This window comes from Jaculus jaculus, chromosome 1 (genome assembly GCF_020740685.1).
Source record: "Jaculus jaculus isolate mJacJac1 chromosome 1, mJacJac1.mat.Y.cur, whole genome shotgun sequence".
NCBI classification, from domain to species: Eukaryota; Metazoa; Chordata; class Mammalia; order Rodentia; family Dipodidae; genus Jaculus; species Jaculus jaculus.
This window is the reverse complement of record NC_059102.1, coordinates 166,097,179-166,169,062: the sequence shown is the minus strand read 5'-3', so window position 1 is coordinate 166,169,062 and position 71,884 is coordinate 166,097,179. Positions and strand designations below refer to the sequence as shown.

General features: G+C 45.0%; 1 protein-coding gene and 1 pseudogene across 1 annotated transcript; both read left to right on the top strand.

The window, feature by feature from the left end:
- The first annotated feature begins 16,911 nt into the window (after window positions 1-16,911).
- On the top strand, window positions 16,912-51,617 carry Asrgl1 (asparaginase and isoaspartyl peptidase 1). Its single transcript, XM_004656536.3, has 7 exons — window positions 16,912-16,969; window positions 17,547-17,747; window positions 30,021-30,163; window positions 32,808-32,965; window positions 42,080-42,198; window positions 46,545-46,655; window positions 50,385-51,617. Exons 2-7 carry the CDS (start codon window positions 17,558-17,560, stop codon window positions 50,588-50,590), a joined length of 927 nt encoding a protein of 308 aa, XP_004656593.1. The 5' UTR covers window positions 16,912-16,969; window positions 17,547-17,557; the 3' UTR covers window positions 50,591-51,617.
- Window positions 51,618-65,286: 13,669 nt separating this feature from the next.
- On the top strand, window positions 65,287-70,538 carry LOC101611575 (annotated as a pseudogene).
- The last annotated feature ends 1,346 nt before the right edge of the window (window positions 70,539-71,884 follow it).

Below are 71,884 nucleotides of genomic sequence, written 5' to 3'. Positions count from 1 at the left end.
ACATTGCATGTTCTTTCTCATATGTGAGACCTAGTTAAAAATGTCTAGACTTAAGCTGGGCATGGTGGTGCACGCCTTTAATCCCAGCACTCGGGAGGCAGAGGTAGGAGGATTGCCGAGAGTTCAAGGCCACCCTGAGACTACAGAGTTAATTTCAGGTCAGCCTGGACCAGAGTGAGACCCTACCTCGAAAAACCAAAAAAAAAAAAAAAATGTCTAGACTTGTGGGTAAACTGGAACCAAAAAACACAAGCAAAGTCCAGTAAGCTAGAAAAGGGCTATAAGGGAGGGAGAAGAGAAAAGGACTTAATGGGATGGCATTGTATATATGGAAGTAGAAGAACAGAGTACAGGGAGTGGAATGACCAAGTGAGGCTAGGGAAAGAAAATGAGTGAGACAAGATCGTCTGAATAAGACATATGAAAATCTACTTTCTTGAATAATGGCATATCCAGAAGCCATAGATTGCTAGAAAATTTTCAATGCCAGGGATGATATACCTTCCAATGAGTTGTTGGCCAGGGAGGTCCCTGTTGCCTCCAAAATATTACAGGCTATTGCCAAGGCCCCTACTTTCCCACAAGTAACAGATGGTAAGACCCTATTGCTAAATATTTCTCATGCATGGACAGCAAGGTCACTGAAAAATCAAACTGGTGCTAAGCTGAAAACCTTCTCCCTGTAGACCAGCCAACTGAAAGCTGGAAAAAGCTACACTTCTTGCAGCTTTATGGGAAACATAAGTCATCAGCACTGAAAACAGTGGTGACTAGAAGCCTCAAGTTTGGTCAAACAGGCCAAATGACTGAACAAATGCAATAGTGGCATGTCTGCTTTGGGGGAAATCAACCATTCTCTAACTGGACTGGAGTCCAGCTCTCTGGAAGGGAATACATGCCTGGTACTGAAAACCTAATCAAAAGCCTATGGCAAGCAAGGTCATGAGCCTTAGGGTCATAAAGCCTGCTCTTGTCTGGCTAAATGCATATGTTATTCCCACTGAACTGCCCTGAAAGCACCACACTTAATGTTCATAGTCATCTTATATTAACACTACTCTCACTTTTGCTTAGAGAAGCTTCTCTTTGCATATGTCAGTGACCACTGGGATGACCAAAGGGCAACATAGTGCTGAAAACAAGTGACAGAAGGGTGTCCAGCACTGAAACATCTCTATCACACCCTCCAAGTCTCAGGATCCATTGTGAAAGAGGTGGTGGAAAGAATGTAAGAGCCAAAGGAAGGTTACCACTCCTTACAATGAAACTGTCCAATCAGAAATTGGTCTCAATATCCATGACCTCATAGTGCCTGGCAATACCTTCACAAGACCCTCATCATAGGAGAAAAAGATGATATCAAAATAAAAGAGAGACTTATGGAGAGAGGGAGGGGGTATGATGGAGAGCAGAGGTGTGAAGAGGAAAGTGGGGGACGGGAGGGAATTATCATGGTTTATTATCTGTAAGTATAGATGTTGCTAATAATTTTTTTTAACTTTGGAATTCCATCTTACCCCAGACAGGATGGCAGTCATCAAAAATCAAATTACAACAAGTACTGGCATGGATGTGAGGAAAGAGGAACTCTTATTCACTGCTGGTGTGAATGCAAACTTGTACAACCACTATGGAAAGTAGTATGGAGATTCCTGAAAAAGATGGAAGTTGATTTACCCTGTGACCCAGATACTCTACTCCTAGGCATTTACTCTAAAGGCTCCACTCTTCACTTCAGAGATACTTGCTTAGCCATATTTATTACAGCTCTGTTCACAATAGCTAGGAATTGGAATCAACCCACATGCCCATGGATGGATTAATGTATAATGAAGATGTATATTTACAGAGTGAACTTCTACTCAGCAGTAAGGAAAAATCAAGTAATGAAATTCACAGGAATATAGATAGTCTTGGAAAATATCATCCTAAGCAAGGTCGCACAGACTAAGACAAATGTCACATGTTTTCTTCATATGTGGCTCCAAACCTGGACCAATGGAAGAAGAGTGCAAAAGGAATTAAGCATTAGGACAATGAGTATGTAACTAGAATGAGACCAGTAAAAAGAGGAACCAGGGAGGGATGAGAAGAGGAGGTACCAGACAAAGCAGAACAAGAAAAGAATATGTGGTGGGAGGAGCTGTTCAGGGAAAGGGTGGGTAGAGAGAGGAACTACACAAAGCAGTCAGCACAATAGGAACACTCTCCTAGAAACCAGTATTCCAGAACCCCCAATTAAGGGAGGTGGACAGACCAAACCAAAATGCCCAGTAGAAAGTGTAGAAAGCTTAATCCTTAAACATGGACTCTGGCTTGTGGATTTCAGGGCCGGATCTGACTTAACCCCAACAGTGAGCTGTTGGCCAAGGTAATCCTTGTGATTCCCCCAAAAAATGCAGGCCTTTGCCAAGCACTTGGTTACCTGACAAAGCTAAACAATAAGACCCACCAGGTGTGGCGGCACACGCCTTTAATCCCAGCACTCAAGAGGCAGAGGTAGGAGGATCACTGTAAATTCGAGGCCACCCTGAGACCTCATAGTGAATTCTAGGTCAGCCTGGGCTAGAGTGAGACCCTACCTCAAAAAAGAATGAAAAAAAAAAAACATTTTTAAAGTTAAGACTCTAGACTTCTGGTTAAGATAGGTACCACGCCAAAGCAGCCTGGGGTGGGGGGGAACACCAAAATACACACTTTAACTAAAAAGCGAGGTGTATAGGAAATTGAAACAGCAGCAGAGAAGTAGGAGAGATCCAGAGCATCCAGAGCCCACACAGGCCAGCAGAAGTGGCTCCAGCAGGTCTGCAGAACCACAGTGGCAGCTCCAGCATTGGCAGCGGCTCCAGCAGTGGTGGTGCTAGGTCCACAGGACTGCAGCTGCCAGGTTGGTCTTGAGCCACAGGAAAAGCCAGGTGAGGGGATTTTCCACTCACACAGAGCTCTCCACAAACTCAAGAAACATGAAGGGAGAATGGTAGTGAACAACAGAGGAGCAGATCACAAGGTAGAAAAACATGTGGACCAGCGAGAGAACCAGAGCCAGCATCGGCATCCTCCCCTCCCCCACCACCAATGCCCAGCTCCAGTGAATGGACCAGCAATCCAGTGCCTCGGCCAGCCTACTGGAACCCACAGTGCACCAAAGAGGGACCCAAGAAGGAGGGCAGCATAACTGAGACCAAAATCATCCCAAAAGGTAACTGGGATTAAACCAGGTCAGTACCCACCTAATAAACCTGGTATATAGGTCTGAACCAGAAGTGCTAATTGCACCTTCCATATCAAGATAAATGATGTGTTAAATCTGATGGATGGTCAGATTTGCCATTCTTAAATAAGCTGTATTTTGGGCTTGTTATTTGTTGCTTCTTGATTTATAGTGGCTTTGTTTCCTCTTCTGTTATGCATTAGGGAAGGGTCTCACCTGGTCACAAGCTGACTTGGAACCCTCAACAGACCAGTAATCTTAACCTCCTTATTGTCAGGATTAAGGGCGTGGGTGGGGCACCACTCAACCTAAGAGACAGACAGAGGATATGCTTGTCATAATACCTACTCTTCGATAAATACTCTGTACTGTTTTTCATTGAAAGTGTAGATTGTTTAGTTAAATTTTAGAAACTATCAGTATTTTGTTCCACTCACCTAGGGTCACCTTTGTAGATACTCTGAGAGTCTTGAGAGCCACACCTAGCGCCTTGAGCTCCTACCCTGAAGATATATAACATCAGATTGATTGATACATCTAATAATACCCAGCTAACTAGAAAATCCAATCATTAAATAATCCAGGATGCAAAAATATATACATTGTAACACAAGAAACACCAAAAATCAAAACAATATAAAGCCACCAAAACGTATTAATGCATCAGAAATGACCTCCAGTGAGAACGAGTTAGAGGAAATGCCTGAGAAAGATTTCAAAAGAATGATTATAAGTATGTTCAAAGAAGTCAAAGAAGAAATCAAAGGAATCAATGAAGACACAGGATGCCAATTTAATGAAATAAAGACATCAATACTAGACATAAATAAGGAAATAAGAATAATGAAGAAAAACCAGTTAGAATTACTAGCAATAAAGAACACAGTTAATGAAATTAAAAAAAAAAAAAAAAAAAAACTCTGTAGAAAATCTCACCAGTAGAATGGATGAAGGAGAGGACAGAATATCTAAGCTAGAAGACCAGGTGGCAGATCTAATACAGTCCAACAACAAGAGAGACAAACTAATAGAAAAGTATGAATGGGAATTTCAAGATATTTGGGACACTATGAAAATATCAAACATAAGAATTCAGAGCATAGTAGAAGGAGAAGAATTTCACTCCAAAGGCTTAGTAGGCATCTTCAACAAAATCACCGAAGAAAACTTCCCCCAAATTGGGAAAGAGGTGCCAATGCAGATACAGGAATCCTTTAGAACACCAGCCAGACAAACCTGGAAAGAACTTCTCCTCGCCATATTATAAGTAAACTACCAAACACACAAACCAAAGAAAAATATTGAAAGCTGTTAAAGAGAAAAATCAAGTTACCTACAATGGCAAGCCTATCAGGATCACAGCAGATTACTCAACACAAACTTTAAAAGCCAGAAGGGCATGCAGTGACGTATTCCAAGTTCGGAAAGATAACAACTGTCAACCAAGGTTACTTTATCCTGCAAAGCCATCCATTCAAATAGAGGAGAAATAAGGACATTCCATGACAAAAGCAGGCTAAAGGAGTGTTTGAAGACGAAACAAGCTCTACAGAAAATACTTTAAAAAATCCTCCATGCTGAAGAGAAAGAAAAGCACACATACAAGGAACCAGGAAAAAGCAAACCATACTCAAATACTAGTTAACACATGGGGGCAAAGGTAAAACTAGAAGAACTACAAAAAAAAATGGCAAAAATAAATACACACCTTTCAATATTATCCCTTAATATCAATGGCCTCAATGCCCCAACCAAAAGACATAGGTTTGCAGACTGGGTTAAAAAGCAGGATCCTTCAATTTGTTGCCTCCAAGAAGCCCACCTTTCTACAAAGGATGGACATTATCTTAGGGTGAAAGGTTGGAAAATGGTGTTTCAAGAAAATAGACCTAAAAAACAAGCAGGGGTTGCTATCCTAATATCTGACAAGATAGACTTCAGTCCAACATAAGTTAAGAAAGATAAGGAAGGTCACTTTATATTGATTAAAGGCACCCTCCAACAGGAGGACGTAACAATCCTAAACATATATGCACCTAACATAGGGGCCCCCAAATTCATCAAACAAATGCTATTAGAACTAAGGTCACAAATAACACCAAACACAGTGGTGATGGGTGACTTCGACACCCCACTTCATCAATTTACAGGTCATCCCAGGAAAAAATAAACAGAGAGGTATCTGGATTATATAAGGTCCTAGAAGGAATGGACCTAACAGATATATACAGGATACTTCATCCAAAGGCTGAAGAATATACATTCTTTTCAGCAGCACATGGAACATTCTCTAAAATAGACCATATATTAGGACACAAAGCAAATCTTAACAAATACAGGAAAATTGAAATAATTCCTTGCATTCTATATGACCACAGTGGAATCAAACTAAAAATCAATAGCAAGAAAAGCTATAGAGCATACTAAACAATACACTACTATAATGGTGAATGGGTCAATGAAGAAATCAAGAAGGAAATAAAAAAATTTATTGAGTCAAACGATAATGAGAACACAACATACCAAAATTGTGTCTCTGGGACACAATGAAGGCAGTGCTAAGAGGTAAATTTATAGCTTAAAGTGCCTATATTAAGAAATTAGAGCCCATTCTCTCTCTCTCTTTCTCTGCCTCTTTCTCTCTCTGTCTGTTGCTCTCAAATAAATAAATAAAATAAACAAACCAAAAAAAAGGGCTGGAGAGATGGCTTAGCGGTTAAGCGCTTGCCTGTGAAGCCTAAGGACCCTGGTTCGAAGCTCGATTCTCCAGGTCCCACGTTATCCAGATGCACAAGGGGGCACTCGCATCTGGAGTTCGTTAGCAGTGGCTGGAGGCCCTGGCGCGCCCATTCTCTCTCTCTCTCTCTTTCTCTCTCTCTCTCTCTCTGCCTCTTTCTCTCTCTGTCTGTTGTTCTCAAATAAATAAATAAAAATAAACAAAAACAACAACAACAACAACAAAAAGAAATTAGAAAGGTCTGAAGTAAACGACCTAATGCTTCACCTTAAAGCCTTGGAAAAAGAAGAACAAGGCAAACCAAAAATCAGTAGATGGGAAGAAATAATAAAGATTAGAGCAGAAATTAATGAAATAGAAACCAAAAAAAAAATCCAAAGAATCAATGAAATAAAGAGTTGGTTCTTTGAAAGGATAAACAAGATTGATAAACTCTTAGCAAATCTGACCAAAAGAAAGAGAGAAGAGACACAAGTTAATAAAATTAGAGATGAAAAAGGTAACATCACAACAGATACCAGAGAAATTAAAAACTCATAGGGACCTACTGTTAAAGCATATACTCCACTAAGTATGAAAATCTGAAAGAAATGGATGATTTCCTTGATCTATATGACCTACCTAAATTAAATCAAGATGAGATTAATCACTTAAATAGACCTATAATAAGCATGGAGATCCAAGCAGTTATCAAAAATCTCCCAACTAAAAGAAGCCCAGGCCAAATGGATTCACTGCTGAATTTTACTAGACCTTCAGGGAAGAACTAACACCATTGCTTCTTAAGCTTTTCCACAAAATAGAAAAAGAAGAAATCCTACCAAACTCCTTCTATGAAGCCAGCATCACCCTGATACCAAAACCAGGCAAAGATAGAACAAAAAAAGAAAATTTTAAAAGTTAAGACTCTATTGCTGAAGACACCACAAGTTGCTATCTCAGAACACAAAGAGGCAACATGCGAACTGAGAGGAAAAACAGTCCTCACCTGGCAAACCCTCATGGTGCTGGAAAGTGCTAAAGGAGCTACTAGGTGAAAATAGTCACCAACAGTATAAATAAGCAAGAAACCTGACAACCAACACAATCCACCAGCTGGACAAGAACTACACACTTGTGCAATAGTTCAGGTAACCAGCTGCCCTCTGACTGGACATGAGGCCTGCTCAGTGGGAGAGAACTCATAACTGGTACTGGAAACTAAGTCAGTACCCCATGGTCAGGAAAATCACAATATCCAGACAGAAGCCCCCAGTATTTCTTTTACAAGTCAAATGGGTGGCCTCATCAAACTGTCTCTCAACCTTATAGGCATATCCCCTTTAGTCAAAGCTACTCTCATCCTTGGTCAGAGAATCTGCTGTATTTTTCAGATATCAGAGAATACTGAGGAGATCAAAAACCTATCAACACAAGGAAAAAAATGCCAAATGCTCTCAACAAGATGTGCCACTTCTTCCACATCTACTGGCGCCCAGGAGGAAGTGCATAGGAATCAAGCAGTGAAAGGAATATAGCAGCTCCCAAGGCAAATCCAACATTGACACCGAGGAAAATAGCATCAACTACTGTGGTGAACTAAAAAACATCATAACAGAAATACAGAGGCTACATAAAGTCCATTCTAACTGATGAAACTCCTGCCAATTCTCAGAGACTGTTGTGAAAGATGAGACAGGAAGACTGTAAGAGCCACAAGAGTGGTAGAAAAACCATAAGGCACAGCTCCCCTCAGAAACAGAAGGCCAGGTTACCCCACAGTGACACCAATAACCCTTCTGAATAGAGCCCTCAGGGAAAGTGGCATGGAGGAGGGGACATACTCCAACCTTTGTCCAAAAATTAACTACTTAGCAGGGCGTGGTGGCACACGCCTTTAATCCCAGCACTTGGAAGGCAGAGGTAGGAGGATTACCACGAGTTCAAGGCCACCCTGAGACAATATAGTGAATTCCAGGTCAACCTGAGCTAGAGTGAGACCCTACCTCAGAAAACAAAAAAATTATTATTATTATTATTTAATTAAAAAATATTTATAAACAAGAAACAAAATGATATTCAAGAAAGATATGGAAATGCTGAAGAAAAACATAACAAAAAATAAACATACAATAACCCTTTTTAAAAGTTCCCAAAAAAGCCAGGTGTGGTGGTGCACGCCTTTAATCCCAGCACTTGGAAGGCAGAGGTAGGAGGATTGCAGTGAGTTCGAGGCCACCCTGAGATTACATAGTAAATTCCAGGTCAGCCTGAGCTAGAGTGAAGCCCTACCTCAAAAAATAAACGAAAATTTAAAAAATTTTAAAAGTTCCCAAAAAAGCCTCACCAACAAAACAGACCATATGGAGAGCAGAATTTTGGAACTCAAGGGCAGTATAGAAGAAATAGATTGGAACATCCAAAACATTGTCAAGTTCAAAAAAATGTGCAAACAGAGCATGAGATAAATTTGGGACACCTTAAAAGGTCCATATATTGAGATTGTTGGCTATTATAATGAGTTTCATGTTGTCCACCACAACATCCAAACCAGGCACAGTTTGTGGGAGAAAGGGATTTTTTTTTCAAGTTTATAAATCCAGGGGGACATTTCACAGATGACAGAAGAAGCTGCTTTCATACATCCAAACCGAAAGAGAAGCCATCACCATCAGGCAAACATCAAAAGCAACAAGCACTAACAGGCAGCAAGTAGCAGGGACCTTGGTAGCCCTCAGACTTCTCTGTATACCTTTAAACTGGAAATCAGATTCACCCCCAAACACGCCTTAGAGCTGACCCCAAGATCTGCTCCCACTAAAACCTCTTCCAGCAAAACAGCTGAAGATCCAAATTACAAGTTTTAATAAAATACCAGAGTCTATGGGGAACGTGCATTCAAAGTACTACTTAGGCATTCAAGAAGGGGAAGATAAAAAGGCCAAGGGCACAGAGAATATTATCAACAAAAGTATTAAAGAAAATTTTTCCGCCTGGAGTGGTGGCGCATGCCTTTAATCCCAGCACTCGGGAGACAGAGGTAGGAGAATCGCTGTGAGTTCAAGGCCACCCTGAGACTACATAGTGAATTCCAGGAGAGCCTGAGCTAGAGTGAAACCCTACCTCAAAAAAACAAAACAAAACAAAACAAAAAATTCCAATCTTGAAAAAGAGAAACTGAACCAGGTACACAGAATACCAAATAGACAGGACCAGAGAAGAGACACCCCACACCACATCATCAAAACAATATTCAAAGAAAACAAGGAAAGAATACTAAAAACTGTAAGAGAAAAATAGCTCATTACATATAAAAGTAAGCCTATCAGAATTACCTCAGATTTTTTTTCCAATGGAAACTCTTAAAGCCAGAGGAGCTTGGAATAGAGTTCTTTAAAAGCTAAAAGACCATGTCTGCCAACCAAAGTTCTATACCCAGCAAAATTATCCCTCATAATAGAAAGTGTAAAAAGAAACCCTTCACAATATAAACAAGACTTATGATACATAATCACCAAGTCATCCCTACAAAGAATAATTCATGGAACATTCCACACTCAGGAAATGAACCAACATGCACATGAGGAGAGAAAAAGAAACAATAAAAACTCTAGAATGAACATAAAAGTATGCAGACCAAGAAAATACCAAAATCCACAAAACCTTCAACATAACAGAGATTAGTTCACACCTCGCAATTATAACTGGGCATTAATGGGTGTGATAGTTTGAAGGTATATGCCCCATAGACTCAGGTGTTTTATTGAAACTTGGATCTCTAGCCACCTGGCTGAAGGAAGTGTCCCTGGGGGTGGATCCTGGGGTCCAGCCCTAAGGCGTGTTTAGGAGGCACATTTCCAGTGTAAAGGTATGCAGAGAGGCTTTTGAGCTCTGCTGTGCTTGATGGCAGTGGTGGCAGTTTGGTGGTATCTCTCTGCTTGGATTTATGAATGGAAACCAAGCTTCTTCTACCACCTGATGGAACTTTCCCTGGATCTGTAAGTTTGAAATAAATCCTTCTTCCCCCAAACTGTGCCTGGTTTAGATGTTCATCCCAGCAGTGTGGAAACTGACTACAACAGAAATTTGGTGTCAGAGAGTGGGGTGCTACTGAGATGAATGTGGATTTTGGTCTTTTGGAATATTTGGCCCAAAGGACTATGTATGCACTTGGCACTTTTGTAGTGCAGCCATAGAGAGTGGTAAGCCAAGTTTTGTGGACTATTTCAATGAGAGTTTGAAATGCTAAATGAAGAGAGAATTGTATTTGGAGGCTTTCCTTATGAACTTTCAAAGGGGAAGGAAAGGCCATAGAGAACCTTGTTAGAACTGGGTTACAAGCATAAAGGCTGGTTGCATTCTTCTCCCAAACCCTAAGAGTTTAAGCAAGGCTGAATTTAAAAGTAATGCTTTGATGTGCTTGACAGAAAATATGGAACTTTGAAATATAAGATTTAAAGTTGGAAAAATTTAAGGAAGTTTAAGATTACTGGCACAAAGACTGGTTGCTAAAGCTGCTATTGTTAAGGATGCCCAAGTGCTTTACATTGGAAACAATGGAAAGGATGCCTGAGCTGGTTGTACCAAGGAACGACTGAATGGTAGAAATGCAAACTCTTCTTTGTTTGTTTGAGGCAAGCCCAACAGACTGGCCTTTTTATGTGAGAAAGCAAGGGTGAGAGAGAGAAAGAGAAACAATGAGAATTGGCATTTCAGAGCCTCAATCAATACAATTGAATTCCAGACACATGCGCCCCATATGCCCATATGCGAACTTGCACACTTGCATCACTTTGTGTGTCTGGCTCACTTGGGACCTGGAGAGTTGAACATGAGTCCTTAGGCTTCACATGCAAGTGTCTTAACCCCTAAGCCATGTGTCCAGCCCTGCAAACTCTTTTGAAAGGAGATGGCTAAAAGATAACCTGTTCTTCAAGATCATGATTTATTGCCTCAATGTTACTGTGTCCTGCACACCTGGTATTGGTTTGGGAAACATTAAAATTTCATGGAAGCAGGTCATGAAGTGGACATGGTTCCAGGAACTGCTGCTGAGACATAACATATTACATTACAAGGTGTAATAGATAGAGAGTCCCTGATAGAGAATTGATTGAGACCATTGTCTGAAGCAAAATAGGAGCTGAGATAAGGCATAGAAAACAGCATATTCCTGTTTTAAAGACTAGAAAGGCCATTGTAGGATGTACCATGGTTTGCAGTGGAGACCCAGAGATGTTTTGAATATACCAATACTGTGCAGAGGTTACCATGGAGTGCTGTTGGCTTAGATCCAGACTCTATCATCACTCGTCATTGGACTTGAACTGCAGATGTTTGATGTTTGTCTAATAGTTATTGAGTTTGCATTGGTCCAGTCTTACCTTATTATGCCTTATAGCAATGGAAATGTTTACTCTGGGTCATTATATGTTGGAAGTATGTAACTTGTTTTGATTTTACAGGCCTCACAGTTAAGAGATAGTCTTAAATCTCATAAGAGACTTTGGACTTTCAAATAGTCTTAAAGTTGGTAATGACTGTGGGAACCTTTGAATTTTGACTGAATACAATTTAGTGTGGGTTGGTCATGAGTCTATTGGGGTCCAGAAGAGTAATGTGATGTTTTGGATATATGACCACCCATAAACTCTGGTGTTTTATTAAAACTTGGATCTCTAACCATTTGGATGGAGGACATGTCACTAGGAGCATATTCTGGGGTCCAGCCCTAAGGTGTGTTTTGGGGGAAGCTATGATTTCCAGCCTAAAGGTGTACAGAGAGGTTTTTGAGCTCTGGATGTGCTTTCTTGTGTTGCTACCTGTTTAGTGATGTTTCTCTCCTTGGATTTATGAATGGGGGCCAGCTTCTTACACCATTTGATGGAATTTTGCCTGGATCTATAAGCTTGAAGTAAATCCCTTCCTCCTCTAAACTGTGCCTGGTTTGAATAGTCTTACCAACAATATGGAAACTAGCTACAACAATGGGTTCAACTCCCCAATAAAAAGACACAGGGGAGGGGCTGGAGAGATGGCTTAGTGGTTAAGCGCTTGCCTGTGAAGCCTAAGGACCCCAGTTCGAGGCTCAGTTCCCCAGGTCCCACGTTAGCCAGATGCACAAGGGGGCGCACGCATCTGGAGTTCGTTTGCAGAGGCTGGAAGCCCTGGCGCGCCCATTCTCTCTCTCTCCCTCTATCTGTCTTTCTGTCTGTGTCTGTTGCTCTCAAATAAATAAATAATTTAAATAAAAAAAATAAAAATAAAAAAAATAAAAAGAAACAGGGCTGGAGAGATGGCTTGTTGGTTAAGGCACTTGCCTGCAAAGTGTAAGGGCCCAGATTCAATTCCACAGTACCTACATAAGCAAGATGCACAAGGTGGCACATGCATCTGGAGTTCATTTGCAGTGGTTAGATGCTGCGAGCCCCCTGACCCGCAGGAAAAGCACGACCAGCAAACAAAGATCCTTCTCGATCACACTTTATTGGAGAGCCTCTTGGTTAACAGAAAAGTTGATGGCGAGGGGCCTGGGCGCAGGAGTGTAGCTGCTTTTATAGGGTGTAATACTACTAGACACCTACGGATTGGCCGCCACCTGCTCCCCCATCACCCAGGGCCACGGGATAGGCCCAGGATGCATTACATCATGTGCACGCGCAGCATCAAGCAAGACTGTCGCCAGGATATGACCAAGTAGGGGGTTGTTCGTCACCACTCTCAGCAGGAAGTCAGCGCCATCTTGTAATGGCATCTGTAGCCGCTCCCTGCAGTTAGAGGCCCTGATGTGCCCATTCTCTTTCTCTCTCTTTCTCTCTCTCTCCCCTTTCTCTTTCAAATAAAAAAAAATTTTGGAAGACACAAGTTAACAGGCTGGATCAGACAGCTGTATCCATCCATTTGATCTCTATAAGAAACCACCTTATAATTAAAGATAAATACCATCTTAGGATAAAAGGATGGAAAATATATATCCCAAGCAAACAGAAACAAAAAACAAGCAGGAATGGCTGTACTGATTTCAGACAAAAGTGGCTGTAAACCAAACTTAAAAGAGATAAAGAAGGCTACTTCGTACTTAGAAGTCCCTGTATGAAGGCCCAATGTAGCCATGAGAATGAACTGAGGTTGCTGTGGAAATCCAGTAGAGATACCATGACTGTGAGTTGGTTGCCAAGGAGAACTACCAGCACCAAATGGAGCTTTTCCAGGGCTATGAGCAGCCCAGCTGGAGGGGTAAGATTGGAACTCCAAAGACTTTGTCACTGGCTACTTGGAGCTATAATATTTGATGTTTTCCCTATGTGTTTAGATCTTGCCTTGGTTCAATCTTTCTTTACTATGCCCAATGCCATCTTTTGCAGTGTGAATGTTTATTCTGTATTATTATGCATTTGTTGTTGTTGTTCTTACAGCCACAGTTAAGGAACTTTGGTCTATGGAGATGTTTGAATACTACTTGGATTGAAAAAACTAAGGGGCCAGGCATGATGGTGCACACCTTTAATTCTAGCACTTGGAAGGCAGAGGTAGAAATATCTGCATGAGTTCGAGGCCAGCCTGAGGCTATGAAGTGGAATTCCAGGTCAGCTGGGGCTAGAATGACACCCTATCTCAAAACAAACAAACAAAAGAAAAACTAGGAGGAATTTTAAAGTTGGACCAAATGCTTTGCATTTTACATCAGCACTCTTAATTCTTGGCCCAACCCTTGCCCAACAGCTGAGGCCTCCCTATTGGAACTTGGCCACTATTTATTCAATAGAACTTTTGGGTAGTTACTATGGACTATGCTCTGTTCCAAGCAAAGAGGATAAAGCAACAAATAAAAATGCCCCATGAAGTTGTTACCCACATTAAGCCAGATGCACAATTGCACAATGTTGTCTGAAGTTTATTTGAGTGGCAAGAGTCCCTCACATATCCATTAATTCTTATTCTCAATTTCTCTCTCTCGCTCGCTCGCTCGCTATCTAGCTAGCTATCTCTCCTTGCAAATAAATAGTAAATGGTTGTGGTGATGCAGGATTTGAAGGTTCAGAAGGGGCTCCCAAACTTTTTGTTTTAGATAGCTTCATGTTGCTGGGATGAACATACAAACTGGACACCATTTATAGAGGAATGGATTTATTTCAAGCTTACAGATCTAGGGGGAAATTCCACCAGTGTTGCAAGAAGCTGTTTCCATACATCCAAATGGAGAGAAACAACCAAACAGCCAGTTAGGCCCTACTTCCTGAAGGTTCCATAAGCCTCCCAAAATAGCTCTGCTGGCTGGGGAACAACTATTCAGACATTTTAGATTCAAACCATAAATCTTGACAATACTTGATAAGCAAAAAAAAAAAAAGTAATAACACAGCTGACAATGGGCTTGAAAGTAAATTGTCCCCCATAGGCTTATGCATTTGAATACTTGGTCTCCACTAGGTGGTGCTGTTTTGAAAGATGGTGGAACCTTCATGAGGTAGAGATTACTGGACGAAATAAAAGGCTACTAGGGATGGGCCTTAAGGTTTATTGCCCTACCCCACTTCCTGTCCCCTCCCTACTTCTTGAATACAGAGGCAATGTGACCAGCTGCCTCACACTCCTGTTCCTAGCTTCACCTCCATGATGAATTATATCCCCTTAAACTATAAACCAAAATGAACCCTTCCTTCCTTAAGCTGATTCTTGTCAGGCAACAAGAAAAGTATTGCATCAGTATGAACTATAAGACAATGCTACTGGTGATAAGAGCTTAAGGTGAGGAGTCCATGAATGACTGTAAGGTTCTGGTATACATAACTGAGTGGATAAAGTAGCATTCATTAAGAGGAAATAAGGAAGGAAACAGGTTAGGGGCAGGTGAGTGGGAGTTAATGGACAAACAAAAGCTATTCAGAGCTTCCTACTGCAAAGGCACCAACCCATCACTTGCTTTGGCAGATCAAAAGCAGGTAGGAGAATGAGAGAGGAGGGAAAGGTAAGCTTGAAGGCTGTTGGACTGGGGAAGCTAGAGGTGGGCTAACCAGGAGGGTCATCCTATATGATGGTTAGAGGAGCAGATCTGGATTTCTCTGGTTGGTCCTAAGATGTCTGCAAGAATAAAAAATATGTGGGTTTAAGGTGGCTGGGGTGCAGCTTGATGGTTCCCAGCCTCCCAGTCCCAGCTCCTGGTTCCCCTGCAGCTGTGGGGCAGCTGGGACCCTGGTGTGACACAGAGGGGAATGTCAGGACGAATAAGAATATATCAATACGTCAAGAAGAGAGAGCTGCTGGACATAGTGACACACGCCTTTAATCCCAGCATTTAGGAGGTAGAGGTAGGAGAACCTGCATGAGTTCAATGCCAGCCTGAGACAACACAGTGAATTTCAGGTCAGCCTGGGCTAGAGTGCGACCCTACCTCGAAAAAAAATAAATAAATAAGCAAAACAGAAGAAAGAAGAAGGAGAAGAAGAGAGATGACTTTCTACTAGGAGATGGGTCACCTCCACTTCATCTGCCCAGGGCCCAAAAGTCATTACAGGGGAAGGGGTGACACAAATATTGCTCTCACCGCTAACCTGAAAACTAGTTCCAGGGAAATGGCAACAGACACCATAGTCACTCAAGCCTCATAAAAGAGAGATCCCAAGTCTACAGAGAAAGCAACACTAAGTCAGATCTCCATCTTGCCCACCAAGGCTCAGAGAGCATCAAAGAAAAGGGGGGCGGAAAGATTGTTGAGAGCCTCAGGGTGGGTGGGAATCGCCTGAGACACAGTGTTTCCCCCATCCCTGCAGAGACTGACTGAGGCTTCTTGGTCCCCACAGTGAATACCAGTAATCTCACTGAAGACCCTCAGCAGAATTGGGGCAGGGGAGAGGGTTTATGTGTGCAACATTTTTCTTTTTTAAAAAATCAATACTATTTTTTTTAAAAAATAACAAAATAGGGAAAAGTTAGCATTTGCTGATCACTTGGAGCCCATTGCTTGCAGACGTTGTGGTTTGGTTTCCTGGACCAGTGGCTGCACATCTTATGATTCACAGGTTCTATTTTTGCATAAGGTGTGGCGTTGTCCTGGTACATAGTCAGCCCTTCAGTAACAAATCCATCTGCATTGCTCTTTCTCGAGTGCAGGGAGGTGGTGGGAATCCCTTGCAGACAAAGTGACATTTGACATTGCCTCATCCAGCCAATAAACAGTTTAAAGGAAATTAAAAGAGTACTGTTGTGAGCTGAAACCATTCTAGGAAAGAAAGGCTATGAAAAAAGTGAATTCATAATTTTAAAAAGTCCTTGATATGCAATTAATGCATTATAGAATAATGCATATGCCATTCATGCCACTAATCCAGTACCTCATAGTTGTCCAATAAACTTATTGACCCTTGACTATTGGAAGGACAAAACCGAAATGTAGGGCAGTTTGGGTGGATATAGGTGTTTGGTCGTGTCACCAGGGGGGTGTCACATATTAAGGAAATGCTCAGAAGCCGGGAGAAGAAATGTCTAACAATGTAAGGGCACCTACAGATGAAGCTAGCTGGAATCCTACAGCTTAGAGAAGTAGGCCTCAGTCTCTAGGTGCCTCCCACCCCTACAAACAGAGCTATGCAGGTTACAGACGTTTATACTGTTCATCTTTCTCTACAGAAGATTAAGGCGCGGGGACATTTAAAGGTGAGAATAGTAAGTGAGCACAGCGTAAAAATTACAAAGGTGCTTCTGACCACCAGCCAGATCGCCCCAGTGAATGGGGGGAGGGGGGGCAGAGAGAAGAAGAAAGAGGAGAGGAGGAGAAGGAGAGCGGGGAGGGGCTCCCGTAGGCCTCTAGGGAGCGAGGGCGTGGAAGGCCACAGTTGTTGGGGTTCCGGGAGGCGCACAGCGCGCGTCCAGCCCTGGACACACAAAGCTGCTGCGCCGCAGGCCTATCGAGGGGCTTTACGGTAAGTAGGCCCCGCCCTCGTGCGCAGGCGCGGAGCCGTTGCGGGCCGAGCGGTAGCGAGCCCGGCGGTTTGCAGAGCCTGCCCGGGTTTTGCCAGCGAGACACCGGCGGCCGCGTCCCCCCCGTAAGTCCGGGCGCTACCGCCCGAGGGGCGGGGGGTGATGGACGTGAGCACTGTACCGTGTGCCAAAGGAAGGTAGGACGCACTGCCTCGGGCTGCAGCTCCAGACCCGAGGACACCCAGGACGCCCAGCCCTCGGCTGCTCCCCCAGCCCCTCGGCGCAGTGGAAACAGGGAGCATCCTCCGAGGGAGACTGAGGCGGGACAAGGAGCCGGGGAGCTGGACTGGAGCGCGACACCTGTCCCATCCGCGCCAGCCACCCAACAGAGGACGGGGACTCCGGGGAAACTGAGGCCGGGGGCAGCCTGGTGGAGGGTGCGAGGGCTCCGAGCCCCGGAGTCCTCCCCCTCTGGCCCGCAGCACCCAGACGCAGACCCCCTCCGGGGCAATCGGGGAGGAAGGCCGGGAGCCAGGGGCCGCCTCGGGCTCCTCATGCCAAGTGCCAGCCCAGCTGCCCCTCCCCGCCTCCTGCTCCGAAAGCGCCGGAATCCGTGAACCCGCAGCCCGCCCCCTTCCGCGGACATGATGCCCCAGCGGTTTCTTGATCCCTTAGGATGACGCGTGCCTCTTCCTCGCCTAGGCTCTGCCGACATGAACGGCGTCGTCGTGGTCCACGGCGGCGGGGCCAGCAGCATCTCCGCCGAGCGGAAAGAGCGGATGCGCCAGGGCGTCGTCCGCGCGGCCGCGGCGGCCTACGGCGTCCTCAAGCAGGGCGGGAGCGCGGTGGACGCTGTGGAACGAGCGGTGACGGTCCTGGAAGACGACCCCGAGTTCAACGCAGGTAAAGCGGGCTTTCACCGCTGCGTGGTGCCACGTCGGGACACGCTCCCAACGGAATAGATGCCTTCTCAGGTCTAACCGGCTTTGTGGAGGAACAAATACGCCTGAGGGAGAGAGCAGTATTTAATTTTCTCCTTCCACGTTGATGGTTTCGTAAGCATTTACCTCACTTGGCAGGGCGCTTGCCTAGCCTAGCACAAAGCCTTGGGTTCACTCACTAGCACCACAGAAAACCGGCTGGTGCACACTCAATTACATAGTGAGTTTGGGGCTGGCCCTGGGCTATGCAAGACCAGCCTCACAAAGCAAAAGTTTTTTTTGTGTTTTGTTTTGTTTTGTTTTACCTGTATGTGGTTTGTGGGACATGCACGTGTATGTATGCACCCATGTGATGCCCTTGAGGCGAGGTGTGCTTGCCAGTGGTCCGGTGTCCCATTCCATCTCTCATCTTTCTTATTGGAGGTGGAATCTCTTAACAATACTGGAGTTTGCCTTTTTTTTTTTTTTCATTTTTCATTTTGTGTTCATGAGCTCCTGCGGTTCTAGAGTCTCTGGTCCGCTACGGGACTGGGACTGCAGACATGCATGCCATGCCCAGCTATTTGTGTGGGTCCTGGGGATCAAACTCCGACGTTCCTCAAGCCTTCTCTGGCCCTTGTGCTTGCACAAGAACTGCTTTTAACCCCTGGAGCAGACAGCTTCAGGTTCGCTGAGATGAACTTCCAGACCAGGCACAGTGTGGAAGGGATATTTATTGAAGCTTACAGATCCAGGGGAAGTTCTATAATGGCTTTCACAGGTCCAGATAGAGAGAAGCCACAAGTCCAAAAGCACACTTCAGGAACTCCAGGTGGAACTAGGCACTTTGTATAGCTTTAAATTGGAATTTCAAACCCACCACAACACCTTAAGATCAGCCCAGTGACACCTCCTTCAACCAGTGGCTGCAGATACAAACTACAACCTAATGACACACTGAATATATTGGGGGCCATCTATTCAAACTACCACAACCCCTGAGCCATTTCTCCAGCCCAATAAAAGAAGCTTTAAGGCTGCTAGTTCACCTTTTATCTAATTTAATCTGCGTCTAATTCAAATACTTAAGACTTTTAAAAAATTTTTTGTTGTTTATTTTTATTTATTTATGTGAGAGCAACAGAGAGAGAAAGGGGCAGACAGAAATAGAGAGAGAGAATGGGCGCGCCAGGGCCTCCAGCCACTGCAAATGGTGCGCCCCCTTGTGCATCTGGCTAATGTGGGTCCTGGGGAATCGAGCCTCAAACTGGGTCCTTAGGCTTGACAGGCAAGCGCTTAACCGCTAAGCCATCTCTCCAGCCCGACTTTTTTTTTTTTTTTTGAGACATTCTTCCTACATAGTCCCCTAGCTTCAAACTCACAGTCTTTGTGCCTCAGCTTCAGGCTTTCCAGGTGCTGGGATTGCAGACATGCACCTCCATGTCTGGCTCCAAAAGACTGTCTTTTTATGGGACTTTACATACCATAAACTATGCCCTTTTCAAGTTTTGGAAAATGTATACACCTGTAAATCAAGATTTAAAGCATTTCTATCATCTCTGTGACATTGTGATAGTAAGCTCTAGACCAGCCAGGGCTACATATCAAAACCCTGGCTTAATAAAAGAAATGAAAGAAATATACATCTGGCCTCCCCACCCCTACTTCAGGTACAGAAATCCTAAAATCCTGTAATTCCCTGAACAGCAGAGAAGAATCCTTTTTTTGTATGTTTGTGGTGTGTGTGTGTGTGTGTGTGTGTGTGCATGTTTGTGTGTGAGCATGTGTGTGTAGGGATACATGTGTGTGCACACGTGTGCCCCATGCCTGTGGAAGCCAGGGGTCAGCCTGGGAAAACAGCCTGTGGTCATCCTTAGTTGCTATTCACTATTTTCTTTGACCCAAGGTCTCTCCATGAACCTAGAGCTCACTAACTGGGATTGGGTTAAACTAGCCAGTGGGCCCCAGGGATTCACTGTCTCACCTCTCCAGCACTGGGATTGCAGGCGCAGATGCCACCCTGCAGGCACTTTGCTGGGTTGTAGGGTCTTCACTCAAGTGCTCCTGCCCACATGGCAAGTGCTGTACCCACTGAACCTTCTTCCCAGCCCAGAAGAATCTTACCCCAGGCCCTAACACAAAGCCTCAAATCTTTGGAAATTTTGGGGTGGTAAGAGCATCTTTCCTCCTAATAAGATGACTCTTACTGGGCTCCTAGATGAACCAAATCATATGGGAAGCACAGAATTGACAGCCCCTCCCACACCCCAACCTCTGCAAAAGAGACAGAGTGTGGAGATGCTTAATATTCCATTATACCCCCCTAATGAAGTCTTCTGAAAACAAATCTCAGAACTACAGAGCTGAGAACACTTCCAGATTGGCGAACACACCCATGTGCTAGAAGGGTGGCGGACCCCACCTCCACAGAGACAGAAGGCCCTGAGCTCAAGACTATCCCAGACCTTGCCCTAGTTATTCATCTACCTGGTTTTTTTAAGTTTTTTTTTTTATTATTTTTGTTTATTGGTTTGCTTTTTTTTATTTGAGAGTGACAGACAGAGCAAGAGAGAGAGAAAGAGAGAGAATGGGTGCACCAGGGCTTCCAGCCACTGCAGACGAACTCCAGACATGTGCGCCCCCTTGTGCATCTGGCTAACGTGGGTCCTGGTGAATCGAGCCTTGAACCAGGGTCCTTAGGCTTCACAGGCAAGCACTTAACCGCTAAGCCATCTCTCCAGCCCATCTACCTGGTTTTATTTTGTTGTTATTATTTGATGGAGCTTTGTTTTTGTTTTTTGCTTTGTTTGGTTTTTTTGAAGCAGGATCTCACCTAGCCCAGTGTGACTTGGAACTCACTCTGTAGTCCAGGCTGGCCTCAAGCTCATGGCAACCCTCCTACCTCCCAAGTGCTGTGCTTAAAGGTGTGCACCACCATTCTGGCTATCCTATTCTTTATATAATAAACTCATGAATGTAAATGTTTCAATGAGTTCTTTGAGCTGCTCTAGGAAATTAAGCCAAAGCTAGGGCTTATGGGAGCCTCTGGTTTGTAACCAGGTTGGCAGTAACCTAATAATCTAGTACCTGCAATTAGTTTCTGAAATGCGGGAACAGTCTTACAGGACTGATCTCTTAACCTGAACCCTTAACTCTGCCTCCAAGGTGGGTAGTGTCAAGAGTGCATTGAATTATAGGACACCCCCTTGGTATCTGTCAGAGAATTGATGTGGGAAGTGGATCCACACATCCAGTGTCAGAAATGAAGTATTGGAAATGAACGCAACCCTAAGAGTTCTTCAGGCCACTTCATAGTTATTCACTCCTTCATCCCCAGGCATCTACTGCTCTGCTTATGTCACAGCAAATTAGTTCACATTTTCAAAAATTTCATAAACTGATAAACAGTGAATTATATTGTGTGTGGCTCCTTTTGTTCAAAGTCTGCTCATTTTCAAAAATAATATTAATCATAGTTAATATGTTTCCATATACCATTGTAAGAAATTTGCAAAATGAACTCATTTAACCAGCACTGTAGTCCTGTGAATTAAAGATAATTGTCATGCTCATGTCTCTGATGAGAATACAAAGGTAAAAAAGGTTCATTTACTGGAAGTCATTTATTTTGAAATAGAAAACTTAAGATGTTGAGATTAAAATACTTCTTGGGGCTGGAGAGATGGCTTAGCGGTTAAGCGCTTGCCTGTGAAGCCTAAGGACCCCGGTTCGAGGCTCGGTTCCCCAGGTCCCACGTTAGCCAGATGCACAAGGGGGCGCACGCATCTGGAGTTTGTTTGCAGAGGCTGGAAGCCCTGGCGCGCCCATTCTCTCTCTCTCCCTCTACCTGTCTTTCTCTCTGTGTCTGTCTCTCTCAAATAAATATTAAAAAAAAATACTTCTTGGAATTATTCCGTTCATCCATCCTCTGTCATAGAAAAGAATTTCAGGAAATCTTAACCAATAAATCATCAAGTATTTACTGAGTATTTGTTTGGTCTCCTTGACTCTGCTATACACAATACCACTTATGAAACTTTTTTATATATAATTTAATTTTTATTGGCAACTTCTAAATTTATAGACAATAAACCATATTTCCCTCCCTTCCCCCATTTTCCCCTTTACAACTCCACTGTCCATCATATCCCCTCTCTCTCTTTGTTAGTCTTTCTTTTATTTTAATGTCATCATCTTTTTCTCCTATTATGAGGGTCTTATGAAGGTATTGCTAAGCACTATGAGGTCATGGATATTTAGGCCAGTAAGGAGTGGTACCCTTCCTTTGGCTCTTACATTCTTTCCACCACCTCTTTCATAATGGACCAGCCTTGGAGGGTGTGATAGAGATATTTCAGTGCTGGACACTCCTCCATCCCTTCTTCTCAGCACTAGGTTGCCTTTTGGGTCATCTCAGTGGTCATTGCCAACTGAAAAGAGATGCTTCTCTAACCAAAAGTAAGAGTAGCATTAGTATATTAATATGAACATTAAGTATAGTGCTTTCAGAGCAGTTTGGTGAGAATAGTATATTCATTTATCCAGACAAGAGCAGGCTTTATACCCCTAAGGCACATGACCTCCCTGCCATAAGCTTTTGATGAGGTTTTCAGTCCTAGGCACATATTCCCTACCATAGAGTAGGCCTCCAGTCCAATTAGAGAGTAGTTGGTTTCCCCCAGAGCAGACATGCCACTATTGCACTCGTTCAGTCATCTGTCCTCTTTGACCAAACTTGAGGCTTCCAATGTCCACTGTTTTCACTGCTGATGACTTCTGTCTCCCATAGGGCTGCATGCAGTGCAGCTTTTTCCAGCTTTCAGTTGGCTGGGCTACAGGGAGAAGTTTTCAGTTCAGCACCAGCTTGATTTTCAGTGACCTTGCTGCTCATACATGTGAAGTCTTCAGCAATAGGGTCTTACCATCTGTTATGCATGGGCAACCAAGGGCCTTGGCAACAGCCTGTAAGGTTTTGGAGGCAACAGGGACCTCTCTGGCCAACAACTCACTGGAACGGATCCCATCCCTGGCACTGAAAACTTTCTGGTAGCAATCTGTGGCTTCTGGATGTGCCATTATTCAGACAGTAGATTTTCATATGTCTTATTCAGAATATCTTGAATTTTGATTGACCCTCCCCCACCCTTCTGTTACTCAATCTCTTCCCCTGACCTCACTGAGGCCGTTCCGCTTCCTGTAATCTGTTCTTCTACTTACATATATACAATACCATCCTCTAAAGTCCTTCCTCCTCCCTCCCTCCCTTATAGCTTTTTACAGCTTACAGGCCTCTGCTACTAATTTTTTGGTTTCAGCTCCCACACAAGTCTAAACATTTGTAGCTAGGATCCACATATGAGAGAGAACATGAACTTACGAAACCTTTTATAAGTATATCTGCCTGACTTTACAGAAAAGAAATAGCACATGTTACTTGTATGGCCAGTTCTTGAGACAGAATTTACCAGATGAGTATCAGTGTTGCCAGCAGGGGGAGCCACAATAGTGGAGGGGGTGCTTTCAAACCTCATGCCTCTTAACAATCAAGACCACTTGACAGGCAGACTCCACTTATACAGTCTTCCTTAAAGAGGCCCATTTTGGTTTCCCACCTCTCTAAATAGAACTGAGGAAGTAGAGGGAAGGGAACCGGATTCGCTAGTTCTCATTTATTTGCTCTGTACCCCAAGACCTGCCTTCTGAGTGTCTCCCTCATTTCTAAATGTCTGCTACGCGTTGTGCACATTGAAGAAGGTGAACAGTGCTGAAAAGAAGGAAATCAGAGATCAGGGGCAACACTGGAGTTAGTAATAGCCTATCGACCAAAGCTCTGTTTATTCCGTTGGCTTCCCCTGCCAAGGTCAATCAAAACAAACAGCTTCCCAGCAGCCTCTACTGTTTCCTCTAGAACTATTGGGGGACTTGAAAGAAAAGGCTGGCTCCTGGGAGTGATTGAGTTCCATGGCAATAATTAGCATTCATGATGCCTCATCACATTGTTTTTTCTGTTTTCACATCTTTTCTGTCATGCTTCATTATGAATTTATTGAGATTGTTCCATAATAACTTAGTTTATTGAAAAGTAGTTTATTTGTTAGATTTGTTAGGTGCTACCAACACTATGGAAATTGAACTTTTAGGTTTAAGTGCCCAAATCTTTTTTTTTTTTTTTTTTTTTTTTGAGAGGGCAGTCCTCCCCACTTGGCTTACCAAGTAGCTGGAATTACAGGGACATGCCCTTGCACCAGACTAAGAAATAGTCTTTAAAGGCTTACTTAGATTGGCAACAGAATAATTATGTATTTCATTCACTAGAGTTAAGCTGTATTTGCAAGGTACTTTATTTTTGCTACGATTCGGTTTTGTAGATTCAGAGTCTTTGAGATAACCAGATTGATTTCTTTATCCACTTTGAAGTCTTTACAACTTTTAACATTAAGTCCTTTGCATCCACAAAATTAAACTCTGTGGTGGGATCTAGGAATTGCTCTGCCTTTATTTGTTGTGAAGACTCCCAGGTGACCCAGAGGTGCAGCCAGGTTTAGGATCCAGGACTGGCTCAAGCCAGTCTGGAGCCCCTTGCCCATCGGTGTATATGGATGTATGATAGCTTGGTAATCAGCATCTGGAAACGTGATTGTCAGCATCCAGGCGTTAGCCTTTGTAAGCAAGCAGCGTAGCCCATAGGACAGTAACTTGAGGACTCGGGCTGGTGAAAGTCCTGCAAGCTAAGGCTTTGGTCTCACAACACTGCCTCCCATTTATCTGCCAGGACAGGTCACAGAACTCAGAAACATACTTACCAGCTTATAATAAAAGAAACACATTGGTAGATGTTTATTATATTTTGATGAGTTTTTTTAGTGTTTTCCCTCATTATTAACTTTTAAGATTTATATATTTTAGACATGATTTTTTTCATATATATTAATGTGTTCTATAGATATTTTCTCCCAGTTGGGTCAAAAATTTTAATCCACACTGCCTGTCTCTGTTTTTAAGTGGTCTGTTTAGAATATAGACATTTGATATAATTACTGATCTGCTAGTGCTTAAGTCTGTTGTATTTTTAGCTCTGTTTGTGTTCTGTTTTCAAATTTCTCTTTCTTGCCTTCCTGTGAGATTCCTGAACATTTTTTAGAATTCCATTTTGTTTTACCTTTGTGTTGAATATCTCCTTGTACAGATTTTAAGCATATGCTCTAGATACTATGTGGTATTTACATAACTTACCTTACCAATCTAATAATAGAAACATTTAATTAACAAGCATCACCAATTCATGGAAACCTTCACTCCCTACATAGTTCCTTTACCTTTCTCCACTTAAAGTTGTCTTAAATTTGCCGGGCGTGGTGGTGCACACCTTTAATCCCAGCACTCAGGAGGCAGAAGTAGGAGGATTGCTCTGAGTTCAAGGCTACCCTGAGGCTCCATAGTGAATTCTAGGTCAGCCTGGCCTAGAGTGAACCCTACCTCGAAAAACAAACAAAAAAAAGTTGTCTTAAATTTTTTGTCTGGGTTTTTTTTCAATGTTTTCATTTGAGAGACGGGGGCAGGGAATGAGCCCAGTGGAGGCTCTTGCTACTGCACACTCATGGACTACTTCGTGCATCTGGATTTACGTAGGTACTGGAGAATTAAAGTTGAACCATCAGGCTTCAAGCATCGTTAACTGCTAAGCCATCTTTACAACCCTTTTTCTGTGTTTTTCTATTTTAATTTTTTTAAATATTTTATTTATTCATTTATTTATTTATCTAAGAAAGAGAAAGAGGCAGATAGAGAGAGAAAAAGTGCAACAGGGCCTCCAAGCACTACAAACTCCAGATGCATGCGCCACCATGTGCATCTGTCTTATGTGGGTACTGGGGAATTGAACCCGGGTCTTTAGTCTTCACAGGCAAGCGCTTTGATTGTTAAACCATCTCTCCAGGCCTAACTTTAATTTTAATTTATTTATTTGCAACCATAGAGAGAGAGAAGAGAGACAGACAGAAAGAATGGGTACACCAGGGCCTTGAGCCATTGCAAGCAGACTCCAGATGCATGCACCATCTTGTGCATTTGGTACTAGGAAATCAAACCCTAGTTGTTAGACTTTGTAGGCAAGTGTCTTAACTTCTGAGCCATCTCTTCAAAGAGCCTTTTTCTGGTTTTTAAGAGCCATGTCAGATAGTGTTGTAGTATGTTGTAGTTTTTCCTCTCATTAGCAAAATCATAAATTGGAAAACTAAAGAAGAAAAGGAAAGCCCTTCATATTTACCCATAGTTTTACCCTCCTCTGTTTTTCATCCATCTTGTTTTGTGGAACTCTTCCAGAATTTCTTGTTTTACTCTTGCCTTTCTACTTCAAGAGCTCCTTTTAGCCATTCTTCTAGGTTGGATATACTAGATCAGGGGTCTCTGTTTTCCTTCATCTGTGTTATGAACTGAATGTTTAAGACCATGTAAAAAAAAAATTTTTTTTTGGTTTTTTTGAGGTAGGGTCTTACTCTAGCCCTGGCTGATCTAGAATTTATTATATAGTTTCAAGGTAGCATCAAACTCCTACCTCTGCCTCCTGAGTGCTGGGATTAAAGGCGCGCGCCACCATGCCCCACTCAACCCTTCAAAATGCTAATGTTGAGGCCCTAGTCCCTGGTGTCTCACTGTTTAGAGATAAGGCCTTTAAGAAGATTGTTAGCTTTAATAAGGGCATATAGTAGAGTTGTGATCTAATAGGATTAGCATTCTTATTTAAAAAAAAAAAGACAGAGAGTTTACCTTCTCCCCATTAGCACAAGATGAGACTATGTGAGTATTTAGTGAGGCAGTGACCACTAACTGGCCAAGTATGAGAAAGAAGCCTGCCTCCTTTAGAGCACCTTGACCATGAACTTCTCAGCCTCCTCACTGTGAAAAATAAATTATTTTATTTTATGTATTTTTCTTATGTATTCTTTTTAAACTTTTATTGACAAATTTCATACAAGAAAGTACTTAGTATATTTTGATCATAATTCCCTCCCAATACCTTCTTTTGTCTCCTTCCCCCTCCCTCTTCCTCTGAATCCCTTCTTCCCAACTGGTCCTTCTATTTTAATGCCTTTTTTTTTTGCTCTCCTCTGTCATCTGTGGCAATATATTGATGAGCCCAATATTATGCAAGTCTTAGGCAAGTAATGACAGTTGCTGTGATGTAATAAATGCTACTTCATGTATAGAAGATAGTGGAGAAATAAATTTCTGTTATAGGAGCAGCCCAGTCTGGAGTATTTTCATACAGCAGCCCAAACAGACTAGTACAGTCTACACTTTATAAGAGTATAAACAGGATACCTTGTGCTAGACATAGAATTCTGATGTGAATAGTTCTTTTCTTTCAGCCCTGAGAAAATGCTGTGCCTCTTCTCTCTGGCCTCCATGGTTTCTCCTGAGAAGTCCTTTGTCATTATAATTGGTTTTCCCTATAGGTAAGGTGTCATTTCTTTCTTGATACTTCCAAGATTTTTTTTTTTTTCAGTGCTAGAGACTGAACCACCATGCATGCTTGGTAGGCCTCTACCACTGAACCACAGCCTCAGTCCCCCAAGAGGTATTTATTACTTGCAGATAGATAGATAGATAGATAGATAGATAGATAGATAGATAGATAGATAGATAGATAGATATAGACAGGTAGAGAAATGATAGATAGATGGATGGATAGATTGATTGATTGATTTTGATATGTCTTACTATGAAGTTCTTTGTGTTTAATAATATTTAGGATTGGCCTAGGTTCTTGAATTTATAGATTTATACCATTTGTCAAATGTGGAGAATTTTCACCCATTATTTCTATGAGTACTTTTTAGCCATGTCCTTTCCTCTTCCCTTTTCGGGAGTCTAATGACTTGAATATTAGGTTTTAGTAGGGTACCACTAGTGCTGAGGCTCAGTTCTTTTCTTTCCCCAGTCTATTTTTCACCTGTTTTCAGTTTGGCTGGTTCTATTGTTGTAACTCTAATTTCATTAATTCTTTTTGTTAATTCATATTAAATACACCAATTAATGGAGAAGATCGTCTTTGTCACTTGCTTACAGAACAGCACTACTGATTTTATATAGTGACTTGTCATAATCCATTTGGGTTGCTTTTAAAAAAGCATAGACTAGATGACTTGTAAATAGAAATTTTGTTTTTTGCTTTGTTTTGGGGGTTAGAAGGATCTCACTGCGCAGCTCAAGCTGCCCTAGCAGAGGGTACTTGAGGTCTCACTGTGCAGCTCAGGCTGCCCTAGATCCGTATGTTGGGGGGTCTTACTATGCAGGTCATGCTGCTCTAGAACAGCACGCTGGGGGATCTCGCTGGGCAGCTCAGGCTGTCCTAGAACGTGTTGCGTAGCCAGCCTGGCTTTTATATCATGGTCCTCCTGCCTCAGCCTCCTGAGTGCCGAGGTTGCAGGTGTGTGCCACCACACCTGGTCCAGGCGTGGTGGCGCACGCCTTTAATCCCAGCACTCAGGAGGCAGAGGTAGGAGGATCGCCGTGAGTTCAAGGCCACCCTGAGACTACAGAGTTAATTCCAGGTCAGCCTAGACCAGAGTGAGACCCTACCTCAAAAAAACAAAAAAAACAAAAAAAACAAAAAAAACTTATTTCTTTCTTAAACTAAAAAGTCCAAGATCAAGGTGTCAGTGATAAGTATCTAATGAGGGCCCGCTTTCTCATAGCCAGCATCTTCTCGCTCTAGTTTCACATGGTCGGGAGGCTTTCAAGCCACCTTCATAAAGACACATCCTATTGATGAGGACTCCACTCTCATAACTAATCCCATTCCAAAGGCCTCCTAATACTGTCACCTTACAGGTGAGGATTTTTCAATATATGAACTTAAATGGGACCGTAAACATTCAGACCATAACAACTCTGAACTCTGTGACCAGGTTACATTTCCTTCTGTGGGCTTCCACAGTGACTGTTATGTGGAAATGAGGCATTTTCTTTCTTTCCAATCTGTGTGCTTTTTTTCTTGCCTCTTTACATGGGATAGGCCACTCAGTGGTGTGGTTCATAGAGAGTAATGAGAGCAGCGCTCAGGCTCTCACCACTGGCGTGAGAAGCTAGTCTATAGCGTGCACCCAGAGCATGCCTGACCTCACCTGCAGCCATAGGATTTCACAAATGACCTTTGTCAGGTTGAGCTAATTCCCTTATTAGGTTTCTGAGATATATTTTTTCTTTTTTTATTGACAAAGTCCTCACTTATAGACAATAAACATGATATAACTCCCTCCCCTCTACCACTTGCCCTTCACAAACCCACTCTCCATCATATCCTCTCCCTCTCTCCATCTCTCTTTTATTTTGATGTCATCATCTTTTCTTCCTATTATGAGGGTCTTGTGAAGGTAGTTCTAGGCACTGTGAGGCCATGGATTTTGAGGCCAATTTTGCTGAGATATTTTTAAACTGTATATAAATGTTAACTTTTTTCAAATGAATTTTTATATCTATCAAGATGATTTTTGCTGGGCATGGTAGTACACACTTTTAATCCCAGCACTCAGGAGGTAGAGGTAGGAGGATCGCATGAGTTCAAGGCGACCCTGAGAATACAGAGTAAATTCCAGGTCAGCCTGGGCTAGAGTGAGACCCTACCTCGAAAAACAAAAAACAAAAAAAAAGGATGATTTTTATCTATTGATATGATGAATAATTATTTATTGATTCTTTTTATTGATAACCAGTCCTAAGATCAACACTACTTTATTAATCATTTGTCTAATATATTGATGTGCTTGATTTGCTAGTATTTTCTCTATGTGTTGGGGTGTGGGTAGGTACATATATGCCACTGTGCATGTGTGGAGGACAACTTTTGGATGTCAGTGCTCACCTTTCACCTCTGAGACAGAGTTTCTATCTGCCTGTCTATCATTTTATCAATCTATTCCTCTTCCCACCCTCCCCTACCACCTTTGTTTTGTTGTTTTTGAGATAGGTTCTCATCATTATATAGCCCTGGCTGCCCTGGAACTTGCTATATAAACTGAACTGGCCTCAAACTTGCTGTCATTTTCCTTCCCCTGCCTCCCAAGTGTTGCTGGTATCATAGACATGTACCACCACTCCTGACAAACCATATCCAAACCATAACAGGTACCAAGTCAGATTTGCATTTTCCACAATGTTCCTCTAGTAGAACAAAAAATGGATTCAAGGGATGGGTTGACAAAAGTCTGGAGTCTTATAAAATTTTAATTCTTGTTTTTCAACTTCTTGATTTTAGGTTGTGGGTCTGTCTTGAATGAAAATGGGGATGTTGAGATGGATGCTAGTATCATGGATGGGAAGGACCTGTCTACAGGAGCAGTATCTGCTGTGCGCTGTATCGCAAATCCCATTAAACTTGCCCGGCTTGTCATGGAAAAGGTACGTGTGACTAAAGAAAGCATCACTTTTTTTGGTTTTGTTTTTTTCAAGGTAGGGTCTTACTCTATCCCAGGCTGACCTGGACTTCACTCTGTAAACCCAGGCTGGCCTTGAACTCACAGCCATCTCCTATCTCACCCTCCCAACCCTCCCAGCTGAAAGTATAACTTTCTGAGGTGGCATTTCTGCTGTACTTCAGTGGAGAAAAGGGGCGTGACCCAGGGGAATATTGATATCATGGTACTGAAAATACATACAAAACAGAAACGGTGCTTGGGCTTCTGTAATCAACCATGATCTTGACCGTGTTACATGACTAATTATCACTTGGTAAGTGGTAACTTGTATCATCTTCCCATATGTTCTTTAGCTTTCTTCTACTAACTATGACACAACACATACAAACTCAACCAATTAATAGCATGGATTCAATAAAAACTGGTTGCTACTAAATTTAAGATATATATTAGTCATATCCCTAGTGACATTCCATCAATTTTGAAGTGTTTTAAAAATACAGAAGCTCAGAGACCTGTGCTCTTTCGGCATTCAGAAAAGCAAGCCAGGAGCTGGAGAGATGGCTCAGTGGACAAAATGCTTGCCTTGCAAGCATGAGGACCTGAGTTTGATCCCCAGCACCCATGTAAAAATGTGAGGCATGGCAGCATGCACCTGTACTCCCAGCACTAGGAAGGCAACTAGGATATGTTGCAGTCAATGCCACATTACTGGGACAAACATCCAGCCAGCCACAGTTTATGGGAGGAAGGGTTTTCAAAGTTCCATCAGTGGCAAAAGAAGCTGCTTCCATCCATACATCCAAGCAGAGAGAAACAATGTAGCAAGTAGAACTGACCCAGCACGAACCCTTCCCAAGCTCAGACTGTTCTCCATGCCTTTGGCTGGGATGCAGATCTATCCCAGTGACACATCCCCTCCAGCAGGCTGTTGCAGACTTAAGCAGGAAGCATAGACTTGAGCCTGTGAGGCCATACATTTACATTGTCACATTCAGACTACCACAAGATGATCCTTGGAGCTCACTGGCTTGCCAGCCTAACCTAATTGGTCAGCTCCAGTCCAATAAGAGAGAGCTTGTCTCACAAAGAAGAGGATAGTACCAGGCATGGTGGTGCATGCCTTTAATCCCAGCACTCAGGAGGCAGAGGTAGGAGGATCACTGTGAGTTTGAGGCCAGCCTAGAACTGTAGAGTGACTGTAGGTCAGCCTGGGCTAGAGTGCGATTCTTCCTCAAAACAAACAAACAAACAAAAAAAAAATAGGTGGATAGCATATCTGAAGATGCTAAAACATTAAAACTGTCCTCTGGCCTCCACATGTGCACATACAAACACACATAGACACACACATACCATGCATATAAAAAGAAAATGGAATACCAGGTGTGGTGGCACACACCTTTAATCCAAGCACCCAGGAGGCAGAGGTAGGAGGATCAAAATGAGTTCAAGGCCATCCTGATACTACATAGTGAATTCTAGGTCAGCCTGGGGTAGAGTGAGACCCTACCTCAAAGGAAAAAAAAGAAGAAGAGCCAGGTGTGGTGGTGCATGCCTTTAATCCCAACACTTAGGAGGCAGAGGTAGGAGGATTGCCATGAGTTCAAGGCCACACTGTGAATACAGAGTGAATTCCACGTCAGTTTGGGCTAGAGTGTGACCCTATGTTGAAAAACCAAAAAGAGGGCTGATGAGATGGCTTAGTGGTTAAGCGCTTGCCTGTGAAGCCTAAGGACCCCGGTTCGAGGCTCGATTCTCCAGGACCCAAGTTAGCCAGATGTACAAGGGGGCGCATGTGTCTGGAGTTTGTTTGCAGTGGCTGGAGGCCCTGGCGTGCCCATTCTCTCTCTCCCTCCCTCCCTCCCTCCCTCCCTCCCTCCCTCCCTCTCTCTCTCTCTCTCTCTCTCTCTCTCTCTCTCTCTCTCTCTTTCTCTCTCTGCCTCCTTCTCTCTGTCATTCTCAAATAAATAAATAAATAAAAGAAAAAGAAATACAGACTAAGAGTGTAGCTCAGAGATGCCTGGCACGCACAGAGGCCTTGTGTTTGACCCAAACGTGAGAAGAAAAACTGGTATAATTTGTGTTTTTGCACCTTTATAGCAAGAGAAGCACTTCTTTCTACACAGTAGAACAAGTTGAAAACTTTTTTAAAAGATTTAAATTTTTTAAATATTTTATTTATTCATCTGCAAGGATGAGAGTGACAGAATGAGAATGGGTGCACCAGGGCCTCTTGCCACTGCAACAGACTCCAGATGCATGCACCATTCTGTCCATCTGGCTTTATTTGGGTACTAGGGTATCAAACCCAAGCTGTCAGGCTTTTAAGCAAGCACCATTAGCCACTGAGATGTCTCTCCAGCCCAGCATTTAAATTTAAAAAGAAAAAAAAAATCTGGAGAGATGGGTGTTTTCCTGCAAAGGCTAATGACCCAGGTTCAATTCCCCAGTACCCACATAAAGCCAGATGCACAAAGTGACGCATGCATATGGATTTCCTTTGTAGTGGCTGGAGGCCCTAGTGCACCCATTCTCTCTTTCTCTTTTCTCTCTATCTCTTTCTTCTTACAAATAAATAATTTAAAAAAAAAAGCTAACCATTTTTCCTTTTGTTTCTGGCTCAGACATCTCACTGCTTGCTCACTGGCCAAGGTGCAGCAAAGTTTGCAGCAGACATGGGGATTCCAGAAGTTCCTGTGGAAACATTGATAACAGAGAGAAGCAAAAAGCATCTGGAAAAAGAGAAGCGTGAGAAAGGAGCCCAGAAACCAGACTGCCCAAAGTAAGTCTCATCTGCAACGCATAATCCTAGGGGTCAGTACAGTGTGAAAGGCTGGAAATGTCTGCTTCCCTCATTTCTTAAGTATTAAACTAAATGGTGGGGAAAGCTGCCCTTCTTGTTCTTACATTTAGCCTCATTTATGGCTCCTGTGCATGATAAAGCAGACTAACAGAGTTCCTCTCTGGTGTGACAGAGTAGATTAAGTTGGGCATGGTGGTGCACACATGTAATCCCAGAGACAGGAGGCAGGGGCAAGAAGACAGACTGTAGGAAGTCTAAGCTGTGGAATGAGGACCTGTCTCAAAGAAAATCTTGAGTACAACACAGGAGTTCATAGTGGGATATAGTAATTCTATAGAGTCCTTGGTGTAGAAATATTTAACCATAGGTCCACCTTCAGATCACCTAGGAAGCTCGTTTAGAATAGACATGTGTGGGCCCCTTCCCTAAAGAATCAGAACTAATGGATCTGAGGGGTAGAAGCCAGGCATGTGTAGGAAGAAAGATTCCAAGGTAATTTGATGTGCCTCCCAGGTTTTAGGATTGGCAACATGTTGATAGCTACTAATTGTCTCGTTTTTTTGTTTTTCTTTTGAATCAGGATCTTTCTGTGTAGCCCAAGCTAGCCTAGAACTTATGATCCTCCTACTTCAGACTCCCAAGAACTTGGATTACAAGCTATTATTTTTGGGGCTGTTGTCATAAAAACAACGCTGCTTAATCAATGGTTTATAATCATTTTTAAAATATTTTTACATATTTGCAAGGAGAGAAAGAGAGAACGGGCATACCAGGACCTCCAGCCACTGCACATGCCACTTTTTGCATCTGGCTTTATGTGGATACTGGGGAATAGAACCCAGGTCATTAGGCTTTAAGGCAAGCACCATCTCTCCAACCCTCATAATCATTTTAAAGGATGCTTTCACATTGTTTTTTTTTTCTTTTTAACCATACCCAGCCTCTGTGTGGGTGCTGGGGGTCCAAACCCAGATACTCTCACTCACACAGCAAGCAATGTATCCATTGAGCCATCTCCACGATCCACGTGTAAACAGAAAATTTTGTTTGTTTCTTCGAGGCAGGGTCTCACTCTAGCCCAGGCTGACCTGGAACTCACTCTGTAGTTCCAGGCTGGTCCCTAACTCACAGCAATTCTTCTACCACTGCCTCCTGAGTGCTGAGATTAAAGGCATGCACCACCACACCCAGCAACATATAAAGTTATTTAAGCAAAATAATTACTCATGGGGGCTGGAAAGAAGGCTCAGGAGGGAAGAGCACTTGCCACACAAGCATGAGGCCTGAGAGAGCCTGAGACTGGCCATTTGATTCCCCAGCACCCACATAAAAGTCCTGCAGGGGGCAAAGACAGGAGAGTCTCTGGGTCTCACTGGCCAGTCTGACTGAAAATGGCAGCTCCAGGTTGAGTGAGAGTCCCTCTCAAGGAAATACACAACTAAGCAATTTGGTCAAGTAGTCACAGTTCTCTTCTGAGCTCCCCATGCATGTGCATGGGGTACACACATCTGCACATGCCCCATACCCTACACACATGTGCCAAATAAAATTAATGAGTTCAACTAGATTATGCCATGATCAGAAGACATCTTCTGAGCAAGTGCTATTTACTATATGCTCTCTACACAAGTCTAAAAGAGGTCTAACAGTCTAAGAAAAAAAAAACAAGTCAAAATCACTGTTTCATTGACATTATAGTTCTCTTTTTTTAAATTCTTTTTTAAAAGTATATTTTATTTATTTATTTAATTTTTGTTTAATTTTATTTATTTATTTGACAGCAACAGACAGAGAGAGAAAGAGGCAGAGAGAAAGAATGGGCACGCCAGGGCCTCCAGCCACTGCAAATGAATTCCAAATGCATGTGCCCCCTTGTGCATCTGGCTTACATGGGTCTTGGGGAATCTAACCGGGGTCCTTAGGCTTCACAGGCAAATGCCTTAACTGCTAAACCATTTTCCTAGCCCACATCTGTCTTTTTTTTTAAGATAAGGTCTCACTACATAGCTCAGGCTACCCCAAACCATGATCCTCTGGCCACAGCCTCCCATATGCCAGGCATTCAAGAATGTACCACACCCAGCTATATCTGCTGCTTAAAGGTTGACTTAGGAAATAAAGGGCTGGAGAGATGGCTCAGCAGTTAAGGCGCATGCCTGCAAAGGATAATGACCCAGGTTCAAAGTCCCCAGTACCCACATAAAACCAGGTGCACAAGGTGGTACATGTACTTTGAATTCATTTGCAGTGGCTAGAAGCCCTGGTGTATCCATGCATATCCTCTCTTTCTCTATCTCTCTCTCCTTCAAATAAATAAATAATTTTTAAATGAAGAGATGAAAAATAAACTTTAAGAATTAATTTAAGATTACCAAAGGCAGGCCAGGGATAAGGTTGCAGAAATCCTCTGGAACAGTCACTCCAACGCCAGTATGAATACAAGTAGAGGAGTTTACTTACCCAGGGACCAAAGAACTTGATACAGCCCTCCAAAGAAGGTCTGACCCAGAGCTGAGATTTTATTTCCATTTTATAGTTTTCATAAGCAAGGGGAGAGGTAAGTGAACAAATAAGACGTAGAAATTTACATATCAGTCATTTCTGTAGTCAGGCCACCCTAACAATGAACTCCATTTTACTTTTTTAACCTAAACTCTCTCCTTCTTATTGCCCCTCTGGGCCCTTTCTGGACAGTTCTCTCTTTGGAGTTTTTCCATCTCCTGACAAAGATAAGTTTAGCTCCTCAGCAATTAACTCTTAGAGTAACTCAGTGAATCAGTTCAACTTTTAGCTTCTTTTTCTACCACAATAGTAGAGCCAATGTGGTTGAGAAATGAATAGTCCTCAAGTGAAAAGTTTGGCCAAGCACACAGAAGTATGCTCTGTGCATAAACAGTTCATAGTGACATGTAACCTGAACTGTTCCAGTCCTAATGATGCTATGGAATAACAGGGATTTGATGCAGTGCTTTCTGGATATGCCCGAGTGGGACATCCTGCTTAAACTCATACTTGACTTTTATAACAAAGACACATAATAAAAATACCAACCTGGGGAAATGGCTTAGCAGTTAAGGCATTCGCCTGCAAAGCCTAAGGATCCCGGTTTGATTCTCCAAGACCCACATAACGCCAGATGCAAAAGGGGGTGCATGCATCTGGAGTTCATTTGCAGTGGCTGGAGGCCCTGGCATGCCCATTCTCTCTTTCTCTCTCTCTGCCTCTCTCTTTCTCAAAGAAATAAATAAAATATATTTTTTAAAATACCAATTTAGCAGCCAGGCATGGTGATGCACGCCTTTAATCCCAGAACTCAGGAGGCAGAGGCAGAGGCAGGAGGATCGCCTTGAGTTCACGGCCACCCTGAGACTACATAGTAAATTCCAGGTCAGCTGGAGAGATGGCTTAGCGATTAAGGCACTTGCCTGCAAAGCCTGTGGTTCTAGGTTTGATTGTCCAGGGCCCACATCAGCCACATACACAAGGTGGCGCATGCATATGGAGTTCATTTGCAATGGCTAGAGGCCTTGGTGCACCCATTCATTCTTTCTCTCTCTCTGACAAATAAATAAATATTAAAAAATAACAATTTGGGATTGGGAAGATTGCTCAGTGGTTAAATGTGCTTGCTTGCAAAGCTCACTGGCCCAGGTTCAGTTCTCAAGCCACCCATATAAGTGGAACATAAAAAAATGGCAGAAGTCGGGCGTGGTGGCACATGCCTTTAGTCCCAGCACTCGGGAGGCAGAGGTAGGAGGATCGTCGTGAGTTCAAGGCCACCCTGAGACTCCATAGTGAATTCCAGGTCAGCCTGAGCTAGACTGAAACCAAAAACAAAAAAAAAAGGTGGCATAAGCATATTTGGTTTGTTTATAGCAGCAAGAGGCCCTGGTATACCTATACGCAAATTCACACTCACTTGAAAATACCAAGTAAATGTTACTGAAGCAGCTAAATTGAATTTAGATGAGATGCATTAAGCAAAACTGTAGAAGATACCTAAAGAACAAGTGATAGAATCTTAAAGAAGATGAAATTAATTTTGAATTTGTGCTAAACTATTTGTATTAATTATTTTCTCATTGCTGTGAAGCAGTTCCTTGCCAGAAGCATGTTAAGGAAGGGAAGAGTTTATTTCCACTTACGTTTTGAAGGGATCCAGCGCCGCATGGCGAGGCGGGAAGCACCACCGGGAGGAGCTGGTCGCACTGCAGCACAGGCAGGAAGCAGAGAGCGCATAGAAAGTAGAAATGGGGCTGGGGAGATGGCTTAGCAGTTAAGGCGTTTGCCTGCAAAGCCAAAGAACCTAGGTTCAATTTCCCAGGACCCACATTAGACACAAGGTGGCACATGTGTCTGGAGTTCCTTTGCAGTGGCTGGAGGCCCTGGCGTGCCCATTCTATCTATGTCTCTCTCTCCCCCTCTGCTTCTCTCTTTCTCTCTCAAATAAAATATTTTAAAAAACATATTAAAAAAAAAAAAAAAGAAAGTAGAGATGGGCTATGAAACCTCCAGGCACCCTCCCACTGACCCACTTCCACCAGCAATATTCCACCTCCTAAAGTTTCCACAACCTTGCCAAACAGTGCCACCAACTGTTCAATTTACATTCAAAGCACGGCACCAGTGATCTCTATTAAACGTAACTGAAATATTTGAGTAGGGCTGTTTTACCTCTAGGAGCATTAAAAAAATGTTCTCTTTGAACTGTGAGCCTCACATGTGCCAGGCAAGTGCTTTACCACTAAGCTATGTCCCAAGTCTTTTTTTTTTTTTAACTATTTTTGTTGAGATGAGGTCTCACTGAGTTAGTCAAACTATTCTTTTTTATTATCATTCCTGTCATTGAGAACTTTAAGATATGAACTTATTGCAAATTGGTCATAATCTCATCAGGTTATAACTCTTATGTCCCCTCCCCCACCCTTACTCCACTGAGGGTGCTCCTCAGTGGGTTACCACTGTGGCGTCATGAATGCGCCAGTCAGTCTCTGTGGAGGGCCAATGCCTCAGAATACACTTTCCCACCCTGTGGCTCTTACATTCTTTCCATCCCCTCTTCCACAGTATTTCCTGAGCCTTGGAGGGTGTGTTATAAGTCTCCTTTAGTGTTGAGCTCCAGGCAGCCTCTAGTGGTCTGCAGTGAGTTCAAGGCCAGCCTGGTCTACACAGTGAGTTGTTCTAGGCCAGTCTAGACTATAGTGTAAGAACCTGACACACACACAAAAAAAAATTTTTTTAAGAGTTATATTGATAATTCCAATTGCTTCTTCCTCAACAGGGAGAACCTTCTCAAAATTGAAACTAACATATCATGATGTACAAAAGTGATGAATAAAGGAATCTGATCTATGTTCCCAGAGAAGGAAAATTAACTGTGTAGAATAAATGCATAATAATTTGAGCTGTGTATATATGTACATCATCTATACTTATCTATCATTACTATATAATTAAGTAATCAGAGTATTACAATAACTGAATTATTATGATAATAACTAAAGTCATTGGTAGTTTAGGAATTTCGGTTAGGAATATTGATAAAGCTATGAAAACCATACTAGGTCAAAGGGTACAAAGTTGAGGGCTGGGGAAATGGCTTAGTGGTTAAGGCATTTGCCTGTGAAGCCTAAGGATCCTGGTTTGATTCCCCAGGACCCACATAAGCAAGATGCACAAGGGGGCACATGCTTCTGGAATTCATTTGCAGTGCCTAGAGGCCCTGGCGTGCCCATTCTCTTTCTATCTGCCTCTTTCTCTCCCTCCCTCCCTCCCTCCCTCCCTCTCTCTCTCTTCCTCTCTCTTTCTCTCTCTCTCTCTCTCTCTGTCTCATAAATAAATAAATTTTTTTAAGTTGAAGGTATGTAGGGTAAATATGTCAAGATCCAATGTAAATTGTTAATATTTTTCAAGACGTATTTACGAGGTAAGAGGATAAGACATATCTGTAATTTCTGAGTATGAAACACGTGGTATGGGCCTCCCCATTGTATTTGTGCTGTTATCCTGCCCCTGACAAACATGAGGGATGGCCTGCTACCAGCACTGACTAAGAGGACCTTCGTCCTGATCGGCTTTTACTTTCTTAGTGGCATTTTTACCACCAAGAAAGATTTTTCTTTGTAATAAAATCTGTCTACCTCTTCTTTTATAGTTTGTAAGACTACAACTAAGGATATTCCCCTTCCTGAGGCATACAGTCCCCTAGAGCATCTCCACCCACTGCGGCTTCCTCAAAATTCCATAAACAAGGCAAACATCTTTCTGTTTCAGTAATGTTCTTCCCCAGCAATCAGCACAGCTAGCCCTCACTACGTCAGGAAGACTTTATTCCAAACAAAGCCTCCCTGCCATCACCCCCTGCCTGCTATATTCGTAGCTTTTCTTCTTGTGTTTTCTGGGGGCTTTTTGTCAGTTCCATTTATTGACTGTCATATTCTCCTACTGGAAGTTATTTCAAGATTAATATTCTTTACAAATCTACTTGTATATTTCATGAGCTCTTTTAAACTTTGTTTTTTTAATAATTGTATGCTTTGCTGTATATTGTACATTGATTATATTCCGATTGGGTTGTAGTTTCATGTTCCCCCTGTCTCTTCTTATCTTTAATTGCCATATGAAATTTTTACAGCTCTGTGATGGCTACCCTCTGACCCAAATAAAAGCCTATGGGAGAAAGGAGTTTATTCACTTCAGACAGCATCTCCATTATAGCTCATTGTGAAATATTGGGGTGGGGACACATAGGTGTTAATATAAAACATCTTCAACCTTTTTATTTGAAAATTCAAAAGTCAAGTATGATGGTACACTACTATAAACCCAGCATGCAGGAGCCAGAGGCAGGAGAATCATGGGTTAAGACCAACCTTGGCTACATAGCAAGTTCAAGGCCAGCTTGAGCTACATAGTCAGAGCCTAGTTCAAAAAGCCAAGGCTTAGAATGTAGCTCAGTGGCCCAGCACTTGCCTAAGATCTGCAAGGCCCTGCATTTAATTACAAGCACACACACACACACAAAAAATGACATAAAATGTCAAGAAAAATTAACTTAATTTTCACAACAATGCCATGAAACTGTTAAACCCAGTGGGGCCTGTGGACAGGCAGTGGTAACCCCCCCCCAGTGGGGCCTGTGGGCAGGCAGTGGTGACCCCCCCAATAGGGTCTGTGGACAGGCAGTGGTAAGCCCCCCCAGTGGGGTCTGTGGACAGGCAGTGGTAACCCCCCCCAGTGGGGCCTGTGGACAGGCAGTGGTAACCCCCCCCAGTGGGGCCTGTGGACAGGCAGTGGTAACCCCCCAGTGGGGTCTGTGGACAGGCAGTGGTGACCCCCCTGGGTGGGGCCTGTGGACAGGCAGTGGTAACCCCCCGGGTGGGGTCTGTGGACAGGCAGTGGTGACCCCCCCAGTGGGGTCTGTGGACAGGCAGTGGTGACCCCCCCGGTAGGGTCTGTGGACAGGCAGTGGTAACCCCCCAGTGGGGCCTGTGGACAGGCAGTGGTAACCCCCCTGGTGGTATCTGTGGACAGGCAGTGGTAACCCCCCGGGTAGGGTCTGTGGACAGGCAGTGGTGACCCCCCCAGTGGGGTCTGTGGACAGGCAGTGGTAACCCCCCAGTGGGGCCTGTGGACAGGCAGTGGTAACCCCCAGTGGGGTCTGTGGACAGGCAGTGGTAACCCCTAGTGGGGTCTGTGGACAGGCAGTGGTGACCCCCCTGGTGGGGCCTGTGGACAGGCAGTGGTGACCCCCCCGGTAGGGTCTGTGGACAGGCAGTGGTAACCCCCCGGGTGGGGTCTGTGGACAGGCAGTGGTGACCCCCCTGGTGGGGCCTGTGGACAGGCAGTGGTGACCCCCCCGGTAGGGTCTGTGGACAGGCAGTGGTAACCCCCTCCCCAGTGGGGTCTGTGGACAGGCAGTGGTAACCCCCCTGGTGGTATCTGTGGACAGGCAGTGATAACCTCAGTGGGGTCTGTGGACAGGCAGTGGTAACCCTGGTGGGGTCTGTGGACAGGCAGTGGTAACCCCCCTGGTGGGGTCTGTGGACAGGCAATGGTAACCCCCGTGGTGGTATCTGTGGACAGGCAGTGATAACCTCAGTGGGGTCTGTGGACAGGCAGTGGTAACCCTGGTGGGGTCTGTGGACAGGCAGTGGTAACCCCCCTGGTGGGGTCTGTGGACAGGCAATGGTAACCCCCGTGGTGGTATCTGTGGACAGGCAGTGATAACCTCAGTGGGGTCTGTGGACAGGCAGTGGTAAATCCCATGGGGTCTGTGGACAAGCAGTGGTAATCCCCATGGGCCCTGTGGACAGGTGGCGGTAATCCCCGTGGGGTCTGTGGACAGGCGGTGGTAATCCCCGTAGGGTCTGTGGACAGGTGGTGGTAAACCCCGTGGGCTCTGTGGACAGGTGGTGGTAAACCCCACGGGCTCTGTGGACAGGCGGTGGTAAACCCCATGGGCTCTGTGGACAGGCAGTGGTAATCCCCGTGGGCTCTGTGGACAGGCAGTGGTAATCCCCATGGGCTCTGTGGACAGGGGGTGGTAATCCCCGTGGACTCTGTGGACAGGCTGGTTCCCCCAGTACAGTCTGTGGACACCCCTGGTAGGGTCTGTGGACAAGCAGCCACACCTGGGAGTTTATTGGAAATTCAGGTCCTGGGTCCATTCTGTCTGTATTCACCAACTCACCATCCTTTTCTGTCTCTTCTTGGTGGCAGCTTCAGAGTCTCAGGGACCTAGTGGTTCTTAGTCTAAAGTTTGAGCTCCACTCCTATTTATCCTCATTTGTGTGTGTGTGCAGACCGTGAGGCACAGAATAAAACTTAATAGGTTTTACAGGTAGAATGTGGTTGGACTGGCTTGAGTGAACTTTAAGTGGAGATTTAAAGAAATATCTGGAAATCTACTTGCAGCTGGTAGGTGGAATGAGCAGTGAAGGGGTCCATGAGCTCAGAGTGTTGAACTGAGGAGTTCCCCATGCACTGGTAACCTTACATGATGTGGGAATTTAAGTGTGGTCTTAAGCTCCATGTAACTTGGGAGAGTGTTTCTCATCTTCAGCCTGTCTTTTTTTTTTTTTTTTTTGGCAGAAACATGGGAACTGTGGGTGCTGTTGCCTTGGACTGCAAAGGAAACTTGGCTTACGCAACCTCTACAGGAGGTATTGTTAATAAGATGGTTGGCCGAGTTGGGGACACACCATGTGTAGGTAAGACTGGGGGATACCTCCTGCCTCTCCTTGCCCTCCCTGTCACCAGTCTCATTTTCTGCTATCTGCCCTTTTCTCCTTTGTTTGTGCCATTTCTTTTTTCCTCTTGGTAGCAGCTTCAGAGTTTTGGGGAGTGGTAATTAAGTTGGAAGGATTTGTTGGGGCCACTGCTTTGAGCAGGTGTTCACATCAGGTAGGCACTGTGTTCTTTCTTAGATTATATTTTTGGGATGACTTGAGGGAGGAAATGGAGGTGGTTCTAAAATTGCCCCAGCCTGCCATGTGGCTCAGCTTCTTCTTTTTTAATCTCAGTTTCAAGATCTGCAGGCTTACTTGCAGATGACTAAGTACGTGACTCCTCCTTCCAGACACTGGCTCATGTTAATGATGTAAGAAAGCTGAGCACAGGGCCTGAGGGGATGGCTTAGTGGATAATTCACTCACTGCTCAAGCTGGAGTACTCAAGTTCAATCCCCCAGGCCCCTCTTCAAAAGCCAGAAGCCACCATGTTGGGCTGAAGCTAACACTGATGGCAAGATGGAGGTGGAGACAGGAGAATTTTCTGGAAGCTTATGGGCAGCACAGCAAAATACAGCAGAATGAGAATCCAAAGCACGGAACCCTCCCTCAAATAAGGTAGAAAGGCAGAGAACTGACCTGAAAGTTGCCCTCTGACCTCCACATGACAGGCACACACGTGAGCATGTGCTTGCAGGCAGGCACACCCACACAAAAGGTTAAGAAAGGGCTGGGCTAGAGGAATGGCTTAGCAGTTAAGGTGTTTGCCTGCAAAGCCAAAGGACCCAGGTTCCACTCCCCAGGACCCACGTTAGCCAGATGCACAGAAGGGAGCACACGTCTGGAGTTCGTTTGCAGTGGCTGGAGGCCTGGCATGCCCCTCTCCCTCTATCCCTCTTTCTCTGGCAAATAAATAAATAAAAATAAAAAATATTTAAAATGTTAAGAAAGGGAAGCTAAGAACCTTTGTGTACGGGTACTAGGTCTGAGTGACACAAAAGCAGCACAGTGTACGGAACTTTGACAGGCCGAAGTGTCCCTGCACTGGCCCTGACGCGCATCGCCTCCCAGCAGTGAGGCATGGGTTGGACGTGTGTATTCACTCTGTGCAGATTTTCGGGGTTTTCTTGTGGGCATTCCCATGAACTTCTGCAGATGACTTAAGTTTTTTGGAAACAGCTAAATTGTTACATCTCCCCGAAAGACTGTCTTATGCTTTTAGTGAGAAGCTAATCCTCTCTTTGTGTTGTGTGTCTGGGGGGAGCAGAGAAGGTGAATGCATGTATGTGTATCATGTGGGTACACATGTGTGCAGGTGCACATGAGATAGATGGTCAGGTGTGTTCAATCACTCTCCACGAGATTGGTTGAAGCAGGCTCTCTCGTTGAACCCAGAGCTTACCAAGTCATCTTGTCCAGTTAGACAACTTGCCCTGGGGATCGACCTGTTTTCTCCTCCCAAAGCACACACTGCCACACCTGGCTTTCACGCGGGTGTAGGGGATCTGAATGTATACTCTCACACTTGCACAGCAGGCAGTTTATAAACTGAGCCATCACTCTAGCCTGTTTTCTGTATATCTTTCCCATATGGTGTTTTGGTCTGCAGCAATAACCTGCACTGTTGACAATCCTCTATATCCTTCATCTGGTCATAGCCTCAGAGAAGACACTGGCAGCTTCTTTAAAAAGTAGGGGCCTGAGTTATTGAGAGACATAGATGAGTTGAGTCCATGTCTGTACAGAAGTCCAGCCACCAAAGACCCTGCTTTTAGAAAATACTAGCTAGAACTTAACGGCTCACTTTTAGTTTTCTTTTTCAGAGTCAAGGATGCCCTCCCACCCACCCATTTAACAGCTACAGAACAGACATATTAAAGCACCTTGTTATTGGTAATAAAATATCAAATATTGGCTGAGGAGATTGCTCAGCAGCTTAAGGCCTTTGCCTGCATGGCCTGCTAACCAGGGTTCAGTTCCCCAGTATCCGCATGAAGCCAGATTCAGAAATGGTGCATGTATCTAAAATATGTTTGCAGTGGCAAGAAAAGTGCACATGTGCACACACACAGTGTGTGCATGCAAATAAATAATATTCTTAAATATGAAATATACTTTAACAGGGAGCTGGAGAGATGTCTCAGTGGTTAAAGGTACTTGCTTGCAAAGCCTGCCAGCCTGGATTCAGTCCTCTAGTACACACATAAAGCCAGACACACAAAATGATGCATGTGTCTCGAGTTCATTTATAGTGGCAAGAAGCCCTGGCATGATATATTCATTCTCTCTTTCTCTCTTTCCTTCTTCCTCCTTCCCCCATTCATTTCTCTCTGTCTTTCTGTCTCTCTCCTCAAAAAGAAATAAATGAAAATACTGAACTTGGGTCATTCGTTATCACTTAGTTTTGTTGTTGTTGTTTGTTTGTTTTGTCTTAGTGTAGAGGCCTGATAACTTTATTCACTCCAGAGATAAACTGGGCGCCCTTCTTTCCTGCCAAAGTCGGCTGGTCAGCAGTGCAGCTTGCACTCAGTGGGGTCCATGCCAGGCTGCAGGGCCACCCATGGTCAGATTCTAGAAACTGATGTCAGATTTGTTGCGTCTTACTGGTAAAGTATGGAGAGGAAACAGCAGTGACCTAATTTCCCAGAAGTCCTTGTCTCGCCTGTGAACCCCAGGTGCACTTGGGCTGGCCTTTCTTACGAGCATTGCCCAGGAAGGTCCCGCGGCCCCACCGGGCCTGCCTAGCTGCTAGCACGCTCAGCAACACGCGACTTCTGGTGGTGCACTTACCTGGAAGAAGGGGGGTGGCCAGGGGATGGCTCTATCCAGAGTTTAGACCCCCTGTACCCACATAAATGCTGGGTAGGCATGGTAACCCTCTGTAATGCCAGTGCTTAGAAAACAGAGACAAAAGATCCCAGAACAAACTGGCTAGCTAGACCAGCTGAATCAGGGAAGAGAAACCCCGCATCATTTGAAAATTTAGAACAAAATGAAGAGTGCTCATCCCAGGACCACACTTGGAGTCACCCTGGCCTTTGGTGATACTAAAGGAACTAAGAATAAAAACAAATGAAGACTAAGCTGCTTCCAAATCATAGTGTCTCATTGACACCATGGAGGCTACACAGTTCATCCTACAGCAAAAGCTTGAAAGATTAGAGGAAAATGCCACCTTCTCCCATTGCAGTAGTTCACATTCCCTACACAGTCTCAGTTCTCCCCACAACCAGAGCCAGAAAGTTACCTTCCTCCAAAATCCCTGGGGAAAGTGACACTCAGTAGAACATCTCCCCTCCTGAGCCCTTCCCACATCCAGCACCAGTAAATAAGGCAATGTCAATGCAGTGCTTCCATGCCAGCCAGAGGAAGGTCAAAGTGAACCACCCAGGCTGTGAGACTCTCAGGCCGGTGGCTATGTGTGAATAGATACAGGAGTGACGGAGAGATGGCCGTAGAGTTACTAAGTCAAAGACTAAGTGAGAAATCTTATCAAAATAGCCTTACCTGCCAGGCATGGTGGTGTGTGCCTTTAATCCCAGCACTCGGGAGGTAGAGTGGAGGATCACTGTGAGTTCGAGGCCAACCTGAAACTCCACAGTGAATTCCAGGTCCGCCTGGACCAAATGAGACCCTACCTCAAAAAAAAAAAAAAAAAAAAAAAAAACTTACCTACAGCCCTGCACTTAATGCACAGCCCACAAGGGTTCCTTCAGGTGATTAATCTGCCTTTAGCAAACACTCCTAATCCCTGAAGTGTAGGTAGGATGGTAGGTATGGAGGGACTGCAGTCTACCCAAAACAGGTTTTTTAAAAAAAAATTCTTTGTTTTTATTTTTTATGAGAGAGAGGGGTGCATCAGAGCTTCCAGACACTGAAGTCAAACTCCAGACACGTGTGCCACCTTGTGTGCATGTGCCACCTTTGTGCGTGTGTCTTACATGGGACCTGGAGAGTCACACATGAGTCCTCAGGCTTCACAGGCAAGCGCCTTAACCACTAAGCCATCTGTCCAGCCCCAGAAGTATTTCAGTATGGTGGTTTTCCTGATGATCCAAATCACACAGCCATGGTGTCGACTTCCTTCCTAGGATGTGAGAGCACAGTGGCTTCACTGAGCATCATGAGCAAACAAGGTCTCCCCTGGGTGTCCCTGCTCTGGGAAAGGTCCCGTCTGCCTCCTTGGAGGTTCCATCCTCCTGGACTCCTGCGTGTTTACATGGTTGCCTTTGCATCAGCGGATAATGGATTTAACATAAAACAGTATGAGCCTTGTGAATAAACATTTTTACTATTACCACTCAGAGCCAGTCACCTTTTTTGAGCAGGATCTGGAGGGTATGCTGACAACAACATCGGAGCCATTTCAACAACAGGGCACGGGGAAAGCATCCTGAAGGTGAATCTGGCCAGGCTCACCCTCTTCCACTTAGAACAAGGTGAGTACAATGTGGGAAGAGCTTGTCACCAGCAAAGACAAGTATGTAGGGCTGCAGAGATGGCTTAGCGGCTAAGGTGCTTGCCTGCAAAGCCTAAGGACCCAGGTTTGACTCTCAGATCCCAAGTAAGCCAGCCCACATACAAGGTAGTACAAGCACTCAAGGTGGTGCATGCATCTGTGTCTCCGTCTCTCTCTCTCAGTCTCCCCACCCCTAAAAAAATAAGCTAGTCTTGCCAGGTGTGGTAGCGCACGCCTTTAATCCCAGAACTCTGGAGGCAGAGGTAGGAGGATCACCATGAATTTGAGGCCACCCTGAGAATACATAGTGAATTCCAGGTCAGCCTGGGCTAGAGCAAGACCCTACCTCAAAACAACAAAAAAATAAAATAAAATAAAATAAAATAAAATAAAATAAAATAAATAAAATAAAATAAAATAAATACAGGGCCAGTCTGGGGCTGGAGAGATGGCTTAGCAGTTAAGGAACTTGCTTGAAAAGCTGAGGGCCTGTGTTCAGATCCCTAGTACCTACATAGAAAGTCATGTTTTTTTGCATGTTTGTTGTTGTGGCTTGAAGCCCCAGTGTACCCATAGCTCTCTTTCTCTTTCCTCTCTCTCTTTGCAAATAAATATTTTTAAAAGAACTGGAGAGACAGTTTAGTGGTTAAGGCACAAGGGGGCACATGCATCTGGAATTTATTTGCAATGGCTAGAGATCCTGGTGTGCCCATTCTCCCTATCTGCCTCTTCATATTCTCTCTCTCTCTCTCTCAAATAAAAATAAGTAAATTTAAAAAAATTTTAAACATATTACCTTTAAAGAAAGAAAAAGCATTAAAAAAAAAAAAAGTTCGGGCCCATCCTGAGACTACGTAGTGAGTTCCAGGTCATCCTGGGCTAGTGTGAAACACTACCTCAAAAAAAGAGAGATAGCTTAGCAGTTAAGGCACTTGACTGAGAAGCTTAAGGATCCAGATTTGATTCTCCAGGTCCCACATAAGCCAGATGCACAAGGTGGCACATGCATCTGGAGTTCATTTGCAGTGGTTCAAGGCCCTGGTGTACCCATTCTCTACCCCCCCCCCTTTCTCTCTCTTTCTCTCTCACATAAATAAATAGAATTTTTTAAATAAAAAAAAAAAAAGGAGGCATTGAGCCTTTGTACGGAACCAAAAGCAGCTCCACTTAGCTGGTGTGAAACCTCTGTCTTTGCAAGGATTCACATTGTATTAGTTATTTCACTCATTGCTGCAACTTGACAAGAAGCAACTTAAGGGAGAGGAGGGTTTTTTTAACATGTTATTGACAGCTTCTGTAATTACAGACAATAAATAATGATAATTCCCTCCCTCACCCTCATTTCCTCCTCCCAAATCCACCCTTTATTGAATCCCTTCTTTGCAATTAGTCTCTCTACTATGTTAATGTCATTTTTTTCCTATTATGAAGGTCTTGTATAAGTAGTGTCAGGCACTGTGAGGTCATGAATATCAAGGCCACTTTGTGTCTGAAAGATAGTATTGTAAGCAGTCTTACTCTTCCTTTGGCTCTTACATTCTTTCCACCACCTCTTCCACAGTGGAGCCTGAGCCTTGGAGGGGGTGATAGAGATGTATCAATTAGTGCTGAACATTCCACTGTCACTTCTCAGCACTTTGTTAAGTTTCACCCCTGTAGTCTCCACCATCTGAAAAAAGAAGCTTCTCTAATGAAAAGTGAGAGTAGCATTAATATATGGGAATAAACATAAATATTTATAGAGGAAAATTTGGTGGGCATAATATATCCATTTAACCAGACAACATAGTTGTCAATTCCCTAGGGCTATGACCTCCCTAGCCATAGTCTTTGTTTATTTGGTTGGTTGGTTAGTTGGTTTTTTTGTTTTGTTTTGTTTTTCTAGGTAGGTCTCACTCTAGCCCAGGCTGACCTGGAATTCACTACTATGTAGTCTCAGGGTGGCCTCGATTTCACGGTGATCCTCCTACCTCTGCCTCCCGAGTGCTGGGATTAAAGGCGTGCGCCACCACGCCCAGTGTCACCATAGTCTTTTGACTAGGTTTTCAGTACCAGGCAGAAATTCCCTCCTGTGGAGCGGGCCTCAAGTCCAATCAGAGAGCAGTTGGTTTCCCCCATGATAGGCATGCCACCTTTACACCAGTTGGCACATGTGGCCTGGGTGGCCAGTCTTAGAGCTTGGAGGGCCCACTGCTGTTTAACACTGGTGGTGACTTATCTCTCCCACAAGGCTGCATGGTGCATAGCTCTTTACAACATTCTGATCGGTAGTCAACAGGGAGGAGGTTTCCAACAGGAAGAGAGTTTTATTTTGGGTCACAGTTTGGGGTAAATGGTCAGTGATGTGAGGGAAGGCAAAGTGGTGGGCAGCCATGTGCAACAACTGCTTATTCACATCTCAGTGGACCAGGGAACAAACAGGACAGGAAGTAGGCTAGGCTCCTCCCCAGCAACCCACTTCTGTCCAAGGCCCCATCTCCTGAGAGTTCCACAACCTTCAAAAATAGTGCCACCAACTGAGCATGCAGGGGACACTTAGCAACCAATAAACCTGGGGATGTAGCTCAGTTGGTAGAACGCACAAAACCCCAGGTTCAGTCTCCAGCACTGGATAACCAGATGTGGAGGTGCACATCTATAATGCCAGCACTTGGAAAGTGGAGGCAAGAGGATCAAAAGTCCAAAATCATCCTTAGCTCCTTAGCAAGTCTAAGGCCATCATGTGCTACATGAGACTGTCTAAATGACAGAAAAGAAGCTTGGCATGGAGGCACATGCCTTTAATCCCAGCACTTGGGAGGCAGAGGTAGGAGGACCGCTGTGAGTTTGAGGCCACCCTGAGACTTCATAGTGAATTCCAGGTCAGCCTGGGCTAGAGTAAGACCCTACCTCAAAAAAAAACAAAAAAGAAAGGGCTGGAGAGTTGGCTTAACAGTTAAGGCATTTGACTTCAAGGCCAAAGGACCCAGGCTTGATTCCCCAGGAACCACGTAAGCCAAATGCACAAGGGGGCGCATGCTTCGTGGCTGGAGGCCCTGGCGCTCGCGATCTCACTCTTCCTCTCTCTTTCTCCCTCTCTCTCTCTCTCTCTCTCTCTTTCAAATAAATAATAAAAAAACTTTACAAAAAAAACTTTAAAAATAAATAAGTAAAAAGAAACAAAGGATGGAAGGGAGGGAGGGAGAGGAAGGGAGAGGGAAAGGAAAGAAAGAAAGAAGAAAAATGAGGGAGAAGAACTCTGCCTATAACTTTTTTTTTTTAGTTTGTTTTTCAAGACTGAGTAACCTGTAATTCACTGCTTTCTCAGTGTATCCTCAAACTCACAGCGATCCTCCTACCTCTGCTAGGATTAAAGATGTGTGCCACCACGCCTGGCTGACTATAACTTTAAAAGGGAAAGTAAAGGCTAGACATGCAGCTCATTTGGTAGAGTGCTTGCCTGGCATGCATGAAGCCCTAGCTTCGATACCCAGCATGAGAGGAGTGTGGCAGCACATGGCTGTAGCCCCCGCACTAGGAAGGTGAAGGCAGGAGCATCAGAAGTGAGAGGTCGTCTTGGCTACTTAATAAGTTTGAGGCCAGCCCACACTACATGAAACTCTTTGGCGGGGAGATTAACACAAGTAAAAATCGTTTACCTCCTAACTCACTCTCATGTCTTGCCCTGCTGGGACTATTACACATGCTGTTCTCAACTTCTCGTTTTCAGGGAAGACAGCAGAAGAGGCTGCTAACCTGGCATTGAATTACATGAAGTCAAAGCTCAAAGGCTTAGGCGGCCTCATCATGATCAGTAAAACAGGAGACTGGGTGACAAAGTGGACCTCTGCTTCCATGCCCTGGGCAGCTGCAAAAGATGGCAAGCTGCAGGCTGGCATTGACCTTTGTGAAATCATGACGGAGGACCTGCCCTAAACTGTGAAGATTGTATTCTCCTCAACAGCTTGGAGACAAAGTTCAGCTGCCTGGTGGAGAGCCATAGCTTAAACCAATTAGATATAGACATGGAAAACATACGCAGTCTGTCCCTCATTTTGTTGCCTTGATGAATAAGTCAATGAATGTTTGGTTGAGGGTCGGGTTCTGAGGTGATAAGAGAAATGCCTGTATTCAAACTGAAAATAAGACCAGTGAAGATGGCAGATTCCAAGGGAGCCTTGTTTTCACCAACTCTGTTGTATAGAGTTAGAAAGAAGCCAACTGGATCTTGACCCCACAGAACTGCCCCCAGGCAGGGAGTGCCTTTGGGATTGGCAGACACGCAGTTTGCAGAAGCCTGGGAAGGTGTGGGGAAGGCCTGGAAAGGTGTTGGAGAGTGAGTCAGGAGTAGCAGCAGCAGCAGACCTAGTGAGCAAAGTCCAAGTGAGCCTCAAAATGTGGCAGTGTTCATTCTGAGTCACAACACCTGGCAAAAGAGTTCATCTATGAGAAGGAAAACTTTTTTTTTAGAAAGCTCAGATTTTCTCGGACATGTCTCCAGGTCCAGTGAAGGTCCCCCAGACCTCCAGTCTGGAGATTAATGGAGAGTATGAGGTTTCTTAATCTGAAGGTTTACCTGGGTCACAGGTCACAGATAAACCACCCTCATCTCATGTTCTCCCAAAAGCCAGCCCCTGCTCCCACCGCTCAACCCAGACCTTCTGGTCCTCACATGAGTTTTAACAGGGCTCCTGACCTCTCTTGACTCTCCAGTTCAAGGCAGTGTAGATCACTGCGGATGCAGACTGCCCAGTGCTTTGGGACAGCCCCACACACTGAATCCGATGCTCAGTGTGGTGACCATGATGAAGAAAGCAATTACTGGAGAGTATTCCTGTCCATCTCTCATTGCACTAGAAATGATGTTTCTGCTGTGATGTAGCTGTTCGGGGTTTTATTAGTGTGTCGGAGCTTAACTTTAAATTCCATGTGCCACTAATAAAAATGTATTTTGAAAGAATAACAGTGTGGTTAGGTGTCACTATTAACCAAGATCAGAACAGAACAAATTGTCCTGTTGTCTCTTGCAAGCAAGTATAGCAGATAGGGACCTTTTGAGATAAGGGCAATGTGTAAAAGTGATAGCATGACCTGCATTGCGGAATAGCATCTGCAGGTGGGGGCAAGAGAATCGCAAGTTCATAATCATCGTCAGCTGCACAGTGAGGTCAATTCCAGCCTGGGCTACATGGTACTTTGTCTCAAAAAAAAAAAAAAAAAAAAAAAAAGCACTATTTGCAAGTATCAGCAAGGCCCATGGCTCCATTCCCCCAGTTTGCCAAAATTCACCCACCACTGTGAAGATCTAGCTCCTGACCCAAGACACTTCCTGGGCCCACTCAGCTGCTCTGAACTAAAGAGAAAGGGACTGCATCTGGAGACAGGACTGAATTCTGAGCCTACTTCTCCCCATTTTGGGAATCCTGGGATCCTGCATGTGTCAATTGCCTTCTCACTGCTGGGACAGAATTACCTACCAAAATCAGTTTAAAGGAAGAAGGGCTCAGTTCAGCTTACAGTTCCAGGTTTTGGTCCATCATGGTGGGAAAGGCATGGTGGCAAGAGACTTGAGGCAGCTGGTCACATTGCATCCACAGGGAGGAAGCAGAGTGATGAATGTTGGGGCTCAGCCAGCTCTTTCCTTTTCATATAGTCCAGAGCCCCAGCCCATGAAAAGGTACTGCCCACAGTTAAGGTGGGTCTTCCCATCTCAACTAACCTAATCAAGATAACACTTCATAGGCCAGATGTACCTGCCCAGAGGCCAAATTAATCTAAATCATTCCTCAAAGTGATTCTAGGTCTTATCAAATTAACACCATAAACATCACATTTAACATTTAAGAACGTTTCACCTATAAAATAAATTACTCTGAAGATTTAAATGAACACAACTGTTCAGGGGGCTGAGGAGATGGCTTAGTGATTAAAGGCGCTTGCTTGCAAAGCCTATTGGCCTTGAGTTCAGTTCCCCAGCCACCCACATAAAACTGGATAGCCTAGCGGTTGGTTTGCAGCAGCAAGAGACCCTGTCTCACGTGCACACACAGACCCGCACACAAATGAAACCCTCAGTCGGTGGTCTAGTATGAGGATCCCATGGACAAATATTAAATATTTTAACATAATATTAAAAATACTAAAACTATAACCAGGCTCCAAAGGGGAGGGGAGTCAAATATACCTTGAAAACCTCAGCATACAAACACCTGCCCCTTTACAGAAAATACGTTGCTGAGGCTACCATAAAATTCGCAGAGTGAGTGGCTTAACCAGAGGAATGTTTTCTCTGTTCTGGAAGTCCAAGATCAATGCATCAGCAGCTTTGGCCTCTCAACTTTTTTTTTTTTTTTAAGATAGGTTCTCACCATGGAGCCCAGGCTAGCCTAGAAGTAATCCTTGCAAGTGGTGGGATTAAAGGTGTCCACCACCTGGCCACAGCCCTCTTCTTGCAAGGACACCCATGGTTTGGATTAGGACCCTTCCCCACAGCTTCATTTGATGGCCTTGTCTCCAGAGACAGTCACATTTGGAAGTACTACTGGGTGTTAAAGGGTCAGCCCATGAATTTGGGAGGTGACTGAATTCAGCTCCTAACAGGAAGGAGTTGAAAAGGGCAGATGCTCTTTGAAGATGACAGCCCTCAGTTACCTAAGAGAGGAGACGGGCCTTGGAGATTCTCATCCGTCTGCCGCTCTCACGGGAAGCTGGCCCCAGAGACTTCTAGAGGTACAGCTGTGGTCTGTGGACCTCTTGAGCTGCAGAGATCAGCAACCCTTTACACAATGCCAATATGTGTAAATTTTTAGTGTTTAAAACAAAGTTTATTTTAAAGTAAGAGGTAAAGAAAGCAGAAAGAACAGACTCCTCTGGGAGGCGGGGATTCCAGAGCTGGAAAATTGGTAATGCCACGGGGACCTGGGCTTTTGTCGAATGGGGGAAGCCTGCCCATCCAGAGACCATGATTGGTCAGCTTAAATGAAGATGAAGGCGCTGGCTGGTCCCAGAAAAATAAGCGTACTTTTGCCTTCAGACCTTGGTTTGACTAAACTGGCTTGGAAGTGGAGATCACAAATGGTTCTCACTTTTATTACTATGTGTGTATTTGTTCCCCAGACGCACGTACCACTTTTGTGCCTGGCTTTACATAGGTGCTGGGAAATGGAACCTAAGCTGGCAGGCTTTGCGAGAAAGCACGGATAACCACAGGGTCATTTCCCCAGCCAGGTTCACTTTTGCCTCACACATCCAGTGACCTGCTCCTCTACTAACACTAAATGAGCCAGTTACCCAGTGACCATGTGTTTAATCACTTCGACGCCACAAGAGGGCAGCAAACTACAACACATCACCAAGTGTCGCGGCCCAAGAGATCATTTCTCTTACTCTGATCAGGCTGGCCCTAGTATTTGGAACTAACAGAGGGTTCCTGACTCAACCTATCTTTCCATCCAAAAACTACAAGTTATTTTAGAACAGAGCTGCAAATGCGGCTTAATTCCACTGCTGTGGCCTGCTGGTGGACACCAGGGTCCAAGGTGAGCAAGGGCAGACGCCCACCCCCTGACCTTCCAGACAGGAAGACTGATAAATTGCCACTTAGTCGCTTTCTTCCAAAATGATAGGGTAACAAAGAGTTTGGAGAGTTGGGCATGGTGGCAAATGCCTTTAATCCCAGCACTTGGGAGGCAGAGGTAGGAGTGTTGCCACCCTGAGACTACCTAGTGAATTCCAGGTCAGCATGGGCTAGAGCGAGACCCTATCTTGAAAAGAAGCCTAGAGGCTCCCCAAGCCAAGAGCACCCTACACCAGACAGGAGGTGGAAGCCAGGTCTTGCTGAGCTACAGAGGAAAGTCCTGGATATAGAAGGGCCTCCATTTGCTTAGGGTAAAAAAATTTTTTTCAAATGCACCCTCTCAGACTTGGTCCTTTCTAGCAGAGATGGACATGGAAGGGCCGAATGTCCTTCAGTCCTTCTCCGTGTTCCTATCGTCAGAAGTGGAGCTTGAAAAAAGCCGTGCAGGAAAATTGCCTCTCCCAGCCCGGTACCATCTCCTGCAGAGCCCTTCCATTAACTTCATCTTTGTCCAAAATCCTCACTGAATTTGGACTCTACTATTTTGAGAGCATAGGGAGTGCCGCTAGGAAGTTTGTCCAGCTGAGAAAAATGCAGGCATCCCCTCTCTTCCCTGCAGAGGGGAAACCATGGCCCAGGGAGGAATGGGGGCCAGGGGAAGAACACAGGCAAAACCAGGCCAGGAACGAGGTTGGGAGGCTGGAGGGACCTGGGACACGGTAGGGCTGGGGAGGGAGTGGGTGTGGCATGGGTGCCATCTGTGGCTGCATCCACAGTATAAATACCACCAAGTGGGGAAGCAGCATTTTTACCCCACCCCACATGAGGTCACCTAGGAAGAGCTGAGCCACAGTTATCCATAGCCGTCTTCTGATTAAAAAAAAAAAAAAAGATTGGGCTGGAGAGATGGCTTAGCGGTTAAGCGCTTGCCTGTGAAGCCTAAGGACCCCGGTTCGAGGCTTGGTTCCCCAGGTCCCACGTTAGCCAGATGCACAAGGGGACGCACGCATCTGGAGTTCGTTTGCAGAGGCTGGAAGCCCTGGCGCGCCCATTCTCTCTCTCCCTCTATCTGTCTTTCTCTCTGTGTCTGTCGCTCTCAAATAAAAATAAAATTAAAAAAAAAAAAAAAAAAGATATGCCAGGGAAACTGAAGAGTCACCTAGGCAATTTAAAAAAATGAGAGAATATATGATGGAGAATGGAATTTCAAAGGAGAAAGTGGGGGGGGGAGGGAGGGAACTAACATGGGATTTTTTTTTATAATCATGGAAAATGCTAATAAATTTTTTTTTAAAAATGACAGAGTAAGGCAAAAAAAAAAAAAAAAAAAAAAAGGACTTTCCCCCTGAGCAGTCTTTCCTCCACTGTTAAGTGGAGGTTTATGTCAGCCCTTCTAGTCCCAAATCACGTACGGCTCCTACTCTGACGTCATGGTCACTATCACACTATGTCATGGCTATGGCGGCCAGGATCCTCCTAGGGACACAAGCAAGGAAGACCAGCACATCTTGTCAACTTTACCCTTCAAATTCTGGTTTTCCCCAGCCCACCATTAAAATGAAGATGGAGAGCCAGGTGTGGTGGTGCACGCCTTTAATCCCAGCACTTGGGAAGCAGAGGTAGGAGGATCGCCATGGTTTCAAGGCCACCCTGAGAATACAGAGTGAATTCCAGGTGAGCCTGAACTACAGTGAAACCCTACCTCAAAAAAAAACAAACAAGGGGCTGAAGAGATGGCTTAGCGGTTAAGCACTTGCCTGTGAAGCCTAAGGACCCCGGTTCGAGGCTCGATTTCCCCAGGACCCATGTTGGCCAGATGCACAAGGGGGCACATGCGTCTGGAATTTGTTTGCAGTGGCTAGAGGCCCTAACGCTCTCGCTCGCTCTCTCTCTCTCTCTCTCTCTCTCTCCCTCTTTCTCTCTCTCTGTCACTCTCAAATAAATAAAACTGTTTTTAAAAAAAAGATGGATTTTCAGTGCAAGGTGTCAGACATGGAGTAGATTGGTAAAAATAACAAATCTGGGGAATATTTTTGTCTTTTCAAGGCAGGCTCTCACTATAGTGCAGACTGATCTGGAACTCATTCTAGTCCTAGCCTGGCCTCGAACTAATGGTGATCCTCCTACCCTATCCTTTGAATGCTGAAACAAAGGTGAGTCACTACACTCAGGTAAATTCTTTTTTAATCGGTGATCACCTCAGAGATAACTTTTACTATGAAATTATCAGCACTTTCAAGACTCAGTTGGGAGTTTGGATTCTAAACTACAACTTAGAGCCAAGGAGGCAGCTGTGATATGGTAGCTTATGCCTGGAATTCTAACACCTGGGAAGTGGAGGCAAGAGGATCAGAAATTCAAGACCAGCCTCAGGTATATAGTTTGAGGCCAGTCTGAGCTTCATAAGACACTATCTCCTAAAATGAGGAGGATGGGAGGAAGGGAAGAGAGAGGAGGGGAGAGGAGAAGTCAAGTCTTCCTAACCTGGAAGATGGGGTCTTCTCCCCTCAGTGGCCACCACCTACTACCTGGGGAGTCAGAGTCCCAGGATTATTGCCTTTACAGGATAGCAAATTTTTTTTCTGAGTCGGGCCTCACTCTAGCCCAGGCTGACCAAGAATTCACTGTGTAGTCTCAGGGTGGCCTTGAACACATGACGATCCTCCTGCCTCTGCCTCTACCTCCTAAGTGCTGGAATTAAAGGTGTGCACCACCACGCCTGGCCTAGAATAGCAATTTTTTTTACTACACGTTTTTTTGGGGGCCGTGGGTTTCGAGGTAGGGTCTCACTCTATCTCAGGTTGACCTGGAATTCACTATGTAGTCTCAGGGTGGCCTTGAATTCACAGTGATCCTCCTTCCTTTGCCTCCTGAGTGCTGGGATTAAAGGTGTGCGCCACCACGCCTGGCTTACTACACATTTTTAAGTGAAAAATAACCTTTGAACCTGGTGCCCTTGGGTGGCCCCAGCTACTTGGGAGGGTGAGGCAGGAGGATTGCTTGAACCCAAGACTTGAAGGCTAACCTGGACAACAAAGCAAAACTCCATCTCAACAAAAATAATAACATTTAGGGCTGGAGAGATGCCATAGCAGTTTACAAAACTTGCTTGCAAAGCCTGATGGCCCAGGTTCAATTCCCCAGGACCCAAGTAAAACCAGATGCACAAAGCGGCACATGTATCTGGGGTTCATTTGCAGTGATAGATGGCCCTGGGATGCTCATACTCTCTTCTCTCTATCTCTCCCTCCCTCACAAATAAATAAATAAATAATATTTGAAGCATAACATTTAATGCAACAAAAGCAGTATATGTAAAGTGTAGAAATTAGAAAAATGAGTAAATTAAAACAAAACAGATAGTAACATATCTTAAAATATCTCCAAGAAAATAGATCAACAATCAAAAATAGGGAAAGGGGCTGGAGACATGGCTCAGCAGTTAAGATGCTTGTCTGCAAAGCCTAACGACCAGGGTTTGATTCCCCAGTACTCACATAAAGCCAGATACACAAAGTGGCTCATGCAACTGGAGTTGGCAGTGGCTGGAGGCCCGATGTGCCCACATGCTCTCCCTTCCCTCCCTCCCTCCCTCTCTCTCTCTCTCTCTCTCTCTCTCAGTTTGTATCTCTCTGCAAATAAAATATTTTTTAATATAGGGAAACATTTATCAACTGGGGATTAATCCCTATTAATCCCTCATTAAAATATATTCTTCCAGACCTTTTTCAAGTGTGTTTATAATTATTTTTTAAGTGAGGCCATAAATCTGTTACGTGTGTAACTTTTTTCAGATAACACTCCGCCTTTCCATGTTAATAAACCATTATCTTGCATAATACTGTCAGCATTCAAATTTCCCCATTTTTGTCCAACATATTTTTTGCAGCATATTTGTCCATGGGCCCCACCTTTTTTTTTTTTTTTCTTTTTCTTCTTCTTTTGGTTTTTCAAGGTCTAGTCTCACTCTAGTTCAGGCTGATCTGGAATTCACTATGTAGTCTCAGGGTGGCCTCAAACTCTCCGAGATCCTCCTACCTCTGCCTCCTGAGTGCTGGGATTAAAGGTGTGCCACCACACACCAGCTTGCCCCACCTTTTAAAGTGGCCACTGGCTTGGGTAGGTAAGGCCTCATGCCCATTATATGTCACTTTCTCTACTGGCCAGCTCCCTCTCATAGGTGTGGGAGATGTTGGGTACCAGGCAGATCATTTCCAATAGAAAAAGCTAGCTTCCCTGTGCCACAGAAACCGAGTGAGGCTGGGCCGTGGGATGGGCCAGGGCAGAGACTTGGAAAGGGAAAGAAAGGCCGTGCCAAAGCCCGGGGCCCCACCCGGAGTCTGGCAATGAGTGAGCTGGAGTGAGAAGAGCAGGTGAGAGTGGGTTCACCCAGTGCAGCCACCAGGAAAGGACCTGCCTACCCCCTTCCTCCCCAGGTCATTTCCCTTCATACAAAGGATCTGTTTACTGTCCTTCCCAGTTCTCCACACCTTCAACCTTTCCCAGGACCTGTACCCCAACACAATAGCCAGGGCCACTCCATGCATCTGAAGCAAAGGGCAATTTTCAGAAGTGTTTATCAATACAGTTGTACACCACTCCAAATCCGAGACTATTTACCCAAAGCTAAGGATCGGGTGGTTCCCTTGCCTTCCAGAACAACCTGTCTACCCTGAGCAAGTCCCCGGGGGCTTGAACTCCTGAACTTCTGCCCTTCTGTTCAAGCACTAAGTATTTAATCTTAAAAGCAAGAAAGAGCAAAGCCAGTTTTTCTTTCCTCCCTCTGCTAGTCTCGCCCCTTCCCTGCACCCACTTAGCTGAGGTGCGGCTCCCTGTGAGCCCCACATGCCTTCCTGCTGACCTCACCCTGGTCCAGCCAGTCTGTTGAGGGCCTCCTCAATCTTCCTGGCCATCTCTGTCATCTTATCTGTAGCATAGATCACAGATATCACACCCTGGATGTCTCATGACTAAAATCTTTGCCACTTCCCCAAGCCCTTTCCCACCCTGTCCCTGTCTCAATGTAAATTCCAACATATTTTGTTAAGTACTACTCTCAAGCAAAAAGGGTCACGACCCAGGGAGGGGCCCCATCACTAGGAAAAGTCTCTCCGTACACTTTCTCCACTTTACCAGCCAAGTCGGAACTTGGATGTGCAGCAGAATAGGCGGCCAAGGCCCATGGATGGGACTCATCTGCTTTCTTGCTATCGAGACCCTCCCAAGCTTATAGGACGATAAGCCAATGTCCTGCTTTCAGCGGCCTCCCTGGCAAGGGACTTCCTACCTCTGTCTCTAACCACCATGGCTATTGCTGAACCACTTCCTCCCCAGCCCAGCTAGCCCCAGGCCAAGCTCTACTAGAGACTCTGACAAGGAAGGTGCTGGACTTCTACCAACCTGGGCAGAATGCTCCAGCCTCCTCTGACACCCAGAAGGCAGTGCTTCCCTTCCCAGGGCAGCTCTCAGAACAGGGTGCAGCCAGCCCCAGGAGAGCTGCCAGTGAGGCCTGGCCCACACAGGACCAGGACCCAGGCCATTTGACTGCCACCCTGGTGCTGACAGGGCTCTGAGGCCAAACCACACACAGCCTGGCTTCTTTGTGTTTTTAAATTTTTATTTAGTCATTTGCATCTGTGTGTGAGGAGGGGATGGCTAAGTGTACACACCAGGGCCTCTTGCTACAAGATGCTTGAGCCACTTTTTGCTTAAAAATTGAACGGGGAAAGCAGACTTTGCAAGCAACTGCCTTTGACTGCTAAGCCATCTTCCCAGCCCTAGCTCAGCTTCTGAGTCCGTCTTGGCTTCAAGATTTCCCAAGGGCCACTTGGCTCACAACTGGGCCCATGTTCAAACATGAAGACTGAGGAATGAGGAAACCCCACCTCTTTCCTTGGACTTTGCTCCACAGCCAGTCCATCACCGCCCTCCCAGGAGTCCCACCCACCCACCCTCAAGGATTGGGTTGATCAAGAGCCACCAAGGGTTCCTGCTGCTGCCTACTGATCAAATCTCAAACCCTCTCCTGGGCTGAGGAGATGGCTCAGTGGCAAAACCGCTGTACTGGCATTCAAGATCTCCTGTTTCTAGGCCTGAGGGAGGGATGCCCAATTGCCCCCAGGATGCAAGTGGCTCCTCAAGGCCTCTCCAGAGACCCTTTCTACTTCAAAGGTGTTTAAAAGAGAACTAAGCCAGGCATGGTGGTGCATGCCCACAATCCCAGCTTCCTGGTAGGATGAGACAGAAGGATCAACATAAGTCCTAGGCCAGTGTGGGATATGTAGCAAAACACTGCCTCAATGTCCAGAAGAAGGCTGGGGAGATAGCTCAGTCAGTAATGCTCTTGCCTCACAAATGTAGTCCTGAGTTCTATCCCCATACTTGGCACATGAAAATGCCAAGCATGGTGGTGCGCATCTGTAACCCCAGCACAGGAGAGACAGAGACAGGATTCCTGAAGCTTGCTGCCAGCCAGTCTAACCTAACTAGTGAGCTATAGGCCACCAAGTTTGAGACCCTATTTCACAAAAGTTGGACAAGGACCAGGCATGGTGGCACACACCTTTAATCCCAGCACTTGGGGGGCAGAGGTAGGAGAATCGCCATGAGTTCAAGGCCACCCTGAGACTACATAGTGAATTCTAGATCACCCTGAGCTAGAGTGAGACCCTCCCTTGACAAAAAAATAAAAATTAAAAAAAAAATAAAAGGTAGACAATGTCCCTGAGAATGACACCTTAGCAGGTCTTCCTCTGACCTCCACACACACACACACACTCACACACACACTCACACACACACACACACGTGGGTGCACGTGCACACATTCATGCACACTCACAAACACATGCACCTGCATACATGTGCACACACAAAGACTTACAGAGTTAAGAGCTTGTTTGGAAGTTTTAGGAGGAGCGCTCAGCTGCTCATATATGCTTGACCAAAGACTGCTCCTCCTCTGTTCAGGGAAGGTCGTCCTCCCTATGGGAGGGAGAGTGATGGAGGAAGGGATACCAGCCTAGCCAGCCAGATTAGCCAAATCAACCCTGATGATCAGTGGGGTGACAGATACCATAGCCAGTTCACTCTCACCCTCAGATTAAGAATGGGGGCTGCTGGAGAGATTTCTCAGTGGTTAAGGAGCTTGCCTGCAATGTTTAACAACTGGGGTTTGACTCACCAGTACCCATATAAAGCCAGATGCACAAAGTGGTGCATGTATCTGGAGTTCATTTGCAGTGGCTGAAGGCCCTGGTATACCTATTCTCTCTCTTTTTCTATCTTTCCTTGCAAATAAATAAATAGAATGTTTATTTAAAAAAAAAACAGAAGAAAATAAAAAAGAAGAGCTAGGTATGGTGATGCAAAACCATTAGTCCCAGCACTCAGGAGGCTGAGGTAGAAGGATCCCCCTGAGTTCGAGGCCAGTTTGAGGCTACAGACTGAGTTTTAGATCAGCCTGGACTTGAGTGAGACCCTGCCTCAAACTAAAAAAAAAAAAAGGAAAAGAGGAAAAATGATAGATAGTATTGTAACTCCTCCCTGAAGGCCAATTAGTAAAAATGTGAAAAATTCTTAGACACATGCCTGGCATATATGGTTAACTACTATTATGATGTATTGTTTCCCAAACCACACCCACTAGAGTCAACCCTTGGTTTCCCAAGCCCTCGCCACTCTTCAAGATTGCCCAACTGTATCTTCTAAAATGGGTCTCTGGCTGGGCGTGGAGGCTCATACCTGCGATGCTCAGGAGGCCAGGCAGGAGAATATGCACTCCAGGCCAGCCTGGGCTACATAATGACTCTGTCTCAATACACAACAAAATAACTCTCTGTTCCATGGGCTCCAAAATTTTGGCCAAATCCTAAGTTAGCAGGGACTCAGTCATTCCTACATGATACCCACACACAGGTGACCCCCCCCCAATTTCATGTTTTATGATTTGCACTTTGATTTGAACCTTACGGAGTAGACGCTGCACAAAGTCACTCCCAGTTTTCAAACTGGGCTCCTGACAGGCAGAGTCAAGGTGGCGGAGTTAAGAGGCATAAGCTAGCATCCAGCACGCAGCATCTCTGTGGTGTTAAGTTTGATTCAAGTTTTGATGAATGCCAAGCCCTGTGTTTTCCCCTTAGCACAGAGCCGGGTCACAACCAGTTAAGTACATCTTCCTCCTCCTCCCCCTCCTGAAAAGAAGCCTCAGAGGCCAAAGGAACTGGAGACAGCCGCCCAGTGAAAACCAGACACCCAGCCCCTTGTCCCTGGAGCAGCTCCCAGGAAAGGGAGGACAAGCGGCTAATGGGTGGCCCCTGCGGCGGCTCTGCCCATGAGCTCAGCTCCTGGCAGAAAGAGCTCCTCGTGAGGAAGGCCTGGTGGGACCCCTGGGCCCAGGAAAGTCACACACCGGAGCTGGGGCCAGACCACAGAGCTGCTTAACTCTGGGGGTCAGAACAAGGAGTGTCCAGGGCCAACCATATTTGCATTAACCCTCTCTAACCTCAGCTACCCAGGAAGGTAGACGCTGTGCCTGTTTTTCATTTGAGGAAACAAGCTTTTGGAAAATATGACCTCTTTCTTTCTTGTGAGAATTGTGTGTGGTGTGAGTGTATGTGTGTGCTTGTATATGGAGGCCAGAGGTGGACATCAAACGTCTTCCTCTTTCACTTCGTCACCTTTTGTGGGGGAGCTGATTTTTTTTTTTTTTTTTTTTTTTGAGACAGGGCCTCTCACTGACCCAGAAGTCACCAATTCAGCTAGACAAACTATCCAGCAAGCTCCAGAGGTCCTGCTGTCTCTGCCCCCCGCCCCAGCACTGGAATTACAGGAGCATAGCACCACCCAGGCACTTTACATGTGCGCTGGTCCTTATGCTTCCAACAGCAAGTGCTTCTCCTACTGAGCCATATTCCCAGCATCCCCCTTTGCTCTCTATGTAACCCTGGCTGATCTGGAACTCTCGTCGGCCCTCCTACCCCTGCCTCCTGAGTGTTGGGATTACAGATGTGCCTCACCACATCCTGCTCTGTGACTTTCCCAACCTGCAAACAGCAATGCTGGAAATAAGCCGGAGTCTATGTATGGGGCTCCACCATAAGCCAATGTGCGGTGTGAGCTCCACCCAAAGCTTTGTACCTCTAGAGCACAGATCAAATCAAGACAAGTGTGAAGCCACTCTGTGATGCTGCAGCCACCTACCCAATTCACAGGATCAGGGTCCCCTGGCCTGTGCTCCTCCTCCTGGCCTTTGAGAGATAGGCACCTTGTCAGTGTAGACTTCCAGATAATTATCTGTAGCAGGCCAGGGAGGAAGACGGGGCAGGGCTCGTGAGAATGAAGAGGGAGCAGAGGTGGGTAGCAAGGAGCTAAGAACAGAACAGGAGAGCGGGTACACGCTGGGAGCCCCGGGCCATGGGCCCAGCTCTACGAGATTCCTCTGTTAGATGGTTTCTGTAGCTGCCTTGGCTACCTATGTGATAGAGCAGGCGGGGGCAGGGGGACTGAGCCACACTCAAACCTCGCACTGGGAGGCCAGGCTGAGCCCAGGCCTGCACCCTTGTTCGTCCAATCCAAGCTCCTGAGCCCAGCAGGGGCTCTGTTCTAATTCACTTAACAAGCATAAGGACAGTCATGACCACAAAGCAGAAATAACAATGAAACCAAACTCCACCCTAATCCCAACCCGCCTGCCAGCTGGTGCTTGGCCTGCAGAGCTCAGGGCAGGGCTTGCCGAGCTTCTGAAAGATTCAGGGAGTGGAACCGTACAGTGAGTATCTGGCTTTCCCCGCGTAGTGCCCCCGTCCCTGTAAACCCGGCCCTCCGCCCACCAGTCATTGGCTATACTTCCTTCCAAGCCTACTGCCTTCACTGGGCCCAGCACACCTGGGCCTGGGAAGTTCTGATTCTCCCTTGTCCCTTAATGAGCAATACCAGCCCTCTGATATGGAAGGACAGCAGCCCCAACTTGTAGGTAAGACCTCTAAGGTTAAGAGGAAAAGGACCTCAACATTCTGACTATTCTAAGCACTCATATGCAGTTGTCCTTGGATACGCAGGAGGGATTGGCTTCAGGACCCCCTTGAGAATACCAAAACCCATAATGCCTGCAATGCTTACATGAAAATGGCATAGTATTTGTATGTAGCCTACAGATATACTCCTGTGTACTTTAAGTCATCTCTAGGCCTAATAGGATGAAAATGTTGTATAAATAATGATACTGAGTTTTTAAAATAAATGATGACAGGAAATAAGTCTGTACGTGTTCAGTAGTTTCTCTTCTTGAGTATTGGGCAGTTGAAACTGTACATGCAGAAGTGTGTGCTGAAATTGTCAACTTGACAGGACCTAAAATCAGCCTCTGATATTATCTGTGAGGAACTGTCTTTTTAAAAAAATTTTTTGTTTATTTTTATTTATTTATCTGAGAGCAATAGACAGACAGACAGAACGAGAATGGGCGCAACAGGGCCTCCAGCCACTGCAAACGAACCACAGATGCGTACGCCCCCTTGTGCAGCTGGCTAATGTAGGCTTCACAGGCAAGCGCTTAACCACTAAGCCATCTCTCCAGGCCATGTGAGGAATGATCTTGATGGGTTAATGTTAACTGAAGTAGGAAGACCTGCCTTAACTGTGGGTGGTACCATGCCATGGGCTGGAGTCCTGGATGAATAAAGTGCACTAGCAGTCACTGCTGTCTGCCTCCTGAAAGTGGATGCAATGTGACTGGCCGGCCTCCTGCTCCTGCCACCACCTTCCCTGCCACGATGGACGAAAACGTGGGACTGTGAGCCTTTGCTTCCTTAAGTTGCTTCTTGTCTGGTATTTGGTCACAGCAACAAAAAAGTAACTAATACACTGCGGGTACTAAGGGCCAACTAACTACGCTTAGCACTGGGTAGACTATGAGGGGAACACCCAGAAGGGCCCTGCCTTCAGTTAATGGACTTCACATAAAGGCCCAACCCCAAGGCAAGAAGGAAGAAGCAAGGGAAGGAGGGAGTGAGGGAGGGGGGGAAGGAGAGGACTTAATTACCTCTGATAGGAGCGTATGGTAAAAGGTGCCTTTTGGCAGCTTGGACTTAAGACCGAAGGTTAAGATGGCATTTTCAGTAATTACTTGCTATTTGCAAAAGTTTTAGCTATCCCTTCCTAGCACATGCTCTTCTTTCCCTTCAACATCCTTGTATCTCATTCTATGGAGCTTTTGTGGCAAAGAAAGACGACAAAAGAAACCCAGCTTCCCAGCTGGGTGTGGCAGGTTTGCACCTGTAATCTTAGCATTTGGGAGACTGAGGAAGGAGGACTCCCTTAAATCTGAGGCCAGCCTGGGCTACAAAGGGAATTCTAGGCCAGCCCAGATTGATCTACAGAATGAGATCTTGCTTTAAAAAAGAAAAAAAGTGGGGCTGGTGTGGTGGCGCACGCCTTTAATCCCAGCACTCGGGAGGCAGAGGTAGGAGGATCGCCATGAGTTCAAGGCCACCCTGAGACTACACAGTGAATTCCAGGTCAGCCTGGGCTAGAGTGAGACCCTGCTCGAAAACAAAAAATGGGGGAGCTGGGGAGTAATGGCCAAGTGCTTTCTGAGTTTGAGAGTTAGTGGAAGATGGTGCCTGTACCAGTTACTAAGGTTTTTTAACTCTTCAACCGATTCTAGAAAATACTTTCAGAAGATTTAGTATCAGAGTAATTCACCCAGTTCAGTTTGTTTTCTTAAGGAAATGCTACCATGTGGAAGATTCTCACATCCGTACTTCACACTGCTGGGTCAAAGTCTCAAATCTATTTTTCTTGGCTGGGAAGCTCTGCCACAGTGTGTTCCTGATGTTCACATAGATCCAATGGGATAGGCTTTCACACTCCTGCTCTTTAAGCATATAGGGGCTGCCAAGTTGGAAGCTATGTTCATTCTCCCACTATCAGCACCGACATGCTCTCTGTGTTGAAGAATCAACACGTGGGCTGAAGAGATGGCTTAGTGGTTAAGGCACTTCCCTGCAAAGCCAAAGGACACGGGTTCGATTCCCCAGAATATACACAAGGCACCTGCAAAAGTTGCCATACACATCTGGAGTTTGCAGTAGCTGGAGGACGTGCACCCACTCTCCCTCTCTCTCAACTAAATACATAAAAGTAAAATATTTTTTAAAAAAAGAATCAACATGCTGGCTTTAATAATGCAGGCTTCATTACCAGGAATCCTTGCCTCAGCAAAGTGAAGCTCATTTACTACTGTTTTGCTTGTATTTATGGCCTGGTGGGCTCTTCCAGTGATGCAGTCTTGGCGAATTCGTCTTGGACACTAAACCACATTCTCTCACTGTGGAAGGCCGAGCATGGCACTAACATTGCTTATCCGTCTTGTGATACACAGACATTTCTGGACATTCCAGTACATGAGAAAAAGACCCCAGGACATCTGCTCGTTTCCATTGTCCAGTTCAGGCCTGAAAAGAATCATCCTTTGCGGATCAGAGCCTTTGCTAACTTGCTAAATAAGGAGGCAGCTGAGTCACTCCTTTACTTTTAAGCTCGTCCTCATTGGAGGTTGCAGTAACAAAGATGAACTTAGGGTAAACCAACTGAGAAAGCTAAACATGGATTTAGGCAGTCAAGAAGATGTGCACTCTGGGCCAGGCATGGTGACGCATGCCTTTAACCCCAGCGTTCGGGAGGCAGAGGTAGGAGGATCACTGAGTTCGAGGCCACCCTGGGACTACATAGTGAATTCCAGGTCAGCCTGAGCTAGAGTGAAACCTTAGCTTGAAAAAAAAAAAGTGAACCTTGAAATAAACATTTCATTTGATGAGTTAAAGAATTACTTGTCAGCGGGGGAGGGTTGCGGGGGGGGGGGGAACTAGAGAGATTTCTCAGCAGTTAAAGGCACTTGGTTGCAAAGCCTTACGGCCTGGGTTCAATTCCCCAGTACTCACGTAAAGCCAGATGCACAAAGTGTCTCATGTGTCTGGAGTTTATTTGTAGCAGCAAGAGGCTCTGGAGTGCTCATACTCTCTAATAAATAAATAATTGTGTTTTTTTTTAAGGCAGGACCGGAATTCAATTCACTTCTACCCAGCAACATTTACTGAAAGTCCTCAAACAGCAAGAAGCACCAGAGCCTCAGAAGAGGACGAGGAGAAATCTCACCCAGCCCTGGCCAGGGAAGGTGACGGGAGCCAGGGCTGCAGGAGGCGCAGGCAAAGCTGCCAGCCACAGAACCAACAACGGGAGGGGAGCGGTGAACTTGGGATCCACTTCCTGTGCTTAATCCTGGCTTCTCTACTTGCTGTGAGGCCTTGGGTACCTTTCTGAGCCTTGGTTTCTCATCTTTAAAACGCAACCAAGGGGCTGGGAGATGGCTCCATAGTTGAAGGTGCACGTGTACAAAGACTGCCAACCCAAGTTCAGTCCTCCCCAGCACCCACATAAAGTGTAATGCAAAGCGTCGCATGCATCGATGATCCCCACATGCTTCCAGCCATGGGAAGTAGAGCCAGGAGAATCTGAGGCTCATGGACCAGCTAGGGTGGTATTTATTTGCAGTGGCAAGAGACTCTGCTTCAAAGAAAGTAGAAGATCACAAGGTTATCCTCTGACTTCCACATGGGTGCTGTGGCATATGCATGCCCACACACTTGAATTAATTAATTAATTAACTAAAAATTAACCAGGAGAGCTGGAGAGATGGCTTAGTGGTTAAGGTGCTTGCTTGTGAAGCCTAAGGACCCAGGTTCAATTTACCAGTACCCACATAAGCCGGATGCACAAGGTGTCACATGTGTCTGGAGTTGGTTTGTAGGGGCTGGAGGCCCTGTCACACCCCTTCTCTCTGTCTATCCATCTGTCTATCTATCCATCTATCTATCTGCCTCTTTCTCACTCAAATAAATAAAAAATAATTTTAAAAACTATCTAGGAATAGTATCTACATAAGAAGACTGTTACAAGGATTGAGACACCGCAGTTACCTGGCAGAGGGTAGGAGTTAGTTCCTGCTGTTGTTATAGCAATAGCTGCTACATTGACGGCCTGAAAGAGAGAAAGGGCTTTGTAGAAGGTTGCCTTCGGGCAAGATTCCACCGTGTCATGGCTAGCACTCTGGACTCTGAAGGTCGCATTTGGGCTGGGTCTTGCAGGGTTTTTGCAGGCGTGGACAGAGGTGGAAGACAGGTGTACATAGAGATGTAGGCGCAAGAAGGGTGAGGTGTACATTCCTAAGGCCAGGCCTCAGGAGTGCTGCTAGGTTCAGTTATTAGACAACAAACATAGCACTTCATACAGACTAGGCAGTGCTCCAAGTAGTGGACACTGCCCTCACTCACATCACAGAGCACTGGAAATAGACTGCAGGGAAAGGCTCCGAGGCCTGTTCATGCATTCAGTAAATATTTAATAAGCATCTACTGTGCAGCTGGCCCTGGAACAAGAAGGTAAACGTGGAGCTGACATCCTAGGAAGGCAGACAAACAATACACATGAAAAAAACCACCATTTCACTGTCTTCCAGACACAAAATGGCCTCAATATTCATGACCTCACAGTGGCTGATTCTACCTACTACACAAGACCTGCATAATAGGAGAGGGAAAATGATGACATCAGAATAAAAGAAAAACTAGTTGGAAAGAAGAAGTGATTCAACAAAGGGAGGATTTGAGAAAGGAGAAAAGGAAGGGTGGTGGGAAGGGATTATGATCATGGTATATTGTTTATATTAATGAAAGTTGTCAATAAAATGTTTTTTAAAAAGTATAAGAGCCAAGACTGGAGAAATGGCTTAGTGGTTAAGACATTTGCCTGCAAAGCCAAAGGACTTCAGTTCAATTCCCAGGATCCACGTGAGTCAGATGCACAAGGTGGCACATGCATCTGAAGTTCGTTTGCAGTGGCTGGAGGTCCTGGCGTACCCATTCTCTCTCTCATTCTCTCTCTCTCTGCCTGTCTTTCTCTCTCTCTCTCTCTCAAATAAAATAAATAAAAGTGTAAGAGCCAAAGGAAAGGTAGAACTGCTTACAAAGCAATCATTCAGACACAAATTGGCCTCAGTATCCATAACCTTGCACTACCTCGCACCACCTTCACAAGACCATCATAATAGGAGGAAAAGATGATGACATCAAAATAAAAGAGACAAATTGAGAGAGGGAAGGTATATGATGGAGAGTGGATTTGTGAAGGGGAAAGTGAGGAAGCAGAGGGAATTATTATGGTTTATTGTCAATACTTACAAAAGTTGTCAATTTTAAAAGTTTTTAAAAAGTAGTGGGATTATCCTATTGGATAATAAAAATTAAATTACCCCTTGCTATGCACCAAAATAAATAAATTTTAAAAAACAGCATTTCACCTGGTGATGAAGGCCCTGAAGGAAGGAAAGCCAGATGCTAAGTAACAGGGTGGGTGGCCCACAGTGATCTTGAAAGACCCATCCACAGAGAGGACAGACAGTACTTTCCTGGTGCAACCAGAATATAATACAGAGTAGTAGGAGGAAAGCAAAAGCAAGGCCCAGAAGTGGTCAATTTTCCATGCAGCTTCAGAGCACTGGGTCTGGGGAGGGGTGGACAAGAAGAAGTTGGAGAGACAGGTAGAGATGGGGTCCTGCATGGTCTTCATATATATATAAATATAAAGAGAGAAAGAGAATTGCTGCACCAGGGCCTCAGCCACTGAAATCAAACTCCAGATGCATGTGCCACCTAGTACGCATATGCAACCTTGAGCTTGCCTCACCTTTGTGCATCTGGCTTACATGGGATATGAAGAGAGATCAAACATGAGTCCGTAGGCTTCACAGGCAAGCACCTTAACAACTAAGCCATCTCTCCAACCCAGGCTCTTATTTTTTACGTGTGTGTGTGTGTGTGTGTGTGTGTGTGTGTGTGTGTTGCATGAGTGTGTGTGTGTGTGTTCATGTGGAGGGGGTGTGCATGCACATGTGTGGGGGCTACAGGTCCATATTCAGTGTCAAACTTAATTACTCTCCACCTTTTATTTTTGAGACAGGGTTTCTCACCGAACCTGGAGCTCACCAGTTCGGCTAGACAAGCCAACCGATCAGTCCCAGCAGCCCCCCCTCTCTCTGCCTCCTCAGCACGGGGTTACAAGCACGTGGGCCAGCAGCCCGCACTGTGCATAACGCTGGGGGCGGGGCTCATCCCCATGCTTGTACGGCAAGCATTCTACCCACTGGGCTGTCACCCCACCAACCAGCAGGAGCTCGAGTTGTCTTCTAAGTGTTGTGGGAAGCTGAGGAGATACTACACAGAGAAGGGACACAACCCGGGGTACACTTTCTAAAGCTCTCTGTTGTGGGAAGGTCAAAATTCAAGACATGCACCCTATACTGAGCCAGAGCAACCAAGGCGGCAGTCCCCACTTCCTATCACCTCCAGGCCAGGCCACACAGATCTGGCACAGGCCTCTCCCAGGCCACTGTGGCGATGGCTGCTCTCAATTGCCTCTTGCTTGACCGAGGCATCTCCTCTTTCAGCCTCTGGGACTGAGGAATGCATGTTCTCTTGTTATCATATTTCCTGGCATTCTGAATGCAACCAGGAAAGACCCACCAGTGATTTCAGAGGAAAGTTAATTACAGCCAGAGCTGGTTGTTTTTCTGCATTCTCACAAGCCCTAAGGCTCCTTGAAGTTTAGCGCATAAGTGCATGCGCTATGCTTGTTCATAAGCTGTTAGGTACACGTAGAGCTGAGCAAGTAACAAGGAGGGAGCTATGTTCTGCTCTGTGCAGCAGGATTCCAGGTTCAAGTACTGTCTCTCCCCTTAACTCTGTGCAAACTCTGGGGTGGAGTAAACAAAACTTCCCCACGGTGCTTCTGGTCCTTGCAGATCAAAGACCAGTGGAGAGTCCCTAGGAGTTCAAATATGGGGCAAGTCACAGGCAGTTTCTGAGAATGGCCTAAGCTGTCCTCTGGAGGTGGAAAATTTTGGATGCATTAATTCATATTATTTTTCTTCTTCTTTCCCTTTCTTCTCAGAGCTCTTTGCCTGATTCAGGCAGCCAAGGGGCCCCAGGGAAGGGCTGTGGTAGAGCAAGGGAAAGAAAGGAGAAGTCTTTTCCTGGCTCTTGCAGTTCAAATGCCAGGCCTCTGGAGGATGGAAAAACCTCCGGGCGGCGGTTGTGTGTAAGAGGCCGGCTTCAGAGCCGCGCACACTCCAGAGAGAAAGGAGTCCCAGGACAGCCAGGAAGTGATGGAGCAAGGGTTAGCCAGAGCTGGTCGGCCCCTCGGGGTGCCAGCAGAAAGGAATTCAAAACAACACAGCCACCGAAAGTCGGGTTGCTTTTCTCAATCACCATGCTCCAGCAATTCTCAACAGTGTCAGGGATAAAATGCCTGAAACATTACCTCATGTTTGAAGAAGTTGCTGCATTTACTGTTGAGTATGCAGGCTCCCTATAAGCACATGTTTATAACTTACTTTTAAATAAACACCGTTTACATGGAAATTATTCCAAAGAACTCTTAGTTATACAAATGATCTCCCAAGCATTCATTTCTCAGAATGATTGTGTGCATGCATGTGTGTGTGTGCGTGTGTAGCAAACAGCTTCAGATCACTGAGATTAACTTCCAAACCAGACACAGGCAGCTGAAGATCCAAATGACAAGCTTTTAATAAACTTCTG

What these genes read in the sequence shown, in the direction of transcription:
- Asrgl1 (XM_004656536.3), top strand. Translation starts at nt 17,558, where the DNA reads ATGAACGGCGTCGTCGTGGTCCACGGCGGCGGGGCCAGCAGCATCTCC. An exon ending in CGACCCCGAGTTCAACGCAG is followed by an intron (nt 17,748 to 30,020) that starts GTAAAGCGGGCT and finishes TCTTGATTTTAG; the next exon opens with GTTGTGGGTCTGTCTTGAAT. An exon ending in CCCGGCTTGTCATGGAAAAG is followed by an intron (nt 30,164 to 32,807) that starts GTACGTGTGACT and finishes TTTCTGGCTCAG; the next exon opens with ACATCTCACTGCTTGCTCAC.